We start from the raw sequence: 61,180 nt of genomic DNA, 5'->3' as shown, positions 1-61,180 counted from the left end.
ACAAAATCAATTTCTTTTTCTTCCTCTTTCTTTCTCCACCCTAACAAACTCTAACCACCTATCACCACCCTAACTAACTCTTCCTCCGCCACAACAACCTTTAACCACCACCAAAAACCACCATAACAACCTTCCACCACCTTCTATATCCTCCATAACCACCCAAATTCATCACCATTTCCATCATAACCGACCCATTCTTCCACATTCAAACTCCAATTCTGTCCAAGATTATCACAACGTTGCTGCCCCCTTCGAAGCTGCTGCAACCGTAAGCTCATAATCTCACGCAAATCCTCACACATCAGAATTCGCAAGCACTATTCGATGCATCAATCGAAGCTCAAATTCGAGAACAAAACAACAACGTACAAGCAGAACTGTTCCAAAGGGAATCACGAATCAAGAACGAGGTGAAAGAAGAAGAAGGAATTCGAGCTTCAAAGTGCAGCAACAAATCAAACAGAATCGATTTGTGGTGATTCAAGCAGAAGCAACATCAAATTCGAGACTGAGTTCAAGGAGAAAGCCAGGAACATCGACGAACAGAGGTAAAACCATTCCGTTTTTCACATATTTTCATATTTGATGTGTTGTTTGAACGTAGATCTGCTCTTATTCGTTGCTTTTCTTTAAAATCCGAGCTTGGATTCGAACTCAGTGCCGAAATTGATATTTGAAAACGTAAGCAACTTTCGAAATGGCGGAGTTTTGAAACTCCGGCACGGTGGTGCACCACCGGCCACCGTGCCGGAAATTGGTTATTGGCCTGAGAAGAAGAAGTAGCAGCGCTACTTTAAGAGAGAAGAAGAATTTGCTTTGGTGTGTTTAAAACAAGCTTCACGTACTGTATGTGAAGAAAACCATTGTTATTACTTCTCTTTTTAAAACCGGTTCAAGTAACCCGCTCCATATCCATGACCCATGCAATCCAAGCCCAACTGATTTATTTTCTGCTGTGTATTCTGATGTGCTACTCACACCCCCTTTCCTTGTGTGTTTCTTGCTAATCTTGCTGTTCATACCCCCTGTTGTGTTAGGTTCTCGTGAAAAAAACTCCAAATAATTTTCTATGTGTTCTTGATTATTTTCTTGACATTTTTTTTGGTGTTTTTATGTGTTAAATCTCGGTTAAAAAATATGTAGTATTTTCTTGTTAAAAGTTTACCATTTTTTGTCGAAAATTGTGAAATTTTACATGTGTTTGTGTCTAAAAATTCTCTAAAAAACTCCAAAAATTTTCATACATACTTCTTGATGGTTTTGTGGTATTTTTGTGATAATTGTTGCATGTTGAAATTGATAAAAATATATGTGGAGTTTTCTTGTGATTTTATGTTACCTTTTGTTAATTTCTTGTGAAATTTTTGCATGTTCTTGATCCTAAAACCTTACTATGGTATATTGACCCTTGGTATAAGGGTTTACAATGTGTATGCCTCTGATTTGGTGCTATTCTTTACTGTTTTGGAGTTTGATTTGTTAGTTTCTTGTATTACAAGTCATGTAAATAATTGTTTGTGGAAATAAAGTGTGAAATATGCTTAAAATGTGTCATAATTCTTGGTTTAATATTGTCTTATAATTTTCATGTCATAGCTGAAATAAAACTCTTTGAAGATTGTCATGGCATGAAAATTATAGGCCTTATGTTTGTGGGAATTTTATGACAAAGTTTAGGCATATTTTACCACTTTTGTGTGCTAGGATTTTTACCTTTTTTTTCAAGTTTCATTACTTTCCTATGCTATTTTACTTGCATCCATTTCAATCCTTATTATTCCTTGTGCCACTAACCATTTTGTTTCATGTTTCATGCATCTCCACAAGCATACTTCATTCTTCCATTATAGTTTCATTTCTTGCACTTTAATTCCCATATTAATACTTAGAATGTAACACCTAGGAAATCTTGTACTTTACTTTTATGCCACTTTTAATTCCTTGCAAGACCATAGAATGTATCTAGGCCAATGATGTAATAAGGACAATGGACTCTAGTAATGTACACCGACACAAGCACCGACACGTGCACACACACCACTTTAGGTATATAGTTAGAATATGCATGTTTAGATGTATGTTTAGGATTGTATGTTTAGATGAATGTGTAGGCTTTATACTTAGAAAAATCATTTTCCAAAAAACTTGAACAAACTTCACTCAAACCATTTTCAAAATAAACCTTGGGATCAAAATCCCATTGAATTTTCCCTTTTCATTTTCTTAATCAAATTTCAATGAAAAAATAACCATACTTAGACCACATTTTGCAAATAACTAATCCCACCTCACATTTTCTAAATCTCATGCCCTTGAGGCCTCTCTCTCTCATTCTTCAACTTCTAATTTTCAAACTTAAAATCAACCAACAAAAACAAAAACATTTTTGGAAGAGAACTACGGTGGATTTGATCCCTTAAACGGGTACGTAGGCAAGGAACAAAATTCCTTCAATTCAACTAAAATAAAAATCCAAAAACATTCTTCTCCCTCCAATTCTTCACTTAGAAAACCCATAGGTGTAAATAACACTTTTCAAAATAGCATTTAAAAATAAAGCGCGCGCGTAGAAATTAAAGACGGTTCCTATAGGATACTATAGTCGTTATGGGTGCCTAACACCTCCCCGTAGCGAAAACAACTCCCGGACCTCGATTCTCAAGGGTTTTGCTTACTTTTTCCCTTCCCAAGAAAAAATAAGATATCACCGGTTTAAAAGGTTCAAACGTAATCAATGTTTGACACCCGAAAACCAAGATAAAACAGATGGCGACTTCACTGGGGAGATTCGAGAGTTACGCCTAGTCTTTATTTCCACGCTTGCGCTCTTTTTACTTGTTTCTTTTACTTGCTTTCCTATGTGGATAAATGTTTAATTTCTTGCAAACGTGTGGGGTGAGAATATCAAAAGTCCTGCACCCGGGCTGAGTGAACTTAGGATTTAGGAGGGATATAATCGACAATTCATTCCGGGGGTTGCCTCGTGTTTTGGATTATGCGATCAATCCCACATAGCTAAGGCATTTTGGGGGTAATGTTGTCAGCGCGTGTTGTCGCGTTTAGGCACTTTACTTCTAATTGTTCTATGACGCTATGAACCATAGATAACCAAACCCATCCATGGCCATTTTTCTAGGATGTAGTGCGGAGGCTAAACCGAGTGTTGTCTCGAGTTTTAGTCGTCACGCGATACTACACTCAAGTTAGACCTTCCACGGATAATCATGGAGCGAGTGTTGTCTCGTGGCACCATGATATACGTCGGAGAGGTTGCGACTTGGGAACCTTTTTAGAACCCGGTTACTATTTCCTACAAACCTTAGTTTCACCGGACACCGTGTCCACCCATGACTCCTCGACTTTGAACTTCAACCCACTATGTTTTCTCCGAACTTGAACATAATCATGCATACATGCATACATGCATACATGCATAAACTTTTTCCCATGCATTTATCGGAGGACTTAGACAAGTCATCTTTTGAACATCACGGATATGAACACCAAGTGATACCATCTCAACTAAACTTTTAGTTTTGCTCAAGATTTTCAAATAAAACCGTGTTTCTCCGTGATGTTCACAACCACTTTGACAAAGTCCTCTGACAAAAAAGAGTCTTTTCGCATTTGCATATCATGCATCATATGCATCATTCATCGGTCATAAATGGCTTCCCGTGCTCATTGTCTCCTGGTTCTTCTGCCGCAGTCTGAAAAGTGGCTCGTGCTCGCAAGGTTTACCAACCAGATAGAGTTCATCAAACAAGATTTCACAAGAGAAGAAACATGGCTAACCTTGAGGAAGAGAATGCCAGCCCCTCGGGCCAGCCCATTGAAGAGTCTAATCTGGACGAAATTCTGAGGCTCATCAAAAAGAGCGATTATAAAATTGTTGACCAGCTGCTGCAAACTCCATCAAAGATATCCAGCTTGTCCCTGCTCTTGAGCTTAGAAGCTCACAGGAAAGTGTTAATGAAAGTACTTGAGCAAGCATATGTTGATCATGAAGTCTCTGTGGATCAGTTCGATGGAATAGTGGGTAACATTACCGCTTGCAATAACTTGGGGTTTGGTGACGATGAGCTCCCCGAAGCAGGGAAACACCACAACTTGGCTCTGCATATCTCGGTGCACTGCAAGTCTGACATGATATCCAATGTGTTGGTGGACACTGGATCATCTTTAAATGTAATGCCCGAGTCTACACTAAGACAATTGAGTCATCATGGAATTTCTCTGAGGGGAAGTAGCTATCTGGTTAAGGCTTTCGATGGATCTCGCAAGGATGTTCTTGGGGAAGTGGACTTGCCAATTACCATTGGTCCTGAGACATTTCAAATTACATTCCAGGTCATGGACATCAATGCTTCTTACAGTTGTCTCCTCGGAAGACCGTGGATTCACGACGCTGGAGCAGTAACTTCTACTTTGCATCAAAAGCTCAAGTTCATGAGGAACGGTAAGATTGTCACTGTACATGGTGAAGAAGCATATCTGGTTAGCCAAGTGTCATCTTTCTCTTGTGTTGAAGCAGGGTCCGCTGAAGGGACGTCATTTCAAGGCTTGACTGTTGAGGGTGCCGAACCCCGGAGAGCTGGTACTGCTATGGCTTCATTGAAAGACGCCCAGAAAGCTGTTCAAGAAGGGCAAGCTGCTGGCTGGGGCAAAGTGATTCAGATTCTGGAAAACAAGCGTAAAGAGGGCCTTTGATTCTCCCCAACCTCAGGCGTTTCAACAGGAACTTTCTATAGTGCTGGGTTTATCAATGCTATTGCTGAAGATGCTGCTGAAAATAGTTATGTGCCTACATTTGTTATACCAGGAGGCACCGTGAGAAATTGGGAAGCCATTGATGTTCCTTTAGTCATGCATGCTTCCATGTAATGTGTCTTGTTGCTCATGTTTTCTTCGTTTTCAAAATAACAATCATTTCGCTCTGCCCAAGGCGAAAGTGATATCATTGTAAGGGCGTGTTTGTTTCGGCATTGCCGTTATCAATAAAAGTTGTCGTTTTTCTCACGACTCTTTGTTTCTTTTACTTTTTAGTGCCTTTTTCTTGGAAATAATGGTAATGCCAGAAAAAACCAAAACATCTGTATTTTCTTATTAATTTCAAAAATCTGCATGAAAAAAAACACATTTTTCTAAAATCATCCCAATCATATTATGCAGATTGAACCACAATAAACCCGTTGAACACAGTGACCCTATGGTTCCTCCAAATTTTGAATTCCCTGTATATGAAGCTGAAGATGAGGAAGATAATGAAGAGATACCGTATGAGATCACTCGACTGCTTGAGCAAGAAAGAAGAGCCATTCAGCCTCACCAGGAAGAGATTGAGCTTATCAACCTGGGTACCGAAGAGAACAAGCGAGAGATCAAGATTGGTGCTGCACTTGAGCCAGAAGTGAAAAAGAAGATCACTCAGCTTTTCCATGATTATCCAGATGTCTTTGCATGATCCTATGAAGATATGCCGGGTCTAGATCCCAAGATTGTGGAACATCGGATACCGACAAGACCTGAATGTCCTCCCGTCAAGCAGAAATTGAGAAGGTCTCGTCCAGACATGGCTCTTAAGATCAAGGCTGAAGTACAAAAGCAAATTGATGCGGGTTTCCTCATGACAGCTGAATACCCTGAGTGGATTGCCAACATTGTACCAGTACCAAAGAAAGATGGGAAAGTTCGGATGTGTGTTGATTACAGAGACCTGAACAAAGCCAGTCCAAAAGATAACTTCCCATTGCCTCATATTGATGTGCTTGTTGACAGTCTGCCCAATCCAAAGTGTTCTCCTTTATGGATGGTTTCTCTGGCTATAACCAAATACGGATGTCACCTGAAGATAGAGAAAAAACGTCCTTCATCACTCCGTGGGGAACGTTCTGTTATAACGTGATGCCGTTTGGCTTGATAAATGCTGGTGCTACCTATCAAAGAGGTATGACAACTCTGTTTCATGATATGATTCACAAAGAGATTGAAGTATATGTTGATGACATGATTGTGAAATCAAGTGATGAGGAGCAGCATGTTGTGTATTTGAAAAAGATGTTTGAAAGACTGAGAAAGTACAAGCTGCAGTTGAATCCTAACAAATGTACATTTGGTGTAAGATCTGGAAAGTTGCTAGGTTTCATTGTCTGCCAAAGAGGCATTGAAGTTGATCCTGATAAAGTCCGAGCCATCAGAGAGATGTCGGCCCCTCAAACTGAAAAGCAAGTCAGAGGTTTCCTCGGACGCCTGAATTATATTTCAAGATTCATATCTCACATGACTACTACCTGTGGACCAATTTTCAAATTGCTCAAAAAGAATCAGCCTGTTGTATGGAATGATGAATGCCAGTAAGCTTTTGATAGCATTAAAGATTACCTGCTAGAACCACCTATCCTTGTCCCACCAGTGGAAGGAAGGCCTTTGATTATGTATCTGTCAGTATTAGATGATTCAGTGGGATGTGTTCTCGGTCAACAAGATGATACTGGTAAGAAAGAGCATGCTATCTACTATCTGAGCAAGAAATTCACCGACTGTGAGACTCGCTATACAATGCTTGAAAAGACTTGTTGTGCTTTAGCCTGGGCTGCCAAACGCCTGCGTCATTATATGGTGAATCATACAACTTGGTTGATATCCCGAATGGACCCAATCAAGTACATCTTTGAGAAGCCCGCTGTTACTGGAAAGATCGCACGTTGGCAAATGTTGTTGTCTGAATATGATATTGTGTACAAAGCTCAGAAAACAATCAAAGGAAGTGTTCTTGCTGAGCATCTTGCTTGTCAACCTCTTGATGATTACCAGCCAATTAAGTTTGATTTCCCTGATGAAGAGATTATGTATCTGAAGGCAAAAGACTGTGAAGAACCACTGATCAATGAAGGGCCGGACCCCAATAGCAAGTGGGGATTGGTGTTTGATGGTGCTGTTAATGCTTATGGTAAAGGAATTGGAGCCATCATTGTAACTCCACAGGGGCACCACATTCCTTTCACCGCTCGAATAACTTTTGAATGCACAAACAACATAGCTGAATATAAAGCATGTATCTTGGGCATTGAAGAAGCCCTCGATCTGAGAATTAAGCACCTTGACATCTATGGAGATTCTGCACTTGTTATTAATCAGATAAAAGGTGAATGGGAGACTCATCATGAGAAGCTGATCCCATATCGTGACTACGCAAGACGTCTGTTGACGTACTTTACCAAGGTTGAGCTGCACCATATCCCTCGGGATGAAAATCAGATGGCTGACGCTCTTGCTACTTTGTCTTCCATGTTTCGTGTCAATCATTGGAATGATGTACCTGTGATCAAAGTACAGCGTCTTGATAGACCCGCTCATGTGTTTACTGTTGAAAATATACCAGATCAAACTGATGAAGATGTGAATGTAAAAAGCCTTGGTATTACAATATCAAACAATTCTTGCAGAATCGTGAATATCCACCTGGTGCTTCCAACAGGGATAAAAAGACTTTGAGACGATGGGCTAGTAAATTCTTTCTGGACGGAGAAATCCTATACAAGAGGAACTATGACATGGTCTTGTTGAGATGTGTTGATAAACAAGAAGCTGAGAAATTGATGCATGATGTACACGATGGTACTTTTGGGACCCATGCTTCGGGCCACACTATGTCGAGAAAACTGTTAAGAGCCGGCTATTACTGGATAACCATGGAACGTGACTGCCACAAACATGCCAAAAGATGCCACAAATGTCAAATTTATGCTGATAAGATTCATGTACCTCCACATGCCCTCAATGTTATCTCTTCCCCATGGCCTTTCTCTATGTGGGGCATTGACATGATCGGAAGAATTGAACCAAAGGCTTCCAATGGACATCGTTTCATTCTAGTGGCAATTGATTATTTCACCAAGTGGGTTGAAGCTGCCTCCTATGCAAATGTGACCAAACAAGTAGTTGTCAAGTTTATCAAGAATAACATCATCTGTCGATATGGTGTTCCTAACAAGATCATCACTGACAATGGTTCCAATCTGAACAATAGTATGATGCAAGCTTTATGTGAAGAATTCAAAATTGAACATCACAACTCTTCTCCTTATAGACCTCAGATGAATGGTGCAGTTGAGGCCGCTAACAAGAACATCAAGAAGATTGTTCAGAAGATGGTTACTACTTACAAAGACTGGCACGAAATGCTACCTTTTGCCTTGCATGGTTACCGTACTACAGTGCGCAGTTCAACCGGGGCAACCCCTTTCTCTTTGGTATATGGTATGGAAGCAGTTCTCCCTCTGGAAGTGGAGATTCCATCTCTTCGAGTGATCATGGAAGCAAAATTAACTGAGGCTGAATGGTGTCAAAGTCGGTATGACCAGTTGAACCTGATTGAAGAGAAACGTATGGATGCTATGGCTCATGGACAATTGTATCAAGTGCGAATGAAGAATGCTTTTGACAAGAAAGTCCGACCTCGAGAATTCAAGGAAGGCGAACTTGTATTGAAAAGAAGGATAAGTCAGCAACCCGACCCAAGGGGCAAGTGGACACCTAACTATGAAGGTCCTTATGTTGTCAAGAAGGCTTTCTCTGGTGGTGCTTTGATTCTTACACACATGGATGGTGTTGAACTCCCAAATCCTGTCAATGCCGATATAGTCAAGAAATACTTTGTCTAAAAAGAAAAGAACAGCGTGGTAGGTCGAAAACCCGAAAGGGCGGCCTAGGCAAAAATGCGCTTCCCGGTGGATTGAAAACCCGAAAGGGCGATCCAGGCAAAAGTTAGGGACAAAAAAAAATGAATGAATGTGAAAAAGCTCGCTGAGATTGTACGCAACTCAGGCAAGAATGAGCGCCTCGATGAGCCGAAAACCCGAAAGGGCGGTTCATGCAAAAATGAGGTTGATAAAAGACAAGTAACTATATCTGGCAAATTACCATCACCCCTTGGGGCATCTGCAACTATCAACGATCGTCTTCATCAGAGGCTTCTGTACTTGTGAATTCAAAATTTCTATGAAATGTAGCGGTCATCGTGTTCAATGTATCACCAACCAATAAAATTACCATTTTCCAAGCTTTGTAAATCCGTGAAGTCATGCCTTTGGCTGACTCTCACTCTTCTACATCAATTTGAGCCTGCGTTATTGTTTGAAACTCTATTTTTCTTTCCACTTTCAATGCTATATACAAAACATTTTCTTTCTATTTTGATAATGTTAATGTCTGAAACAAACATCTTTTGAAAACTAAAAATCTTTTTCTGTCTATTTTGAAAGCAAACCTGAGCAACAGGGTACATTTCAATGAAACATGCATGAATAAATGAATGTCAATGTCTATTTCAATTCATGTTACAAGCAGGTTACTCCCTAGGATGATCTGTGGTCAATGGCAAGAATGAAAAAACAGAATGAAAATGAAAAAATTGAAAAATACAAATGACAAGCTCGCTAAGTTGAAAACCCGAAAGGGCAGCTTAGGCAAAAATGAGCACCCCGCTGATTGACAACCTATGAAGGCAATTCAGGCAAAAATGGGGCAATGAAAAGAATCTTATTCCCCGGTGAATCGAAAACCCGAAAGGGGGGTTCAGGCAAAAATGGGGTTTGAAAATGAAAAATGAAAAATGAAATATTGAAAAGCATTGACCACAGATGCGAACATCCAATGTTTACCCAGCACTGACACGCCTAGCAACGGCGACCTGTATCCAAGAATCTTCCAAGGTTCCATTCTCTACAAGTTTTATTGCCCTCAGCCATGGTTTTGATACGTCTCTCAACGACGGTCTCTCCCAAAGAGGTTTTCCCCCGTGAATATGTTGCAGCACGAGCCACTACGTGCCCAACCTTCCAATGTTTTGTCTGCCTTTGTGAAATTTCTCTGTCAAGTTTCAAACCAATCATACATTTCAAGCATTCATACATGCATAATCATGCATTTTATGTGCTCATACATTCAGTAATCTTGTTATGCCATACATACATGCTGCATTTCCAATTTCAATTTCCAATCTAAATCAGTTTCCACTTCCAATTCCAATTTCAAATCAATCCCAATCTCAATTCCAATCCAAATTTCAACTGTCAAACTCAATTCCAATCTCAATTACAATTCCAATGTCAAATTCAATTCAAATTCAACTGTCAAATTCGATGCAATCTCAACTCTCAAATTCCAATGTCAATTCAATCCTATCCTAATTCGAAGCAATTTCCAATCTCAATTTCAAATCATTTCAACTGTCAAATTCGATGCAATCTCAACTCTCAAATTCCAATGTCAATTCAATCCAATCCTAATTCGAAGCAATTTCCAATCTCAATTTCAATTCAATGTCAAATTCGAAGCAATTTCAATTCAATGTCAAATTCGAAGCAATTTCAATTCAAATGTCAAATTCGAAGCAATCTCAATTTCAATTGCAAATCAATCTCCAATTTCAATCCAATCTCAATGTCAATGTCAATTTTTCAATTCAATTCCAATCCAATCTCAATGTCAATTGCAACTCTCCAATTCAATGTCAATGTCTATGTCTCAATCCAATTTCAACTTCCAATATCTCTTTCAATTTCAACTCTCCAATCCAATGTCTATGTCTATGTCTCTGCTCAATCTCAATTCTCAATCTCTCTTTCAATGTCAACTTCCAATTCAATCCAAATCAATGTCAATTTACTCTCAATTTGCTTTTGGGCCAACAAAAATGGTCATGTTTATCTTCAAACCAAGTCAATGACAATTTACCCTCCATAGGTATCTTGTCAAATCAGACTTCCAATCTATATCTTGTTACTGGTCAAGTGGCTAGTTCGATCAAAAGAACAACTTGTACCTGCTTATATACCTACGCTTCCGGACAAACGACAAGTTCAATCCAAAGAACAGTTTGTACCCAGCTTATGCTTTGTTATCGGTCAAACGGCAAGTTCGATCTAAAAGAACAGTTTGCACCTACCGACATGATGGGGTGATAATCCAACGGCAAGTTCGATCCAAAGAATAGTTTGTATCAACCCTTTTGTCTATATCTCCGGCCAAACAGCCAGTTCGATCCAAAGAACAGTTTGTGTCTGCCTATCTGTTTGTATCTTCAATCAAGTGTCAAGTTCGATCCAAAGAACAGCTTGTATCTGCCTATACGCCTATGTTTCCGGTCAAGTGCCCAGTTCGATCCCAAGAACAGCTTGTACCTATCTCTTGCTTTGTATTCCTCGGTCAAGTGGCTAGTTCGATCCAAAGAACAGCTTGTACCCTTTTTTCTATCCCCTGGTTTGTCCACCCTGTCAATGTCCATCTGAATCCCCAGTGACATGACATGTTCCATGGACTCCAGTCGTTTGTCTTGCATTCATAATCAAAATGTTGCATAGCATTCATGTTTTGAAAATATAAAAGCGTATTTTTATGTCCAAAAGCAGTGCAAATGTTAATATTTAAGTATCTTTGTCCCGTCAACTCTAAGACTTCGTCTCTTGACTCTCCGGACAAAGAAACTTAAATAGGGGCAGCTGTTATACCCTAATTTTGGACCTAAAAATACTTATTCAATTCTTCTTTTCTTACATTTTAAGTCATTTGAACTGTCTCTGATCAATTACATCTTTCCTTGCATTTTATTTCAATGTTATTTGCAAAATTCACATAGAAGGGCATTTTAGTCATTTTCTATGTTAAAATTTCTTTCAATCTTTTAAAATTGGCTTGAGTCCTTTCAAATAGCTTGAATAAGTCTTTATTTCAATTCTATGTCAAAATCCATTTTTAAAATTGCATTTGAAGTCATTTTGAGTCAATTTAGCCCCTAGGGGCATTTTAGTCTTTTCATGTGTTAAAACCCTGTTTAAATTCTAAAAATTGTCTCTGAGTCTTTTAATTCGCTTGTATAAACTCTTGCTTTAATCCCTTGTTAAAACATCATTTTAAAATTGCATTTGAGTCGTTTCGAGTCATTTTAGTCCCTAGGGGCATTTTGGTCATTTCACATAAAATCTCTGATTCATTTTAATCTGCTTTGTTGCTTTTAATCGTCTCGCTTTACGTTAATTTTCAATTTACTTTTTCAGTTCAATTTTAGTTTAATTTTCATTTTGGTCCCCGTACTTTTGTTATTTGCATTTTAATCCCTTTTTAAGTTTTGTTAAAGTCAAAGTCAAGGTTTGTTACAAGTCAAGTACACATGGCATTGTCTCATTGGTCCAAAGCTTACCACATCACCTATAAATAAGTCAAAGTCATGGTCAAGATTCACACACTAATCATTTTTTTTTACACTAATTATTTTCACAAATACACAAAAAAATCACAAAATCAATTTCTTTTTCTTCCTCTTTCTTTCTCCACCCTAACAAACTCTAACCACCTATCACCACCCTAACTAACTCTTCCTCCGCCACAACAACCTTTAACCACCACCAAAAACCACCATAACAACCTTCCACCACCTTCTATATCCTCCATAACCACCCAAATTCATCACCATTTCCATCATAACCGACCCATTCTTCCACATTCAAACTCCAATTCTGTCCAAGATTATCACAACGTTGCTGCCCCCTTCGAAGCTGCTGCAACCGTAAGCTCATAATCTCACGCAAATCCTCACACATCAGAATTCGCAAGCACTATTCGATGCATCAATCGAAGCTCAAATTCGAGAACAAAACAACAACGTACAAGCAGAACTGTTCCAAAGGGAATCACGAATCAAGAACGAGGTGAAAGAAGAAGAAGGAATTCGAGCTTCAAAGTGCAGCAACAAATCAAACAGAATCGATTTGTGGTGATTCAAGCAGAAGCAACATCAAATTCGAGACTGAGTTCAAGGAGAAAGCCAGGAACATCGACGAACAGAGGTAAAACCATTCCGTTTTTCACATATTTTCATATTTGATGTGTTGTTTGAACGTAGATCTGCTCTTATTCGTTGCTTTTCTTTAAAATCCGAGCTTGGATTCGAACTCAGTGCCGAAATTGATATTTGAAAACGTAAGCAACTTTCGAAATGGCGGAGTTTTGAAACTCCGGCACGGTGGTGCACCACCGGCCACCGTGCCGGAAATTGGTTATTGGCCTGAGAAGAAGAAGTAGCAGCGCTACTTTAAGAGAGAAGAAGAATTTGCTTTGGTGTGTTTAAAACAAGCTTCACGTACTGTATGTGAAGAAAACCATTGTTATTACTTCTCTTTTTAAAACCGGTTCAAGTAACCCGCTCCATATCCATGACCCATGCAATCCAAGCCCAACTGATTTATTTTCTGCTGTGTATTCTGATGTGCTACTCACACCCCCTTTCCTTGTGTGTTTCTTGCTAATCTTGCTGTTCATACCCCCTGTTGTGTTAGGTTCTCGTGAAAAAAACTCCAAATAATTTTCTATGTGTTCTTGATTATTTTCTTGACATTTTTTTTGGTGTTTTTATGTGTTAAATCTCGGTTAAAAAATATGTAGTATTTTCTTGTTAAAAGTTTACCATTTTTTGTCGAAAATTGTGAAATTTTACATGTGTTTGTGTCTAAAAATTCTCTAAAAAACTCCAAAAATTTTCATACATACTTCTTGATGGTTTTGTGGTATTTTTGTGATAATTGTTGCATGTTGAAATTGATAAAAATATATGTGGAGTTTTCTTGTGATTTTATGTTACCTTTTGTTAATTTCTTGTGAAATTTTTGCATGTTCTTGATCCTAAAACCTTACTATGGTATATTGACCCTTGGTATAAGGGTTTACAATGTGTATGCCTCTGATTTGGTGCTATTCTTTACTGTTTTGGAGTTTGATTTGTTAGTTTCTTGTTTTACAAGTCATGTAAATAATTGTTTGTGGAAATAAAGTGTGAAATATGCTTAAAATGTGTCATAATTCTTGGTTTAATATTGTCTTATAATTTTCATGTCATAGCTGAAATAAAACTCTTTGAAGATTGTCATGGCATGAAAATTATAGGCCTTATGTTTGTGGGAATTTTATGACAAAGTTTAGGCATATTTTACCACTTTTGTGTGCTAGGATTTTTACCTTTTTTTTTCAAGTTTCATTACTTTCCTATGCTATTTTACTTGCATCCATTTCAATCCTTATTATTCCTTGTGCCACTAACCATTTTGTTTCATGTTTCATGCATCTCCACAAGCATACTTCATTCTTCCATTATAGTTTCATTTCTTGCACTTTAATTCCCATATTAATACTTAGAATGTAACACCTAGGAAATCTTGTACTTTACTTTTATGCCACTTTTAATTCCTTGCAAGACCATAGAATGTATCTAGGCCAATGATGTAATAAGGACAATGGACTCTAGTAATGTACACCGACACAAGCACCGACACGTGCACACACACCACTTTAGGTATATAGTTAGAATATGCATGTTTAGATGTATGTTTAGGATTGTATGTTTAGATGAATGTGTAGGCTTTATACTTAGAAAAATCATTTTCCAAAAAACTTGAACAAACTTCACTCAAACCATTTTCAAAATAAACCTTGGGATCAAAATCCCATTGAATTTTCCCTTTTCATTTTCTTAATCAAATTTCAATGAAAAAATAACCATACTTAGACCACATTTTGCAAATAACTAATCCCACCTCACATTTTCTAAATCTCATGCCCTTGAGGCCTCTCTCTCTCATTCTTCAACTTCTAATTTTCAAACTTAAAATCAACCAACAAAAACAAAAACATTTTTGGAAGAGAACTACGGTGGATTTGATCCCTTAAACGGGTACGTAGGCAAGGAACAAAATTCCTTCAATTCAACTAAAATAAAAATCCAAAAACATTCTTCTCCCTCCAATTCTTCACTTAGAAAACCCATAGGTGTAAATAACACTTTTCAAAATAGCATTTAAAAATAAAGCGCGCGCGTAGAAATTAAAGACGGTTCCTATAGGATACTATAGTCGTTATGGGTGCCTAACACCTCCCCGTAGCGAAAACAACTCCCGGACCTCGATTCTCAAGGGTTTTGCTTACTTTTTCCCTTCCCAAGAAAAAATAAGATATCACCGGTTTAAAAGGTTCAAACGTAATCAATGTTTGACACCCGAAAACCAAGATAAAACAACATTAACCTGTAAAACAAAGTTATGTAATAATAATGAGCACTCCCTCACACTCTCCTCCTCCCATGCTAGCAAACGACGTCTCCACACCCATCCCCTCCTCCTTCATCCCACCCCTCTCTCTTCATCTCAGCCACCGTGCAATCCTTATTTACAGCCAGTTCAAATAGTCGAAGAAATTTGAATCGCAAGGGCGACTCCCTAACCCAATGATCGAACCAAAATAAGGCACTATTTCCATCTCCCACCACCCGTCGAATGTTACCTTCAAACCAATTTCCACTCCCTCACCAACTCCCTCACGAACATTACATAACATCCTCCACCATGACGAACCTAATCTGCCCCCCTCCTTCAAACGACCACCCTCCTCGCCATATCGCGCTTTTAAAACGCGGTACCATAATCCCTCTTTATCCACTAACATCCGCCAACAACATTTCCCTAACAAAGATAAGTTAAACTCTCTCAACCTCTTCACCCCCAACCCTCCGTCCTTCTTTGGAACACAAATAGATTTCCATTTTATCCATGCTATTTTCCTATTGTCCTCACTCCCCCCCCCCCCCCCCCCCCAAAAAAATCTTTTAAAAATAGATTCGATAGAAGAAATTATACCTGCAGGGGCCTTGAAGAAGGAAAGAAAGTAAACTGGAAGCGAAGACAAAATTCAGGGACGGAGCTAGAAAAAATTGTTAAGGGTGTCGGAAATATAACACATAATAAACAACATCGACGATAATTAAATTTTATCAATAATTGTAAAAATTAGTTTGAATACAAACATGACTATAGCCACGTTTTGTCTTTTTAAATTTGAGAATTAGATTATTATAATTTGAAGCTATATTTAACTGAACAAAGTAATTTGTTTTACCCATAAAAGAAGATGGGCTTGACTCACTTGCAATTACAGATAGTGTTTGGCAGTGGAATTTTATTGTTTAATTGGAATATAGAATTCAAATACATAAAACAAAACATCATTATATTATTTCTTGGCTTACCAGATTCATATATTTATACTATAAAAAGGTGTGAGTAATGCATTCATTTATTGCCAAGGGAGGGGTGGCGAGCACTGGATAAGATATGCATATAGGGGCATATAGGTGGCTCCGTCCCTGACTCTTAATGGTAAAGTGACGAGTATACCCTCTTCCTTCATAACCAGTATACCCTCTTCCTTCATAACCTTCAATAAATTATAATCTTTTTTTATGGTTTGAAATAAGAAAATTATAATTAACAAGCATCGAGACGAGCACTAACACGCGGTCTTTCCGGTTTTATTGGAAAGCAACAATAAAATTATAAAAAAATAAAAAATAATTAAATGAAAGGGTAAAAATGGAAGATTTTTTTTACATAAAGCACATTATTTTCTTATGTATAAGCTTCTAACCAACTTGAACAATCAAGAAGCAATGTCAACACAAGTCAAGTAGCACTTATTTATAAAACAACAATTCCATGTTCTACATAAACACCCACCGCTAGAACACACCTAAACCGAGCCTGCAACACAATACTATAAGATCAAAGGGTCTTTCCAACTATACTTCAAAATTAACCAACCTTCAACACAAATGAAAAAATGCAGACCCAGCACCTCCACCAATCGCGTAATGCATGAACAATCCTCGCATAATCGATACTTCAACTATTCGAAACCAGAACAAGAGATAAATGCAATTAATATCTTGACGAAACCGGACCTAGACAAGCACTTGGATTCAAAACCACTGATAATTGTTATAGTCAAGACTATTTATTTTAATTCTTAGCTAATTCAAAGATGATAGTTTCACTTCCTCGACCATCTTTTCACTACATATATCCTTGTTTTGAAATAATTTACGGTTTCATGCCAATATACATGTGTATCATTTCTTATTTTTGCATATGATAATGAATTTCCCATAAAGTCCTTCTCTAAATTGTAATGTGACTAACATACCCTATTGCTTCATAACCTTAATTACCACCATTTACTTTTCTTAGTTTGGAATAGGAAAATTATAATTAAATTAGGTTGTTACATATTCTGTTTTGTAATCTACTTTTGAAATTAATTATTAGAGTAAATCAACAAATTTTTTATTGATTATGTTGTTAAACCTGCTTTTGAAATTAAGTTTTAACAGAGGAAATCAATAAATTATTGATACATTATGTTATATAATCTACTTTTGAAATTATGTTTTATTATAGAAAATGACCAAAGCATTGATCGATTTTATTATGCAATCTATTTTTCAAATTACATTTTATTAGATGAAATGATTTAACATTCCATTGTAAGATGATTTCTAATATTATCTTGTTTCCACATGAAAACAAACCAAGAAAGTCTATCAATTAGATACATGATACAACTTAGTATTGTGTATAACTTATGGAATTGCCGTCTTGAACTCTAATCGGTCATCAAAGCTTCAAACAAATTCCATAAGCAGCTCAACTCTTTATCCATCTCTCTATATGAGTTTGATCAAATCATACTTCCAACGAATTTTTCTTTTAGGCATGTTGAATTTGTTAGAGATGTGCCTAAGAGTAAAAAGAGCGATTACATTATTTCCAAGCGCTTGTATCAAAACAAATATTTCCAAGCGCTTCAAACATAGCGCTTCCAACTTATTCATTTGTGAGATTTCTATGTTTTTCTTAGCTTCAGCTATTAAGATCTTGAATATATTACCTCTCTATTGCTATGGTTTCCGTGCCAATACTACTTTTTTCTTTGTAAATTATGGGTGTCAAATAAGTTGTCACCAAATAGGTTGTTCAAATAACACTCCTCATTTGATTTTATTTGATGTTTTTCATGTATGAGACAAGATGAAATTTTGATACATGAGAGGTGAGGGTTTTGATTATGAAGATTGAAATGAGTGTAAGAGCTATGCATATAAATGAAACATTATAATATTTTATTCCGTTATTTCAACAAAATCATTTATTTGGTATATCTATACCTATATAAAGAGGATACAAAATTTTGGTGTAGTACTTTTTCTTTCAATTATATCATTCATTTAAACTATTGTGGCTCGTGAGCTTAGCTCAGTTGGTATGGACAACGCATAATATATGCAAGGTCCGGGGTTCAAACCCTGGCCACCAAAAAAAAAAAACTATTGTGTTAACTGCTTTATCTTTTTTATAATATTATTTAAAAATTTGATTAAAAAATTAGTTAAATCATTAAAATAAGAACAATCCTACTGCAAAATGAATAATATAGAGCTTATTTTTACTAACTTACCAAAATTATTTGAGTGTGATATGTGCTAAAAATAGTATAACAAGGTGTTTTGATATAAATATGTGATTAAATGCCGTAGAAAGTTGGGCAGACAAACAAGTTAGTGTACATCTTCCACTAGTAATACATAAATGTAATAAAATTTAGAATTTACAATCATTTTGTGTTGTTAATATATATATAATATTCTTTATCACATGGCTTGTATGACTTCAATAATCATATTTAATATATGAAAAATTAGGGAGAATGAATACAAAAGAGTCATGCATGTAATTTTGGTTGGTGGTGTTCTTGGCGTTCCTTGATGATTGTTATGCATGATTTCAATAGTCATATTTAAAACATGAAAATGAAAGAAAAAATCAATTAAGAATGATTTATCTATAATAAAAATTTAATGAGTATTCCATGTATTTTTGTAACGACCCAATATTTACATATGAAATTCGTAGTAATTTTTTGATTTATTATTTATTCAACAACTTATTTTATGTGTAAAGAATTTTGATTATTTTGTCCCCATGAGCTTAGCTCAGTTGGTAAGAACAACACATATATATGCAACGTCTGAGGTTCGAACTCTGGGAACCCCTGACACCAAAAAAAAAAAATTAAGAAATCCTCCTTTAATTAAATTATCATAACCAAATGTTTATCTATTCTATTTGTGGAATGTAACTCAATTAGAGTTTTTTTTTTGTTGAAGGATTTCAATTAGAGAACTAAAATTATATTTATGTATTGATTTTATTTTGTGTGATATTGATAAAATAATTATTCATAGTATACTTTAACATTTTGATGAGTTATTCTTATATTTTTTTAAAACCTGGTATCCAATAAAAAGATTGACTAATATGAGAGGTCTAATCTCATCGTCCACTTATGAGGGGTCGTTCAAAGCAAAGTTTTGTATAGACAAACCCACAAAAATTGATACGAATTAAATTTTATTTGACCAACAACTCACCTTTCCTTTCCTTTTGTAATGACCAAGTCCCCTGATTTAGTGAGCATGATGCCATGTTAAGTCATTTGTTTCCATTTGAACTTATATTATCCCTCGATGACTAATTATGTGATTTTATCAATTGCAAGTGTATTGATCATTACATAGAAATTTGCAAAAGAGTCAAAAATGGAACAAAAACAGTTGAAGTAGTCAACAAAGATCAGAGAGATACATGAAGTACTAAACAGATAAGTTGAAGCAAGAGATAGTAGGAAAGTTCTAAATAACAATAAGGAAACCACTAATCTTGTTGATGACGAGGTTGATATTATGCAAGCTGATGGAGATTCCAGTAACCTTCAATTTTGTTCCCCTATAATTTAAGAAGAATGATATTTTTTTTTTTTTGACAAGTTAAGAAGAATGATTTGAAATCATGTATTATTTTATTTATAATTTATTAAAAAGCCCCTATTCTTTAATAATCTATTCTTCTGTATGTAATTTTTCACGTTGTTTTTCCTCTTTTTTTGACAAAGTTAATCAAAACAACAACAATAAAAAAGGGAAAAGGAAAAATAGAAGGAACATCCTCTTGAGAAGAAAGTTCATGATGCGTCAATCTTTAGGAACTATTTTCCCTTGTTAGGAAAAATAATTTCAAACGTTGTTATTTATATCATGCGATTATATTTTTTTTGAGGAATCATGACATTATCTAAAAATAAAAAAAATTGAGATTATCTTAACTTTACCGGAAAAACGTACATGTGTGCAAAGAACTCGATAGAGATGGGCCTCCCCAAGGTAGGGGCCTCAAAAAAAATTATAGTCCAGTAGTACTACTAAAGTACTACCCCACGCGTTCCATCACCATCACTCCATCGGACTTTCCTTTTCTTCTTCCCCGATTTGATTTCCTTTTCCTCTTCTGTTGTCTTGTTTTATGCCTATTAGAATTGGGTCATCTTGCTTTTGGTGTTAGGTGAATGTTTTTTTGGGAGGGTTTGAGGTTCTTCATGTATACGACACCTTGTATTTATCTTTTTTTTTTTTTTAAGAACATTGTATTTATCTTTTAAAAAATTTAAATAGAACATTGTTCTTTAAAAAAATACGTTTTATTTTATTACAGACCTCTTTTCAGTTACAAAGCCGAGCCTCTGAATTCGTAGAAACGGCTCAACATCTTTACTATGGCTTCAAAAACTTTAGAAGATTATCCCTCTGACATTATCATTAGTCACACTATGAAGAAGCAGGGCCGTCCCTGGGGAGGTGCAAACAACTCTACTGATCTGGGCCTCCCCAATTTTGGGGCCCAATTTTTTTTTTTTATATATATATATAATACACTGAAAATATAATATATTGCACATAACATTGTAGTATTAACAAAATTGAAGGCGCGCTCCAGTGGTAAATCTTGGAGATGTTGAACTTATGTACTTCGGTTCATCTATTGTGAGGGCTGATTTTTGTTTTTTTATCATTTTTTTTTCCGGCATTATAGAGCCTCTTTTTTGCCTAATTTTTATGGATTTGAGTTTTATATAAATACTATCTCTTCTTCTTCCAATATTCTCTAACAACAAACATTATAATTATTCTCTAAAAATATAAAATAAAAACATAATTTTTTTTCTCTTTTAAAAAAATTGTATTTTTATTTTGACTAGGGGCCTATTTTTATTTGAGAGCCGAGCCTCCATTTTTGTAGGGATGGCCCTGTGAAGAAGGTAAGCAATCTTGCATACATTTGAAGTCATATGCACTATATTGAACAATTGTATCTTGACATAAAGAAAGTTTAAGTTCAATCAAGTCTTATGAATCATTTAATTATAAAAGATAAATTTATTTTAATTCTATAAAAAATGTTTTTTAATTAAAGATAAAAGTGAAATAAAAAGTTATTTTTCATTATGTTTCGTTGACTTTTCAGACAAAGGAATGAAAACTATATTCAACTAAATAATAAATTATCCAAACAATGAAGTGGGATTTATATCATGTTAGCATATCCCTTATTCTTAAAAGTTGTTAGGTTTGCAACACTTTAACCCTAATTTTTTGGCTCTAAAACCACATCATTAATTGCTAATTTCCCTCTAATATCCATGCATATCCTCAATTCCAATTACTTATTTAAAAAAAAAATGAAAAATTTGTGTGAATTGATGAAGTGTGTTGTATACCGTGAGTCTGTGACCCTATGCTATTTGAATTTTGAGATTTCCCTTGCTTGGGCAGCGAACATCATTAATTAATGGCCATTTGGGTTACGTTTTGAAAACCAAAACAACTATCCATTAAGATGCAGTACTCTTTTCTCCACACATATTCTCACGTTCATCCACTCTATTCCTTTTCTATAAATATGAATGCAATATTCGGTCTTTTTGCATTTTCCTGGTCTTTTGTTAAACTTCATTCAATCTGTACGCACTCTAAAATGGTTGGGCGTAATGTGCAGACCTTGCTGTCATACTGACTGGTACGTTTGCATGAGTTTTCTGGTGTTTCAACGTTCCTTCTTTTTTTTTTTTAACACACTTCAGATAGTTGTTTATTAGGTTTGGCTATCACTAAGTATATTGGTTGTGATATACTGCATGAGCTCAGCATTATAACATTCTTTGATATTATCTTGCAGATACTTGATTGGATCTACATGATATACTTGATTGCAGTGCTAATTTACATGATTGCAAATACTTGAGTTCACCTTTTGAAGTCTAAAGTGATATACTTGATTGGATCTACATGATTTCAGTAACAAAGAAAAGTATATTAACACCATTAGCTAATGTCCAAGATGTGTTGTTGTCTAAACTAATGTCTCAATGCAATTGTGCTGTTAAATAGACCCATGCAAATTGAGATGGTCAATTAGTTGTTCATGAATTTTTTTCAATATATAGGTGCTTCAACCCAGTGTCTTTTATATGCAATCTATCCAGTGCTAATTTACTGTTTTATGGTTTAAATTAATGGCCAAATCATGCATCCCTGTTTTGATATTGCTTGAATTTCATGAGAGTCCGTGGAAACTGAGATTATAATCTAATAACTTATAAGATCTGATGTTGGTTATGAAAGATGTTGAATAGGGAAGCAAACCAAGAGGCATATTGTCTAGCAAAGGAAGGATCTTCGGTGACAGGACGACATGTAGTGTGGTTTATGAATTAACCTTTGGTTGGTTTCTGCAGGCTGTTGTTGATCCGTTTGCAGAAGGTTTTCCAGTTATTGCTTCATGTCATCTGTTTCGGATAACCAAGAATGCTGATAGGAGTAGGTTTGTGCGTTTTCAGTTGTTTGTACATATTGGTGTTTCGTCCTTTAGTCACGAGCAGACCTTTAGATTATTTTGTAGAGTTATTTTCTGGTTTTGTTGCAGCAACATGTTATGCTATGCTGCTAATTTTACACTTTTGGTGGGGTTTTGGTGCAGCAGACAGTTCTGATTTGCTGCTATTTTTGTTTGTTTAAGTCCTATGGTGTCCATGTTGCTTTTAAGGTTCATGTATTGGTGAGTTAGCAACCTGTTTTTGGACAGTATACAATGAACTTTTATCCGTTCTTAATTTTATTTGTTTTGCACCAATTGTTTCAAAAAATTTATTAGTCCTTCCATTTATTGATTGCAGGGACAAGGACTGTTAAAACTTCATTGTATCGACAAGGACAAGGACAAAATTTTAATGTTTCTATCCATATTTTTTCAAACAATTTCATTCTCTTGATTAGATCACTTTTCAGATTTTTGTATTTTCAAATGATGAGATGTTTATAATAAGATGTTGTAAATGAGTGATAATCCTTCCCTCTGTCAAATTCATTTTTTAAAGCTTCGTTGTCTTTGTAAAGTTAGTTGTGATGTCTTTTGTTGAGTTTTCATTGACATCTATGCTTTTAGGGGGAAAAAATACTGATGTGCATCTGCTATTCAAAAAGAAAGAACATGATCACCAATGATGTATTGTGACGCTAACTGTGAGGCAAACGATAGGATCTTAATGGTAGCTTAATGAAAAGGAATTGTATATCAGTGTGAGAGTGACAGAGAGTAATAAGGTTTGTAAATTAAAGCTGCTATACTAAGCTAAATACTTTCTTCAATTTTCATTGCTTATTCATTCCTTTCCCAAATGGGATACTTATAGTACTATCAGTACATTCATGAAAGCATCAAAAAGGAATCTAAGTCACTAAGCCAGTTACAACAGAAAGTAGTAAAACGTGAATGCATTAGAATTCTTATCCAATTATCTAGGTGCATGTGTTTCTATATGCTATAAGTCCAATTGGAATTTCTAGGGTTGTAACAATTTTTCACATCATATTGGAACTAACAGCTGGGTTGTTTTGGTTTTTGGCACATAATATTTGTTCACAAGATCATGCTATCCAGTAAATCGTAGGGAGTAGTAAGTAGTTATTTCATGGATGTGAATTTCTACACGGATAGATTTGTTCGCTTATCAAAATGCGAACACAGTTTATATGTAGTATGCTAAGTTTGAAAATTGAAGTGTCATTTCTATGTAGGTTTTTCATGATACCATATATGATTTATTTTTTCTCACCTATGTAATCATTTTTAAATAGTACAAGTAATTCATGAGACACCTCAATCTCATTGGAACCGTAATGTAGATATCATAAAAAATATAATATCAATGGTTAAAAAATATTTTCATCTTCAACTCTAAAAGACCCGTGCGGCGCACGGGTCGGCGATCTAGTATTCTTAAAAGTTGTTAGGTTTGCAACACTTTAACCCTAATTTTTTGGCTCTAAAACCACATCATTAATTGCTAATTTCCCTCTAATATCCATGCATATCCTCAATTCCAATTACTTATTTAAAAAAAAATGAAAAATTTGTGTGAATTGATGAAGTGTGTTGTATACCGTGAGTCTGTGACCCTATGCTATTTGAATTTTGAGATTTCCCTTGCTTGGGCAGCGAACATCATTAATTAATGGCCATTTGGGTTACGTTTTGAAAACCAAAACAACTATCCATTAAGATGCAGTACTCTTTTCTCCACACATATTCTCACGTTCATCCACTCTATTCCTTTTCTATAAATATGAATGCAATATTCGGTCTTTTTGCATTTTCCTGGTCTTTTGTTAAACTTCATTCAATCTGTACGCACTCTAAAATGGTTGGGCGTAATGTGCAGACCTTGCTGTCATACTGACTGGTATGTTTGCATGAGTTTTCTGGTGTTTCAACGTTCCTTCTTTTTTTTTTTTAACACACTTCAGATAGTTGTTTATTAGGTTTGGCTATCACTAAACCCTAATATTTTCCATTTAGATTAACTGAAGTAATTGCTCGCAACTCAACCCTACAAAATTTCCTCCCATTTAGGTCTGATTTTGAAATTCTTTTGCACTTACTGTGGTTTGAAATTCTTTTTTTACACATTTCAGATTACAGTTTTTAGGTTTCTGATTGTGTCTTTCTTTTGTTTGTTGTTTTGCTAGATCTGTTGGTTACCAATCCTAAGGTTGTCAATAGGTTAAGAATGATGTATAGGACATATATTGTTGAGTACGATGTGGAGGAAGTGGGTTCCTAATTCTTTGTTTGATTAACAACGAACTTTGTATTGTTGAGTAAACTGTATGAAGGCGTTAGGATGAGGCTAGGGGTACCTGCTGCTGGGAACAATGAAACAGTCTCTGCCAAGTTTATAACAGTTGAGGTTGGGGTGCATGAAACGGGGATTTGCTGAAGTTGATTTCCAAAGTTTTTTTTTTGTTGGTTTTATGAAGGTTTTGTTTCGTTTTGTCTTTTTTTTGGATCATGTTGACTCCTTATTTTGCATTGTGTTGTTGTTGTTGTTCCTGTTGTTGTCCAAGTTTATCACAACTATTTTGTTTTGGACAATTTTAGTTTAATTAAGTATCAAGTTGTTTTTCCATTCCAGAACAGCTTGGTTTGAATTTTAGCACACATGTTTCAGTTTAATGAAGTTTCAGGTTATTTTTCATTTACATGATTAGTTTGTTAAAGTTTAGCACAACTAACAACCATGCTTTATAATATGTCTCTCTATTTACATGCAATCACAACAAGTCTATCAGAATTAATTATTCAGTCTCTACGTACCCAGCTTTAAGTAAACACAATATTTTCAAATTTTGGATACTTATGAATAATAATCCTAAAATAAGACTGGCACACATATTTTATTGGAGTAAAATACTATTTTTAAACATTGACAGATTTTTTAAGCATTATATTAAAGAAAATACTATTTTGTATCACTTGAGATGCTATTGGTGATGTCCAATTTATAAGTTGCTTTGTTAATTTATTAGGTAGATAATACTTTGATAAATATAAATAATGCTACTATTTTATTTGGTTGTGAATAGACAAATTCACACTATTTTTTGGGCCATTATAATTAGGGTAAAAATGATACACCTTCCTTATAACTAAGGCATTCACATAACCAAAAAATATCCAAAAGTTGGTAATCAATAGATTGGTAACAAGAAATGGGACGGTTTTTTGTTTTATATGTAACTTAAATTGCTTACCTATGTATATAGTTATTGTGTTGCATTGATTTATTTTTTAAAACATTGTATTAAAGAAAAAACTATTTTTTAGCACTTGAGTGAGCTATTAACTTAAGAGGCTATTGATTTCTATTTAAATTTAAATAAGCTACTATTCTTTTTTTTTTTTTTTTGCTTTTCTATACTGTGTAATTTATAATTGAGCTGTTAAGTTAATAGTGAGATAATTCTATGATAAAAATAAATAAGCTACTATTTTATTTGGTTGTGACTAGCCAAATTATAACACGCCCATTTATTATGTTGACACATAAGTATTTTATTGGAAACTCAGCAATACATTTTCAAAGGCATATGTCTTTTGGTTTCTCCGATCCTTTCATAGTGAGTTGTGAACGTACATATACATAAATACTGTGGCTGTTCACATTTCCTATGTGTTTATTATGATGATAGAGGAATATTTGTTATAATTAATGTTTGTTGGTTGGCATGTGTATGAGTTGATGTATTCAATGTTTTTATTTTAAGGGTTTTTCTATCATGTGCTAATGCCATAATATATAAGTCCTTTGAATTCTTCTGTTGTGACTTTCACATTCTCACCATATCAGAGCAAAAATATGTTTCAGTTGAATGCGTTGCAGTTTATTTGGTTTTCAAAATGGTTAAGGGTGTAGTTTTGGTTGATTGTTTCAGGCGGACAAAATACATGCTACCGTGAGGAAGGCGTTGGTGAAAAGTACTCAGACTAAGGTTCAGGAAGCTGCAGCATATGAACTAGATAAACATTAATTTGACTGTTTGTCGAATTTTAATATCTGATACTATATTGTCTTTATGTGTTCTACCTATATAATATAAACTTTTTTTTTTTAGATTTTATTCTTTTTTTCTTATATACGGCAAAAATTTACAACTCATAAGACCCGTGCGGCGCACGGGTCATCAATCTAGTATGACGAATGAGAAAGATAGCTTGAGTGGGTGAATAGTTTTTTGGTGTCAAAATTGTTTTCGAAAGCGTGTACTTATGAATCTTATTTGACAATTCAACAATCAATACACAATTCAAACCACAGTTTGAATCCAAGTGCTTGTCTAGGTCTCGGATTGGGCGGAGTACTATAGAATCCAAAAGGTCAGCTTAGGATACCATATTGGATCTTTCTCTTCTTTTCCACTCTGCATAAATGAACAAGCTTTCTCTTCTTTTCCTTGTTTTATACTCCCTTCGTCCCAGATTAAGTGAGTTATTTGTTCATTTGACACATATTAAGAAAAATGAATAAATGAATGAGAGAAAAAAATAGTTTTAATTGTTTTTGTTAAGTATTGGTGCATTCACCATTATCATAAATGCAAAGCGGAATATATTTAATTGAGAGTGATGAAAGTAATACTACCTCCGTCCCTAATTATAAGACCCTTTTGAGAATTTTTTTTGTCCCTTTTTATAAGACCCATTTGTTATTTCCAACTATATTAATTATTTCTTTACATACATGCCCCTATTTATTATACATCTTTTTCTTCAATCAGCAATAAATAATATGTTGAAAACATAAACCAACCCTCTCTCTTAAAGGATAAAATTGTAAAAACAATAGTAATTACAAACATATTTAATACAAATATCCACTATCTTAATTCCCGTTATTTTTTCAAAAGGGCCCTATAATTAGGGACGGAGGTAGTATTAATTAGAATTGTAATTGGAGGAAATTTTTTTTAATTAATATTGTATTGAAAGGTGAAATGAATCCGTTATTTTGGTACAATATTGTTTTGCAAAAGACTCATTATGGGACAGAGGGAATATACGATAAATGATATTGACCCCGCTTATTAAATTTTCTGGGTCTATCACTGCCCATGAAGCACCGCGTGTGCCTTTCAACGGCTCATAAGCCTCCACCATATACAAAGAGAACTCTAAAACAATTCCTAAGGTTAGATGATATCTACTCTCCTAACCCTCTCTTTTAAACCCAATGCTGACTTGAACGTCATGAGTGTCTGTACATACACACACCCTGCAATTCCAACCAAAGCAACCGCTTACAACCACCGTCTAGCACCGCATCGGCAGTCACCTTTTGTACAATCACCTTTTAAGATCATATTTTAGTGCTAGTTGGTCCACGTGTGGCTATGGGCTGATTACAAGCATAATCACCATTAAACAATAATACTAATAATACAATGCGAAAAAAAGAAAAATGAAAAGACAAAATTTGAACATCAAGTTTGTTTTCAACTTTCCACCTAGGGTATGGCGTATGCGACCAAGCAAATATCTCAGCTCTCTCATTTTTCCATTTTCGTGCAAGGAATAAAGTTGGCACTGATCAATTAAAACAAAAATACAGCAGCAATGATATTGGTATCCCGTGCGTCTCTTTGCAAAGGAAACAACAACAAACAAAAGGGGACTCAAGCATGATACAAAGAAAAAATGTAAATGTGGAGAATGATAGAAGCAAAAACAAATACTTCATCCTCTCCAATTTCTAAGTCCATCCAACAAATTTCCCATTTCCTTTAAATTCACTCTTGTTCACTCTTGATAGAAATTAGCATTATTATTTATTATACTCCCTTCGTTTCAAAATGAGTGTCGTTTTAGAAAAAATAATTTTTTTCAAAATGAATGTCGTTTTCACTTTTCAATGTAGTATTAATTAACTATTTCCATTATTACTATGTACACTACGTTCAAAGCACATGTTCTACTTTAATTTATAATGATGGGAAATGCACCAATAGGTAACAAGGTTATTTTAGTAAAAATGTAATGTCCTTAGACAACATTATTACATTTCTTAATATGTGTGTATGAACCTAAAACGACACTCATTTAGAAACGGAAGGAGTATTATAGAATTTTCAGTTTAAAAAAATGAGTATTGCTATATATTGGATCTTGGGTTCAGTCTCCTTTGCCTTTCTAAAGTACTTTTTAAGGAAAATGATAGTATTTTTTATTTTTTTTGTAGTTGATAGTATTTGTTATTACACACATTGATTCGTTAAGATTTTTTGTTTTTTTTTTATCTTTTAAATTACAAACATTGTATACTTGTATACTTTGATTTTTAAGTTACAATTTTTAGTTATTTTGGTGATTTGTGACATTTATAAATAAAAGACCACAATGTTATAAAATTAAGATTATTTTTTATCTTACCAAAATCGTACCAAATTTTTTTAACTTTTATAACTTAAGAAACCAAATAAAATGAAAAAAAATGGTTAAATTGCTTGCACATAAAATGAAACTTAAAAATAATTGAAGTAACAATTATTTAAATTTAACCAATTTATTAGTATTAGGTAGACCGCAAAAGAGAGGGAGCTTTCAAGTGTTCTTGCATTATGTCTACCCCTTTTTCGTACATATAGCAATACTCATTTTTTAAACTGAAAAATCTATAATAAACATGCTAACTTTGAACCCTAATAATAGGGAGCAAAAGTAAAATAAACCACCACTATTACATGTCCAATTATGATGAAAGAGAATATATATATTGGGCCCCTCATAAAAACATTTCTAACTGTGATACTTGATAGAATAACAACAATCTCGAGGGTATGAAGAAACAAATAAAGATTTTCTTGATACTTGATAATTTAACTGTGATACTTGATAGAATAACAACAATCTTGAGGGTATGAAGAAACAAATAGCGCCCACACTATTTCAAGTCAAACATACATGTGAGCAAGATTGAGGAAGTGCGTCTTTACTATATGAATTTGCCCAACATGTGGAAAATGTTATAAAAGCAAGGGTGAAACCTTTTCCACAAATCTAATTTATAGTTGGTCAAAATTCATATATTATTGATGGTCTTACTCACACCCAAACAAATACTTTGAGTTGAATTAGTAAAATTTTCTTTTTAAAAATTTTCATGTTACAATTGATATTATGAATACCTCTTGTTTTTTTAGTCAATCTCAACATTGTTGTTTTTTCATCCTCACGGTTGTATGTCATAATATACGTCATAAAATAAAGATTATCTTTCTCAAGTAAGGAAAACGATTTGAGATGCGATGAACAAATTCATTATAAAACACATACATGTAAAATTTTAAACTCTTATTACCAAGAAAAAGTTAATTCATTTTTCATCAAATCATCTTTTTTTGGTATAGAAAGTTTACATCCGAATTTGAAAATCAAAATTTATTTGAGTAATCCTAAAAAGTTAAACACAATGCTATTATTGTTGTCATCGCATTCAAGAAGCACTTTGAGAGCTACATAATCATGCATATGTAGTTGCTTTTAGGATTGGAATGACAACCAAGTTTGTGTTGTTGAGTTGCTATTAAACATTGTAATTTAATTGTAGAATGACAAAGAATCAAACTATTGACTGATGACAAAATAAAATCTTAGTTGATTTAGTCAAGAATTTGAGAACACCTATGTAAACGTCCAAATGGTCCTGGTGTGTAACTCATAAATGTTACTATTGAATCTTTGGGGGGAAATCTAGTTGAAGGAAAAAACAAGAATCGCCCTTTAACAATGTATTCTGAGCCTATTTTAATGCAAAATATTTCTCACTTGAACTAGAGATGATATCTCAAAATGAAGTGATTGTGTTTGTATAAATTTGACACTAATTGAAATCTTTCTTAAGTAACTAACCAACCAAGCATTAAAACTGTACACTAATTATTAAGAGTAAACTCATTTTGTTTGAATCTATTTTGCAACATGCTCCTTCACTTTGCTACAAGATCTTCAAGCTTATATGTCAATGAAATCTTCGGCCATCCACGGGAAATTCCAAAAGCAAGACCTCCTCAGAGTTGTCTCTTTATTCTAGTAAATGAAGCTTCAATAAACTTATCATCAACATGCAGCTCAATCAAGTGCATGTTTGGTATTAGGTTGGATTTGTCAAAATCACGATGAGTCACCGTGATTTTGCAAAATCTATAAAGGGTAACTTTTATGAAATCATGGTGGCTCACCGTGATTTAGGTAACTCACCCCGGTACCAAACATGCACCAAACCTTATTCACAACTAACCAGCCAACGGTAAACACTAACTTTGGTCGTTCAAAGCCCTTTACATAATCTTTCAAAATCTCCAATTTCACTTTCTTTCTTACAAAAGAACATGACTTTCGATCCGCGAAGTGTCAAAAGGCTACATGACCAATATAAAGATCATGGTAAGATAAAGATTGGCATTTTTCTAGTTAATATCTCAACGAAACTGATTTTAAGAAGTATATATCCATATAATATGCAGGCAACATACATTTTTGCAAACCAAACTTTCGTAATGTCTATCGATTGCGAACCCTCAGCTTCAATAATTTTCATTGTCCTCTTCAAAAATAAAATGAAAAATTTCCATTGTCACACAAGTTGGCATTGCTAGAGGTTTCATTATGGCATCCCAAAGTTCCCAGCTGTGAATATTCTTTCACTTCCTTTCAATATCAGGCAACAAGTTTTTTGTTTGGTGAAATTGAGGAAATGTCTATTCCTATATGAATTTGACCAATACTATAAATTAAATTTGTGTAAAAGGTTATGAAAATAAGAGCAACACCTTCTCCACAAACTTGATTCATAAATGATCGAAATTCATATAGGAAAATTTGCACTTCCTTAATTTCACCCGAACAAATACATTAAGTTAATTAGTGGTATTTTCTATTTTAAAAATGCTCATGTTGCAATTGATATTATGAGAACCCCTTCTAGTTTCTTTAGCACCATTACCCTTAACTTTGTTATTATTCTATCCTCAAAGTTGTATGTCGTACGTAATATACACTCTAAAATAAAGATTATCTTTTCTCTAATAAGGAAAACAATTTGAGATGAGATGAACAAATTCATTATGAAATGCTGACATGTTAAATTTAATCTCTTATTACGAAGAAAATAATTCATTCCTTTTTTCATCAAGTCACCTTCATTTGGTTCATAAACTTTACATCCAAATCTGAAGTCTTAAACACAATAGTTATCCTTAAAAAAAACAAGTTACTCTAGGATTGGAACTAACAACCATGTTTGTGTTGTTGGTATGCTAGCAAACATTTATTTAATTTATTGTAATTTAGTTGTGGAATGATAAAGAATCAAACTATAGGCTGGTGACAAATAAAATTTGAGTTGATTTAATCAAAGTTAAAGAAAAAAACAAGAATCACCCTTTAACAATGTATTTTGAGCTTATTTTAAGGGAAAAAATAATTCTCACTTGAACTAACCAAGATCATATCTCAAACCGGGGGGGGAGGGGTTGACGCCAAGATAAAAAAAATCAAATAGAGCAAAGAAGGAGAATGAATATGGTAATAAGCGTGTGTAAAGTATAATAAGATGTTTGAATTAGCAAATTTTATGTTGCTTTCATTAGGTGGTTAGCAAATTATGTGTTTAATTTTACGTCATTTGCGAACTCTGAGCTTTATTCCATTGTTCCCAGTTGTGAATAAACGTAAACTTCATTTCAATATCATGCAATTACTCAAGCCTTCCATTGTATAGGCATAGTCACATTATATTTGTTGGATTTTCAATCCTATTGAACTTGCATAGTCACATGATATCCAATGAAATTTGATTTAATCAAACATAAAATATTTATTGGCTTAGTTCATATTATAATTAACATATTTCATTATTAGATTTTGTTCATATGTGATTGCTTTTGTTATTACTGGTTGGGACTATGACCAAATTATATGTGATTGCTTTTGTTATTACTGAATTGTGTTGGTTACTCATTGCAAACATAGAAGGTTTTGTTGCTACATAAAAGTAGTCAAAGCACGACGCAAACAACATGTTGGTGTGTGACACAAACATGTACCGAACACCAAAGACGTGTTCAATCTGAAATATCGATGTTACATATAACACAAACAACTCACCCTTAAGAAATAAACATATCACAATAATCCAATCTATGAAAAACAGATGTTATAAATAAAAAAAAACATAATAAAGAAAAGGGCATTTGAAATTGGTGACAAACTAACCTTTGAGGCATGGCTTCAAGTTCAACATCATCAAAGGAGTCGGTGATAAGCGTTTGTTTAACAACTACTGGAACATTGTTGTGAAGTTCGAAGGAAATTGGAAGATTAGACACCATGTAATAAGATTTTGAGCGAGTGTGATGTGAATTGAAAAAATAGATAGGGGGTCCCACATAAAAGAGAACACACACATTGTGGTATTTAATTTTAAATACTTGATAATGATGAAAATAATAGTTTTTAAATACTTGATAATAGGGTTGGGAATAGGTCAGGCCGGCCTACGACCTGACCTGTTTTGGCCTGGCCTGTTTAGTAGATAGGCCTAAGCTTAGACTTTTTAGAAAGTCTGTTTAGTTAAATAGGTTAAGCTTAGGCTTCCAGAAAAGCCTATTAAGCCTAATAGGCCGACCTATAAATACCTATTTATTAAAAAATGTTTTTTATATTAAAATAATTGCATAAATTAAAAATATAAACACCTTTTTCTCTATCTATTAGTCCCTTAATAGGCTTTGTTGTTATAGACTTTTAAGTAGGCTTTAATCTAGTTAAAATTTACTTGTAGTAAAATAGGCTTTTTTGTAGGCTTTAAGACCTGTTTAGCGAATTTAGTAGGCCAAATGACTATTTGATGGCCTTAATGTAAAGTAGGCCTGGAAGTAGGCTTTCAGGCCAATCCAGACTTTTAAATAGGCCAGGCCAGGCCAAGAAAAACGGCCTATGATACGCCCTAGGCCAGGCTTAGGCTTGTAAAAAAATTCGTAGGCCAGGCTCAGGCCTATCAAAGTCTGACATGGTCTGGCCTATTCCCACCCCTACTTGATAATGATAAAAATAATAGTAATTTTTTTTTTTTATAAATGGATATCACTTCCCATAATTTTAGTTTACGTTGGTTTTGATAAGATTGAGAATCCAACTGAATTTTCTATATTTCCTTCATTGGTATGTTTCATCTAATTTTGTGGGTTTTTTTCTTTTTGAACTCATCCGATTAGTTTGTTACTTGAGCTGATATGTGGGTTGCTTAATTTTTTTAGTTTATTTAATTCTCAAGTTTCTCCAAAGTAACTACAAACTCTCCCTACAAAAGGAGAGCTCACCTAGTTCAAAAATCACATCAAAGATTTCTATTGAGTTGTCGAGAACTCTTTCCCTTTTCTCCCTCCTGCTTGTGTTAACGAGTTATTCTTCTCATCATCTCATCTTTTTGTTCCTTCGGATTTGAGAGTGTTGTTAAGATATAGTCTGTCTTGCACAATTTTGGGCAGTGCCACGAAAAGTCTTAAAGAGAACGACCTGATTATGACTCAACCTAGTAACAACTCCGATAGATATTCTTTTTCAAAATAGAATTTGAAAATTCAAATAATTGTTTGAAAATCCAAAACTAACAACTAACAGAATCTCTATGATACAATGAGGAAGAAGATAGAACTTATTGCTTAAAACATGTACAACTTGATAAGAAAAATTAGTATACGGTTATGAAGTACTCTTGCATACTAAACATAAAGCAAAGTCTCTCTAGACTCTAGTTATTGTGTCAAGGAACTCTATCAACTTAAGTACTCGTTCCTTTTCACAGTAAAAATGTTCCAAATGCACGAATACTCAAAATGTTCCTTTGAAAGTAACAAAAGATTACTTAGACAGTTTAGTCTTTAGATGGTTACAGGACCGACCTAATAATTTAAAAAAATAAGTTAGGCCTAAAGCAAGGTTGAATATATGGGACCTTTTTTTATTAAAATATGAGGCATTTTTGCTTGTAAAATATAATAAAAAATAATTTGAATATTTTTTTGTTGGGGGGCATAAAGCGAGGGCTTTGATGGCCTTACCCTTATGCCCCCTGGATGGTTAGGTGATAGAGCATTCACAAAATGATTATAAGCCAACTTTTTCAATATTGGAAAGAGAGCTAAATAGGTCAGAATAATCTAAATCTGAGATCAAACAAGCAGCACCTATCTGAGAGATTTGGAAATGAAAAAAATGTTTCTACAACCTTGACTCTTTGAGATCTGCCAAAAGTACTAATCGATCCATATATGACATTGTTGAGAGTGAGATCAATTTTCTTCAATAGCCAAATAACCTTCCTAGAGACATCACTTCTTAAATTCCTATTCTCCAGCATAAAAGTTGCAACCAATATTAGATTCTATAAAATATTGACATGGCATTGCTCCTAAGTGACAGGGCCGGGCGCCCAGGCCAGAGAAATTCTGGTTCGAGGATGGGTTACCTTGTCGAAAAGCCTTGATCAAAATGATAAATTATTGTTGAGTAGTGTTAGTAATCTTCTCTTTTGATTGTTTACTCTCCATAAATTATAGCAAGTGAACTGACTGCACACAACTATAAAGATTAATTTATAAGAAACAATGGGGAACCTAAAATTTCTGGTTAAACTCAAAATAGATATCTTATCATCATCTCAACATGTTCACTTTTGGCTTTTTTTTTTTTTTTAAATCTCGTCAAATCACTTTGAAAAATGTTATTTTAATTCACATATTTTTGTGGAACTCATGAAATTCAACTGATAAAAGACAACTTCTTTTTTAAAAAAAAATCTAACAAAAGATAACTCTAGTTTTAGTATTTTTTTTTAATGACAATTGTTAATATATTAATTATGTTAGTTTTTTTTATTGTCAGCACTTAAATCCTGACCTCCAATAAACTTAGTTCAAATCAATTTTGCTACCCAACTTCCGCAAGTGTTCTAGTATTTTAATGAGTAAACTTAGTGCGATATTGTTCTAGTCTAGCTACTCATATAAATTTTAAATATTGCTTAAATTGAAAAACTATTTTGTGTACTTTTATATTTATATTAATTTTGAGAAATACCCTCAATGTTGTTAAAATGATATATAGTTTACAAAGTACATACTTTATCCTCCACAAAGCACGTAGTACAGAAAATGTATGTCATTCCTTTTATTGCCATGAAGAACCAATAAAAAAAACATAATATTTGTACAACCAGAAATAATAATGAAAAAAAATTGAAGCTCGCTTTCCTTTCAAAAATTAATAAATTGAAGCTCGCTCTGGCTCTGATACAAAACCAAGAAGCCGTCCAGACCAACTGAAGACCTTAATTTAATGCCAAATAATAATAAATAATTGATCTACAGAGTGACTCGCACCAAAGCCGTCAATGAATGTTTCCTACAGAAAAATCGGTGTAAAGAACCATAGAGAATCATTTCTTATAAAAAACAATATAAAAAAAATTGGTACAAAAGAGAGCCAAGGCCCAAAGGAAAAAAAAAACACTAAAAGACTAGATGTATATTCCTAGGCAAACAAACTCCAGAAATATCATAAAAAAGGAGTCTCCGAAGCACACTAGGAGGAGTCTTAAAAACAAGCAAATTCCAAGAATCCAAAGAAAAACTGAAGTTTGCTAACCAATCAGCAGATATGTTGTCTTCACGCCATGTGTGAGTAACTTGAGTATGCCAATGCCGCCGCCGAAGGTCTTGAATACGTCTTATCAAGAAATAAATGATTTCATTAATCTTGCAATTGTTAGAAACAAGCAGCTTCAAATCACTCTCTTCTTCCCTGACATTCATAAGTGGAGAAGCCAAATATAGTCGATTAGTCTCTCCCTCTTTTCTCAGTATCACTAAGTTTTATGTATATGAGCATGGTTGTGGTGTTCCTTCCAAGTTCCAACCCATATTTATCGTCAAACATTAAATTTTATTTTGTTTTATTAAAAAAGAAGAAGAAAGAAATTGATACAGAGCACTACTATTTTGTGGTTTTCGTTGAAATCCCTTCGTGGGATATAGCGCTACTCTTTTGTAAAACATATGAGACTAAGATTTAAATTAGTAAGATGTACACACATAAAAAAGACATTTCGCTACGACGGAATAACATGATCCACCTCATCAGGGAATCTTTATGAATTATATAATTCTTTGTTAAATATTTTTTTTAAGGATTGTTATATGTTTGTTTCGTTGAAAAACAAATGTTCCTTTGAATTAAGACCTACATGAGATGGAAAATCTAATTAAGAGAATCTAGTGACATTGTAATAAAAAATAGATAATACAATTGCAAAGCATATGCAAAACGATAAATGAGCAAGAATTGTATGATCATATGGATTTTGAGATCACACAATTTACAATTATACAGCACCACCGATGCTACTATTTGGGAGTTGATTAAGACTATTAAACGATAAACGCATGATGGTGCAATAAACAAACAACAATATTTTTTATAAATGAGCAATTTTTGTTTTGAAAGACGATTGATTTTGATTTGGTTTTTTTATCAAACTTTGATTTGATTTCGGTTTAATCCGTGTATTTTCTTAGCAACTGTATTTAATTTATTTGACCAACCTTTGTTCTCTACAAGTAAAACACATATACTTTGGTTTGAAATTAAATGGTCTCTTACACACAATTGTATAATAAGCAATATCATGTCACGCGTACTTTTGAATAAAGAGGGATTTATTTGTTTATATTGTAGATGACCAAATTTTTTGATGTAATTTAAGTTGAAAATTTAATAAAAACAAGAAGGTAATTTATTAATGATTAATGTATAATAGCACTAGTAGGACTACACATACAACCATTCAAAATAAAGAATTACCCTTCAATACATAACACACAAATAAGTTTAAGAAATATGACGACAAACACGTCCATTTTTTCTCAAAACTAAACAAAGAACAATCTTGATAAAAATCTAAATTCATTCTTTTATTTTTAGTATGGAATGACCTAAAAAGTAAACAACTTAAATCGTAATAAGAAAGTAGAAAATAGTCATTACAAAATTTAATGTTGTTTTGAATTAATTCATAACCTGCTTGAATTAATTAATGAAGTGAAACATTTTAGAAACCTACCAAACTCCCAAACGCATGTTTTTGTTAATTATAGAATAGATAAAACCAAAATTAATATAGCATTTAATTTAAACTAAAAAAAATTAGTTTTGAATATTAGTTATATCACACACATTTATTTTTTTTCTCATTCTCATGAGTTGAATATGATTCTTAGAGTAATGCATTTCAATCACAAACAACACCATCGACTACATAAATAAACCACAAATATATCTTTCAAAGAGTAAACATCTATATCATTCTTCATGTATTAAATATGTCTTTTTGAGTCATGCATACAATATGAGAATGAATATTATATATATTAAAAATACAAATTGTAACTTTTAACCGTTATTATATTTATGTATTGTATATCTATATTCTATCAAATAATTGATTTTTATATATACAATCATATAAAATTTGTAACATTCTATTATTTTATGACAAATTATAAATTGAATCAATTACCACTTTGAAATTAAAGAAGAAAAACCAACAATGTTAAATATTTATTTGTTCATTCATTTTTGTTCATCTATTCTTTTGTATTTTTCTTTCTTCTTTTAGAACTCGTATGTAAAATAAAAGACAATTTTGTAAATAAACAGGTACCTCATATTGTTACTCTCTAACTATTAGCATATATTATTATAAATAAAATTAGTGTTCCTCTAAATATTTTTATATTTTCATCTACATTCCTTATCTTTAATAAAATATTTATTATTTTTAGATTATTTTTCCATTTTCTTCTTAATAAGTCTTATTAATTTTTCTTTGATTATGAACCCACTTGTCATAGCTTGGAGGTATTGGATTCAGACCTTGGAGTGTGCTCATTCTCAACGTCTCAAGTTCAATTCTCCTTGGTGCCAATTTGAGGTGTTAATATCTTGAGGGGTTAGTATTTATTGTAAAATGATCAAGTATGCCACTTTAATTAATAATAATTTTATCCTTCTCTATTTTTTTAATGTTATATTATTAAAGTAATATATAATGTATTTAAAATAATAAATAAACTTAAGAAAAGAAATTTCACATTCATTAATAAACCTATAATAATTATAGAATTATATTTACTTACATTTTAAAGTATAAACTATTTTTTTCTCTAAAAAAAACGTATAAACTATTTTATTTTTCTTTGAAGAAGCTCTTGTCGTGTCTCCCTCTTCTTGTTTGTAACTTTTCCAAGATTCTCTTATACTTCACAATTTGTTTAGAAAATAATATAATTACAGACTCAAATATAGAAAACATTACAAATGTCCCGAAATCGATAGCAAATTAATGCTCTAATACTCCTCTATTTTGATGGTGTAAAACCTACTGAAAATAACTGAAAAACATGCTAAGAATAACGTAAGATGACATGTTATCAATTATATTAGCTAAGTTGGAGTATATTCCAATCTCCTCATGGAGGAGCCACTCCATTGTGGGATGACTTGGTGTTTGTTTCCATGCAGCATCCATCCAAGAAACCATATCAATAAGATACATAACACAATAAGGTGTCATGTAATTGTTAGTGAATTTCCAATTTGAACTCCATGCAGTCTTCAAAGTTTGAAACAAATTCCATAAACAACTCAACTCATTAGCCATATATCGATTTGAATATGCTTCCATCATACTTCCAACAAATCTCACCCACTTAGGTTGTTTGTCCAACTTGGCTAGGATAGACTTAAGAGTAGAAATATGAAGATCATTTACATTCTTCCAAAGCACTTGTATTTCTTAACTTCTATTTATATGATTTTCAACTTATATTTGAGAGAGGTTTCTCTTGTATTTCTTAACTTCTATTTATATGATTTTCAATAGATCTATGTCAACCACATTGTTTATATGAAATAATAGGTCAATAAACTACCAAGACAAGAATAAATGACATGACTAGAAATCTTTGTAGTAGGTTTTATGGTATGATGATTCATTTTGATGCATGCACTATATAACAAACCCATTCAATAAGTAATGATAAAATTTAGGCTTAACTGTACTTTTGGTCTCATAACTTTCTCAATGTTGCGATTTTTGTCCCCTATTTAAAAAATGACAAATCTAGTCCCCTATGTTTTAGCTCTTTTGCAATATTAATCCTTTTGTCCAATTTTAACTCAGTCAACGCCTGCATGGCATGCCATATGTGTAATTACTGAACTAAAAAAATTAAAAAGTCACATAATCATTTTCTAAATTAAAAAAAGAAATTAAAAAATTAAAATATCCTAAAAAATCAAAAATTAAAAAGTAGATGTATTGTTTTGGAGCTTAATTAAGTGGTTTTGTGTGCTAATTCGGAGGTTTGCACGGGCTAATTGCAGATTACAGAAAAGGTAATTCTTCGAGTGGTGGTGTTAACAAAATGTGTAGAATTGAGGTTCCTGATGTTGATGTATGAAGATGATGTTGTTAAAAGACTTATCAATGTCGGGTGTTTATAGATCCATTGATGTTTTGGAAGTTACTATGTTCCTTCCTTTTTTTTAATAAATTTTGATGATTATGTTTGAAGATTGAAGATTGATATTATGACATGAAGATTGAAGATTTGTTTTTTTTGTTGGATTGGAAGAGATGAAGATATCAAGAATAATGAACATGTATTGTTTTGGCTTTTATTTTTAATTGAGTTGTGCTATTTACAACAACAGATTAATTCACGAAAGCATCCCGACGAAAAAACTGGCCAATTATAAACAAGTACTTTGCGGAATACATGGGTGGTGATTCCTGATTTTGTGGAATTCATGCAGGTAGTGGTACATATGTGTAGCAATTAACACTTCGGGATGATTTCGGGAAACAAACTCTCGCGATACATATATTTTTCCTTTTTAATTTTTTATGATTATTTTTAATTTTTTTAATTTCTTTTATTAATTTAAAAAATGATTATGTAGCTTTTTTTAAAATATAATAAATAATTACATGCATGGTATGTCACACAAGCGTTAACTCAGTCAAAATTACGAAAAAGGATCACTTTTGCAATTGAACTAATTCATAAGCGATTAAATTTATCCTTTTTTTAATTAGAATATTAGGGGTGCAAAAGTACACTTAAGTCTAAAATTTAAAGCTATCTACATCTATTAATGTGAGAATATTCTCCTATCTATTGAAAAAGAAGAAATTTTGTAGTTTTGAATAGCACAACTGTTTTTTTAACTGCAGATAATTCAACAAGTCTTTCTATAATTATCATGAGTAGGATTTATTCATAACAAATGATATGACTAAGAAAAAATACTTGGTACCCAGAGCCTTTTGAGACTACCAATGTTTCAATAGTTAAACTTATATGTTGTTAAGCCAAATTATTTTTTAGGTTAGACACACAGGCATGGCAATGGGGCGGGGTGGGGACGGGTTTTACCTTCCCCTTCCCATACATGATTCTCATATACTTACCCGTTATCCTACCCATACTTAACGGGGATGAGAAATTGAATCTCATCCCCGTCCCCGACGGGTTCGGGTATCCCCGCCCCATCCCCGTCCCCGCATTGAATAATTTTTTTTAATAAAAATAGAAGTTTTTTTTTCATCCCCAAGAGCAACGTTGTAATACATTATTCAACAATACGCTCACTTTAACATTTGTTAGACGAAATGATTTAGTTGATCCTTTAAATATAAATGGTAGTTTTCATTAACATGATAATTATCAAACGAAATAACATGACATATCAATATAAAGTAATTTTTTACATTTGGAGCTGGTTAGGGTATGGGTTCGGGGTGAGTACATATATACCCATTACCCGTCCCATACCAGTGTTTTGAAATTGGGGAAAACCCATACCCATACTCAAACCCAGTCAAAACGGGGAAAACCCGTCAAATTGGGTTTGGTTCGGGCGGGTAACCGTGGATATGGGTTTTGTTGCCATGCCTATAGACACATTTGTTTGGTGACAAACTGCATTACAAGCCTAAAGACCTTATGTGATTTTGACCAAAGTTTGTGTTGGAGTTAGGCTATGTTATGTTTTACGTCTATGCTGAATTTTATGTTTTGGCTTGGTGTTGGAACTAGTAATATCTAAGTTTGGGGTAGGGGTACTAGAGAATTTATGGAACTTCAAAATGTCTCTTAAAAAAAAGGAGATAAACAAATACACAATATGTGTAAAAAAAAAATCAGAAAAAGAAAATAAGTTGAGACTACAAGTTGTAAGTAAAAATGTCTAAACATCATAAATGGTTCTCTACTATTCTAATGTTGTACTTTTGGGGCAATTGGGTTGAAAATGTTTCACTTATAAAAAATGTAGGGTAAGCTTAACTTCATGTTGTCTGAATAAACCTACTTTCCCAAAAACACCATACTTTCACTGTAACACCCATACCAGACGTATCTAGAAAGTCTGGCACGTGCGTTTAATTTAGTACTTGATACATTAAAATATACAACATAAAAACTTCGAATGAATTTATATACAACAAAATGCGTTTGTACATTATAAAGACATCATATCTTATCTAATGTAAAACATGTACATCCTTGAGATCCATATTCTTCATGCTTCTTGTATGAACGAGCTCTTGCTGAAAATCCATCCGGCTACTACCTCGACATCCAACCTGTTTATCTGAAACAAATAAGGATTGGGATGAGACATAATGTCTCAGTGAGTTCCCCTAATTCCTAGGCTATAGGCAACATCAAGGGGAAATCCTACAGTCACCACGTGTCTACCATACAACCTAACGGTTGATTATACGTGTGTGGGGACTTGCATACATAGACGGTAGTGCATACTAGAGCCGTCATAATCTTATATTAACTTGTTATAGGCTTCACTTCCTATACATGTCATGGCGGTCGAAAGGGAACCTAGAACCGCATTGCCAAGAATACGATCTACGTATCAAGGCCTAAACTTATCATAATCATGGCACGATTCTAAACCGGACGATTAGGGGAAACCTAAGATCGTCATCGGTATCATGTTCTTTACTTGTTCTATACATAACTTGAACTTGTCTTATAGCATCACATGCTCTTATACTTAACTTAATCATATGTGCTTTCATACGTGAACATAATCATAATCATAATCATACATAAACGTATCTAAGTTCATTCAATTATGTTAGCGTTGAACAAACAATTATAATCTGGATTCATTTTACGGATAGTCCTGGGTGGAGTAACCCCGAGATCAATCCCATACATGACCGATGTACGTACATCGGACTCCCTCGGTGTCGTGCGGGTCCCTTGCGGCTTAAACCGTTCCCCTTAGGTCGAGAACTTCCCGTATCCCCATGGCGTGGATAACAAGAGACACGAGCACCTACGTCTTGTTACTCAGTGACATGCGGGTCCCTTACGGCTTAAATCGTTCTCATAATGAGAACCCCTTGTATCCCCCTGATGTGGATATCAAGAGACATGTCACCTACACTTATTAGTCATGGTCTTGTCGTACGTATACTTAAACATATTCATACTTGCTTGCTTATTACCTCGGACCCTTGAGTCGATCCGATTAGTGGTAAACTTAAACTTGTTCATGTGCGAGGATAATAAACTTCGCGTCTTATCATTCTAGGAATCTTGCTAACTAGCTAGTTCTCGACAGCTATGTCGAGGCTCTAGTTTTCCCTTGCTTATGGATAACTTGCTACCCGATTCATGACTTGATTTCTCTAGTATGCCATGCCTTACAAACATGCTTATTACTTGCTCATTTGTCATAAGAATTCTTGCATACAATGATCATTATTTAGGACCTTAATTTGAGGGGTTTACATTCGTAAAAAGACACCATGGAGAAAATCGCTTCGCGAATCCCCATGCCTGCCTGAAGCAAGCAAAACAATGAGATTCCTCACTGTCTTACTCGCCTAGGCGAGTAGATTTGCTGGGGAGGCGAGTGGTAACTCGCCGTGGCGAGTTGGGAGCGAGTAAGACCCCCTTTCGGAGTTCTAACTCGCCGTGGCGAGTAATAGCTCGCCGTGGCGAGTTAGGACAGTCCAGAACACTTAAAAATGGTATTTTTGACCCAAAAACCTCAAACCAAGTGTCTCTATGTATGTTGGAACATATTTGATCATTGGAAACTTATAAAACATTCATTTGGCAAGTATAAACATGTTTTGCATGCATGGCAAGAAAAGGGGCAACTATCACAATACATAAATCCTAGACTTTTCATAGTTTTCATAATAAACTAATATGGCATAAACATGATCCCAAAGGGTAGGAAAACTAGCTATGGAACTCACCTAAACAAGTTTCTTGTGATAGCTCCAAGCCTCAAGCTCAAGTAAGCCAAAAACCCTAGTTTTAGGTCAACCCACTTCCTTTGATCAAACCATTGAATCTTGATAATTTTTCTTGCAATTCAAAGCACCATGATCACTTGTTGAATACCAAACTTTGAGTCCATACTCCAACTCAAGGCTTCCTCCAAAACCCTAATTCTTGATCTTGATTCCAAGTTGTCCTCAAGCTTCCATTCAAACCCATGATTAAACCTTGCTTGTTAAGTTCCTAACATCCATAATGATCCACCAAGTTTCAAACATAATCATCCCTCATAAAGAAACCCTAGCTTCTTGATTAAATCCAAAGAGGAGAAGAGTAGAGAGTAGAGAAAACAACAAAATCCAAGCTTCTAGTGGCAAAAGATCTTGAAGGAGCCTCATATGACATGAGTCTTTGGTGGGAAGAAGTTTGAGAAAGATTTGAGAAGGAAGAGAGAAAGAGGCGTGAGGGAGAAGAGAGAAGGGAGAGAGAAAGTCTTTGCCAAAGACAAGAGAGAGAAAGGATAAGGAAAGAATGAGATATTTTGCCCCAAAATCAATTAAATATCCTTACCACGTGAATTTACCATTTTGCCCTTGCCTTGAACGTGTTTAAAACGACTCTGATACTTTATCCGTAATAAGCTGACATCTCATAAAATATTTCCATTAACTTACTTTCCATAATTTTAATTCCTCTGTCGTGATCGACTGGTAAAACACCGATACTGCCAGGCGGGATATTACATTCTACCCCCCTTAAAAAAAAATTCGTCCTCGAAATTTAGAGATCGACTACCAATCCTCAAGACATAAACTTATCATCTTCGGTCTAAGCCCTACATATTCGAATCACAGATTCTCAAGAAGTTCATCGTTGCTTGTGTTTCATCTTGTTCCTTGATTCATACTCTTAAGCATATAGTTTTCTTGATCTTAATATCACTCAAAATTTAGAGTTAACTTGCTACATCATGATTTGGAACTTTCTTTGCTACACATAGACTTATTGTCTCAGACTCGCACTTTACCCGGTTAGCATAAACCATTCATAAAGATATCTTATCATAAACATGAACACTCAGGATTTGCCTTTTAACTGGAATCCTACCGGAAGCCAGGTTTGCCCTGCAGTGCTTACTTGTAACGTATTAACATCTTTCATACATACATCTTATCTTGAATGCATAATTCATGAATCATTTTACGTATTGTACCTTGAGACATATGCCTCTTACTTCCGTTACTCATCTAGACGATTCCACGAATCTCTTTCCGAGTCTTAAGAAATCTTCCATTCTAATTGAAAACTTATTGTATCTTATCGCGCCCGAATTAAAGGGTAACTCATATAGCTTGACATAGATAAGCGAAATCAACTTGCCAATTCATCTGACAATCTCCTAACCAATGTTGTGGTTATCATGTTCTTGAAACTTTTCAGCAAATTTACTTGCACATACATCATACATCCTTAATACATTTCCGTGTATCCCGTAGGATATTGGCTTCATACGAACATTGTTGTTTCCATAACATGTGCATACTTTCAAGTGCCACCTCTTGTTAAATGATAACGATACGTGTTCTAGAATCTTTCTGTAAAAATTTTCTTAAGCTTTGGTATTCGGGTTCTTGGAACGAATAGATACATGACTAAAAAGATTTATCATTTCCAAAACTGAGTTTGTAATGGTACCACAGAACCACCAGACGAGTTTCTATTCTTTGAAAAAAAGGTTTTACAACTCGTCCCAAACTTGTTCACGACAAGTTGGTCCTGAAGTTTGTACGTCTTAAGTGGGAATGTATAATTCCATGAGTTTAAGAAAATAAGCATCGTTTCCAAGTTCCATAATACTAATCTTAACTTTAAAAGTTATTAAAATCATGACTTGTCATGTCTTAACAAGCATCGTTTTCACTCAACAAGTATCAGCTACGAAAGTATGATTCTCATTGCACAAAACTCGAGAGTCACATCTCCCTACATGATAACATGTTTATACTTCGAAGGTGGATTCTTACCTTCTTAACTGATATACATACCTCATACACATGTCAATACATGACATAAACCAAAAAGATCCTTGTCCCATTCATATATGGTAATACTTGTCTTCCTCATCTTACCTAGGTAAAGATACATATTTTAAACTTTCACCTTAGCCAATGCCGACTATATAAACATCCCTACTTACTTATCTCTTCGAGAACTCCTCGCTTGTCTTATGATGCATTCTTGTTCAACTTGTGTTACCAACCGTGTATTCTTTCATACTAAAAATCCACGTTTCATGATTAAAGATTTGCTTCCATGGCGCTACTCTGATCTTCACCGGTTGTCTTAAACTAATACTCTAATCCGTTAAAGCGATTGAGACTTCACTTTTCTGCTTATCACTTGAACACGAACTTCTTGAACTGTTCTCAAGATCTTCCATGTCACAACCAACATCATAACCTCACACTTGTCTTCACCACTACCTTGCAAGATCAGAACTCATGATAACTTATCTTATGCTCATAACACTTGACTTGGGGGTAAACCTTACATTCTTGCTAGTTGGATTTACCGGCTGGGGTATACATGTAATACTTGAACTTGTTTCCGAGTAAACTCAAATTCCTTTGACAAACTCGTCTTGTACTTGAACATATCTTTCTTGAACATCTAATCCTTGTACCTTCGCATTCTCGCATACTATACTTTGCTTAATCATACCAATGCTTGCTCGTTGATTTTTCTTTTAAAGAAAACTTCGTAAACTAGAGCACGGGTCATTGACGTTGATAATTTTTCTACTTTATAAATATATATTAAATTTTGGCCCTGATCGTTGCTTCGGAAATCATAGAATGGGTTGATAACACATACGTGCCACCAAACCTAGACTCTAATAAGTCTAGCCCACTCTACGAGTGTCGTAGCAACCCGGATCCCAGAAAAACTCGTAAGTTTTTAAAATATCAACCTCAATCACCCATACGTGTAATTCTTTAAACTTTATAGTTCAACTTCATAATGAGCCTTAGCAAGTCAATTAAGCAAAACATAGGTTCGAGAGATACGTCATAGTTCCACATAATCCGCGACCTTGTGATTCCTCATAACTTTGCACCGCTTTAACTTCCTACTTCATACCTCATGCATAAACATCTGTAACTTTCCTTCTAAATGTCGGAACTTCTATATTCTTGATCTTGGCTTGTTCTTGACTCTTAACACATTATCTTCCAAGGCTGCCTTAGACCGTATCGATTTCATTGATGGTTGCCCATGTCTTTTTCCTTGAAAATCTTAGGATATGATATGCATTCGTTACTTGATGCCATAAAAGATTTTCATCACACAAAAGATTATTGTAAGAACATCTCACCAATAGTCATTGCAAACCATAGGAACGAACTGGTAGATCTAATAAAAACGAAAAGTTTCGTCCCAGGCTTGCTATTGGTGAGCTTCTCCAACTATATTTTCAGAAAACATTCTTTGCATGAAATTCTTATTCTCAAGTATACAATGCACATCATTCACTCCTATCATCGTGAAATATTATATGACATATGCATGGCAACATCAACCTTTTTCGATACAATTCTTGGCACATCGGAAATCAATGGTTCAATCCTGATAACATAGAACTTCCTCTTAAGTCCTTAACTTCATTCATATATTACCATTTCTGAGAGCTCGCTGACTCCGTCAACATACGTCGACTTCTCACTATCTTGTAACCTTGTACTGACATTCCAGAATATCATAAACTCGTTCCAACAACAACTCTTACTGAAACTTTCGGTCATGGTTAGATACATATATCCAACTTATTCACTTTCGGGTACATGAAGTATCACTAACATCTTACCCGACATTGTCGAACGTTCCTTCTTAACATACCTTACCTTCCCAGAGGATTCACACATCCACTTGATTAGTTCATCAGCCTCCTATGGCACGGTCAAACTTCTTCATCACATACTTCGTTCCTCCTAGGTCCTATTCAGCTCTCAGGCATCCATTCTAATCGTTAAATGCTAAATTGAGTTGATCAGGCTCAACTAACATCAACAAATAGAACATTTACCCGGAACCCAATGGTCCCACTACCTTAGTTGTAATTTAATAACCCAAGGCACGGTCTGAATCGACCTGCTCTGATACCAAATGTAACACCCATACCAGACGTATCTAGAAAGTCTGGCACGTGTGTTTAATTTAGTACTGGATACATTAAAATATACAACATAAAAACTTCGAATGAATTTATATACAACAAAACGCGTTCATACATTATAAAGACATCATATCTTATCTAATGTAAAACATGTACATCCTTGAGATCCATATTCTTCATGCTTCTTGTACGAACGAGCTCTTGCTGAAAATCCATCCGGCTACTACCTCGACATCCAACCTGTTTATCTGAAACAAATAAGGATTGGGATGAGACATAATGTCTCAGTGAGTTCCCCTAATTCCTAGGCTATAGGCAACCTCAAGGGGAAATCCTACGGTCACCACGTGTCTACCATACAACCTAACGGTTGATTATACGTGTGTGGGGACTTGCATACTTAGACGGTAGTGCATACTAGAGCCGTCATAATCTTATCTTAACTTGTTATAGGCTTCACTTCCTATACGTGTCATGGCGGTCGAAAGGGAACCTAGAACCGCATTGCCAAGAATACGATCTACGTATCAAGGCCTAAACTTATCATAATCATGGCACGATTCTAAACCGGACGATTAGGGGAAACCTAAGATCGTCATCGGTATCATGTTCTTTACTTGTTCTATACATAACTTGAACTTGTCTTATAGCATCACATGCTCTTATACTTAACTTAATCATACGTGCTTTCATACGTGAACATAATCATAATCATAATCATACATAAACGTATCTAAGTTCATTCAATTATGTTAGCGTTGAACAAACAATTATAATCTGGATTCATTTTACGGATAGTCCCGGGTGGAGTAACCCCGAGATCAATCCCATACATGACCGATGTACGTACATCGGACTCCCTCGGTGTCGTGCGGGTCCCTTGCGGCTTAAACCGTTCCCCTTAGGTCGAGAACCTCCCGTATCCCCCTAGCGTGGATAACAAGAGACACGAGCACCTACGTCTTGTTACTCAGTGACATGCGGGTCCCTTACGCCTTAAATCGTTCTCATAATGAGAACCCCTTGTATCCCCCGGATGTGGATATCAAGAGACATGTCACCTACACTTATTAGTCATGGTCTTGTCGTACGTATACTTAAACATATTCATACTTGCTTGCTTATTACCTCGGACCCTTGAGTCGATCCGATTAGTGGTAAACTTAAACTTGTTCATGTGCGAGGATAATAAACTTCGCGTCTTATCATTCTAGGAATCTTGCTAACTAGCTAGTTCTCGACAGCTATGTCGAGGCTCTAGTTTTCCCTTGCTTATGGATAACTTGCTACCCGATTCATGACTTGATTTCTCTAGTATGCCATGCCTTACTAACATGCTTATTACTTGCTCATTTGTCATAAGAATTCTTGCATACAATGATCATTATTTAGGACCTTAATTTGAGGGGTTTACATTCGTAAAAAGACACCACGGAGAAAACCGCTTCGTGAATCCCCATGCCTGCCTGAAGTGAGCAAAACAATGAGATTCCTCACTGTCTTACTCGCCTAGGCGAGTAGATTTGCTGGGGAGGCGAGTGGTAACTCACCGTGGCGAGTTGGGAGCGAGTAAGACCCCCCTTTCGGAGTTCTAACTCGCCATGGCGAGTAATAGCTCGCCGTGGCGAGTTAGGACAGTCCAGAACACTTAAAAATGGTATTTTTGACCCAAAAACCTCAAACCAAGTGTCTCTATGTATGTTGGAACATATTTGATCATTGGAAACTTATAAAACATTCATTTGGCAAGTATAAACATGTTTTGCATGCATGGCAAGAAAAGGGGCAACTATCACAATACATAAATCCTAGACTTTTCATAGTTTTCATAATAAACTAATATGGCATAAACATGATCCCAAAGGGTAGGAAAACTAGCTATGGAACTCACCTAAACAAGTTTCTTGTGATAGCTCCAAGCCTCAAGCTCAAGTAAGCCAAAAACCCTAGTTTTAGGTCAACCCACTTCCTTTGATCAAACCATTGAATCTTGATAATTTTTCTTGCAATTCAAAGCACCATGATCACTTGTTGATTACCAAACTTTGAGTCTATACTCCAACTCAAGGCTTCCTCCAAAACCCTAATTCTTGATCTTGATTCCAAGTTGTCCTCAAGCTTCCATTCAAACCCATGATTAAACCTTGCTTGTTAAGTTCCTAACATCCATAATGATCCACCAAGTTTCAAACATAATCATCCCTCATAAAGAAACCCTAGCTTCTTGATTAAATCCAAAGAGGAGAAGAGTAGAGAGTAGAGAAAACAACAAAATCCAAGCTTCTAGTGGCAAAAGATCTTGAAGGAGCCTCATATGACATGAGTCTTTGGTGGGAAGAAGTTTGAGAAAGATTTGAGAAGGAAGAGAGAAAGAGGCGTGAGGGAGAAGAGAGAAGGGAGAGAGAAAGTCTTTGCCAAAGACAAGAGAGAGAAAGGATAAGGAAAGAATGAGATATTTTGCCCCAAAATCAATTAAATATCCTTACCACGTGAATTTACCATTTTGCCCTTGCCTTGAACGTGTTTAAAACGACTCTGATACTTTATCCGTAATAAGCTGACATCTCATAAAATATTTCCATTAACTTACTTTCCATAATTTTAATTCCTCTGTCGTGATCGACTGGTAAAACACCGATACTGCCAGGCGGGATATTACATTCACCTAAGCCTAATTAGAACCCTATAAGTCTTTAAAGTGTGTACTGTGATATTGATTTTGATTATCAGTTTAGAAACTTTTCAAGTGTATGGTAATATGGCAGGAATGCATGTCGATTTTGGGAACCCTTTGTTAATCATTCGCGAGAAGTAGTGGATAAGGATGTTGGTGAAGCAAACTTACTCATCATAATGTCGGTTAGGAGATGAACTTTTGAAACTATCATTGGTGGGATAAGCTGTTATTTTACTGTTAATTTTCATTAACCAGATTATTCCTTAAGGATAAGGAACGATGCATGCTTGGGTTGTGATGAAACTCTGTCATAGTATGTTATTTTGTTCATTTTCATGTCATTTTAGCAAGTTCTGGAGAATTTGGCTTTGTTTACATGCTGAAATAGGTTAAGATTAGTCAGAAGTGATGCAATGTCATATGTCTATATTAGATGGTCCGTTTCGCACATTTTTTGTGCTATGATCCAACATGCATCCACTAGAAATACAGTGCTACGATTGGTGAACATCAAGGCACGACCAGACAATGCCATTAAATGGAATTTTAAATATAGAAGAATCGTGGCACGATGGATATGCATCATGGTACGGTTAAGCAAATTTAGTGCCAAAAACGTAGGATTAATGAGAAATCTTGGCACGATTTCTACATCATGTGCCACAATTTGAGTGTTACATAATGAATCCTATAATATGCAAACTCTTTTTCAGAGAAAGGGTTTGAATTTTGGGAGCTTTTGGAGCATATTTTACAACTTGGTATCATAGAACTCGAAGTGGATCGTCAACCAACTCATAGTTGGTCATGAATTTTGCAGTTATTTATGTTTTAGCCATGACTATCTAATTTACTTCTAATTAGATCATAGATGAATCTATCGTAAGATGTTTGAATCATGTGATTGTATAAACTATATTCAGTACAATTGATATTCTAGTTTTATTCTGAATTGTTTGTGTGTAATGCCTTTTATAATTTGATCAAATATGAATTGAATCTAAATATCAATTGACTACTAGTCCTGGATATTGAATTAGACCTAATAACTATGGTTAACTTTACGTGTCAGTCTAGAGATGGATGATTGTTAGGTTATGATATATGAATTAAGGTTCTAGTAAATCCTTCAAGAGTTATGGATTCAGCAAAGAGATTAGGGGAATGTAACCATAGAAGAGACTTCTGAGTCAAGAGAATGATCAGAACCATTTTGAATTCATTGTGAAACTAAAAGAGTAATTGTACAGAATAAGTGCAATTTTTCAAACAGTGAGCAATAGAAGATTCAAAAAACCTGATCACTTTTTAACTTGAAATTTTAAACCAATTTAGTAAATGTTTTAAAAACCAAACCAATTACCATGTGGACCCCCTATTTTTACACATCCCACATGATAATGTCATTGGCAAGTCAAAATTAAAACAATCATCGTGGATAAGAATTTTAATTATTACTTTGAAATTGTTTTAGTACACTTGCTAAAAAGTTCATCACATAGATGTAATCATAGTCATACACATTCTTCAACTTCATCACATAGATGTAATCATAGTCTGACACATTCTTCAAACATACCTGGTTCTTTAAATAGAGTTTAAGCTTTATGACAGTTGCTGAAGAATATGATGTCCTTGAATGCTTGATTAAATGATGGGATATTCTTGAGTCAAAGTAGTATCTGTATCAGTCATTCATTTCTATAAATGATTCTCTTAATGATTTTAAAAATTTTGGAGTTTTCTAATCACTATATCTCAACGATGAAGAACTTGTTTGTTGTTGTGTTATTTAGATCCTTAGAAAATCCTTAGATCTTAATTTTTTTGGGGTGTTTGTTTCATGGTTATAAAACAGAAATGATAAAACTTTAGACACAAATACAACACCATATACAACTGTTCACTTATACCACATATTTTATTATTATTTTTTCAATTCTCTTCCCTCTTGTCTTGTCTGAAACCCACTTTCTCTCCCTTTCTTACATGCTGATTGTCTCTCTCAACATGCTATACGGTCATCTACCTTTGAACGCCGCCGCAAGCTCCGGTCATCTTCCTTTGAACGCCGCCGCAACCTCCACCTATCTCATGTGCTATCTGTGTGTGTTTTGTCCCTTGAGTTCTCACTGCTCTCTCTCTCCCTCGAGGTTTCTCACAATCAACAGTGACCACGGTCGTCACAGATCTGATATCCGATGTGGTGGTGATCTGAACTGGACTCCAGCGACGAGAGGGACAAGAAGATTTCGTCGTCGGAGTGTCCCGATCTGAACGGCTTGATGGTAGCGAGGACGGTGGTGGGTTTCACTGTTGAGGACGATGATGATTGTGAGGATGCAGGCTGCGGTGGTGAGGACGACGGTGGGAGAGGACGGCGGTGGTTTGGAGAATGGTGGTGTGGTGAGGTACAGTAAGATGGGTCTATGGGGATTTGACAAAACTGACCCTGATTAATGGTGGAAATATCCAAACTACCCACGGTGTCGTATTTGGGTCAAATATTGTGTGTCTAGTTATCATTACTCTTATAAAAATGATTGCCAGGAATATGGAAGTTATAAAAAATGTGTTCCCATAATTGTTTCAAAGTTAGGAAATTATTTTCGAGGTATAAAATATTCCATGGAATAAAATAACTTCTTATTTCCCTTTTTTTTTTTCCACAAGGAAATGGTTGGGAATAAAATATTCCCATGGAGGTGTGAATAAAACTGAAGTAACCACCTAGTAACTAACTACCCATATACCCCATGTTTACAAATAATCCCAGAAATATGGTAAATATTAACCAAACACTTTTTTATAAAAGTAACCCGGATCAAGATTTCAATTATTAATTCCTGAGAACATTATTTCCGGGCATAGATTTATCATCCGTGAATCAAATGCCCCCTATGTATTTTTACTTTCGTTGTTATCTAAGTAACAGTAGGACTATTGTATTTTATGGGAGGAGATTGTCTCCTATGAGATTTCCATCCAGTGAAATATGCTCCACTCATGTTATGTTTATTAAATGCAGGTTCAATTATTAAAGAAAAGTGAACGGTGAAGATTATCACTGGACAACCTGCAGTGGATTCCTCACTGGAGAGGATCCCTACCCATATTTTATATATTTCTATGTCTTCATCTTGTATGGTTTTCTGCATTATTAATGCATTTGAGTTTTTCAATTTCCTGTCATTAATAAAATGAGTTTTTTTTATGACAAAAGAGGGAGTAATTATCATAACATTGCATTTTCATCTTAGAAGTCATTATCTTGAGTTAAAGCAAAAAACATAATAATTTTTGGTTCAAAAATCCTATGCTGATATACAATTACTTCTTTGAATTAAAATTATGCACTTAAAGATTATAACTTAAACTCAAAGGAATCTTACAAACCACAGTTTAAGTTAAGTTTTATCTGTTTGAGAAATTGTTCATCAAAATGCTATTGGTCAACGCTCCAAACAAGAAAGTTAAAGCTCTAGAAGTTGATGAACTTTGTGTCATAGATAAAGATTAAGCTTTGCATTAAGATTAAGGTCAACTCTGTGAAGTCAGTGTTGTGGATCAAGCCTCTGGACTGAGATCCTCTGTACCAACATTTACTCAAGGATTTGTTAATGATGAATACAACGACTTTATGCTTAGAAAGAAAAGTTTATTCTTATTTAAGCAAAGGAGTAATCTTCATTAAGAGCATCATTGATGAAATTGAATGACTGATACACTGGTAGATTTACTCAAGGATATCTCAACAATCAATCAAGCATTCAATGACAAGGGATTTTTCAGCAACTGTCATCAAGCTTCAGCTCTATCTAAATAACCAAATTTTTGTGATGGTTACGACACTTGAGAAGATTTATGTACATACATACATAGTCTAACATGTTCATATACTATTGTAATTATGTACATATTTGCTAATAGTACATATCTTGTCTAGAAAGAGTCAAAGAAAAATCATAAGAGATACATTTTAAGCGTATTATGCTTCATATCTGTTTGCTACTACTTGAACTTCTGCAAACACAATCATTTTCTAAAACAACGCGTTGTTGTAAATCTCTGTATTGAGATTAGGAAGTTCTCTAGGTTGAGGCAAGTAAATCTAGGACTAGATTATCTTAGTGTTGTTGTAATCAAATGTTGATTATAGTGAAAAAAATCCCTTTAAAGTGCAAGGGAACTGGACATAATCGCAGATTGTGTCATCTTCTTATCCTCTTATCTCTTTATTTTCCGTTGCAATATGTTTTCATTTGTAACAAAAATAGACCAACACAATCTCCCCTCCCTCTTGTGTTTTTCTCACCTTAAAAAAGTAAGAGAGTGGGACCAAATTGAGTGACAAGCATATTTGAAGAACCAAAACGAAACTTTTAATAATGAAGGGACCATAACGAAACTCAGAAATTATATAAGGGACCAAATGTGCAATTTAGCCAAAAATTTATGTTGCTTCACTAGGAGGCTAACAAACAATAGTGTTCATGCTCTAACAAAGACATTTATGTCTTCTCCTTCTTGCTATTTATTTACTACAAAGTACTGAATTATATTTGAAACATTATTTGCAACGAAATGAAGTGACTGTGTTTGTATAAAGAAAAACCTTTGACACTAATTGAAATATCTCTTAACTAAACAACCAAGCATTAAAATTGTACACTAACTAAGAGTAAACTCATTGTTTTTGCAACATGTTCATTCACTTTGCTTCAAGATCTTCAAGCTTATATATTCTGTCAATGAAATCTTCGGCCATCCTCCACGGAGTAGTCTCTATACTAGTAATTGAAGTTTCAGTAAACTTATCATCAACATGCAGCTCAGGGCCGGCCCTAGGCATAGGCCGGGGGTGCGACGGCCTAGGGCCCATGCCGTTAGGGGGCCCTAAAAAAAATTTTATGGTGGGGGTGTATATAGAAATAATTGGTTTTTTGGGGGTTTATGTAGTAAAGTTTACTAAAAGGCATGAAATATTGACATGGTGAATGGCTGGGCTCAAGTCCGTTAATATTTTAGGCCCTTTTGACGAGATTTCGTATATATACCCTCATATAACACAATTTCTATATACACCCTCCCTATAAAAAAATTAATTTTTCTTAATAATGTGCCAAAAAATTTATTATTGAAGAAATTGATGATATTTTTGCAGGCCCTTTGTTCCTAATAATGTGCCTCGCTAATATTAAAAATATGGGTGATATTTATTATCCAAGAAATTGAGATAATTTTCATAACAAAACAAATTATATTTTAGTTGAAAATGAGCCTACGAAATTAATCTTAATCTTGTCTTTCTAAGGTTCCAAAAAAATAAATTATATCAATATTGTAATGTCAAATTTCTTGAATTGATTGAAAGGATTGCAAAATTGAATTTAATATTGCAAGATCATGTGAGACGCATTCATGATCATGAAATCAATGTGAGACATATTCATGATCATTTTGCACGTGCTATTGTTCTCTTCTATGATATTTTAGTTTGTTTTGGTGTCTATAAAATATTTGATTTATTTTCAAATGTCGCCTAAAAAAAATTATTTGGTAGTGAAAAGCGGGGAAAAAAACAAAATGAAGAGCTAATAAAATCACAACAATGAGCTAAAAAAAATTAATCACGTATTATATAAGGGGCCCCTTTCTCATATTATGCCTAAGGCCCGTAAAACTCTAGGAACGGCCCTGATGCAGCTCAATCAAGTGCATGTTTGGTATTAGGTTGGATTTGTCAAAATCACGATGAGTCAGCGTGATTTTATAAATGCTACAAGAGAAGTGCTAGGCACAGTCTCTTGGACACTCTCTCTTGGCCACTTACTCAAAATTGGACCCCGTGGCTGTTTTTTAAATTCTTGTAACAGGCAACTGAGTGAACCGACATCCATGGCTTAATTTCTTGTAATTTTAAATCCTTTAACAAATAATATCAAGTCTTTTAAAATTGCTCCACTGTAGATTCGCCTTCATCATCAAGCTCTATGGTAAGTGAAGAACCGTTAAAGTGAGGTAGTTGCATAAGTAAAGAGGTCATTGACAAGAACACAAAAACTTTCTGAAAAACCTAAAAGTGATGGAGTTTCAGATTATAGGGACTAGATTGAAGAAGTTAGCTTGAACCAGATTGTAATTTTTAGATTGAGATGTGGTTTATGCAGATGAGAAAATATGGGGACAGAGAGAGTGTTATGTTGGAATATTTTATTATTTATTATATTACAATATCATGGCAAATATCGTAATAATAATTATATTAGCTATTTATCAATTGTGAGCCTTAATTGATTAGTGATCAAATTAAGTAATAAGACTATTAGGTTTTTAATTGGATAATTAATTAAATATTTAATTAGTTAATATGGACTCAATGAGTGGATGTACTCATTAACGGAATAATGGGAAACCCTAATGATCATCTAATGTAAAAGAGGCTATGATCCCCAATATACCGTACGCGGCAAAACTCTCTCTTCTCCCAATCAGCCGCCGCTAACTCTATTTTGTGTGTTTCAGATCATTGCATCTGCTCTTTGTTTTATGGTTGTTGCTGAGAGGGCTGAATATGAAAGTTTTATCCAGGTATTCATAATACCCTAATTCTTAATATCCTTGATAAATCAAACATGTCGAAGATCCGTTCATATTCATGTTCAATATTTTGTTTGTTTCCGCTATTTATTCATAATTGTTGAACGTGTTTTATGAAATCTATTTTTATTAAGACCTAAATTTCCAACAAGTGGTATCAGAGCGGTCTTCATGTTTGATTTATTGAGATCTAATATCCACATGTATTATCTATCCACATGTATTATCTAGCTTCAATCTTCGATGGTTGTTTATGTATTCGTTTGTTATATTCATTCATCGATGATTTGATTTAAAATATGCAAGAACTGTTTGTCGATGGCTTTATGTTTATTCATCGATGCTTTTATGTGCTGCGATAAAAAAAAAAAAAATATATGTGATATTGTTGGGTTGCATTTTTTTATTCACCGAAAATGATCCAGCTCCATAGTGATTTTAGAATTTCGGTAACCCTGTTCGATTGGCTGAACAATTCAATTCGGTTACTCAAACAAACCTAACAACTTTATTATGCCATAATATAAGATGCCAATGGAAAGGTTTTATTTTATTTCTTTTATTGTTTGTGGTTCCTTTTTTCAATTGCTCGAAAATCGGTACACGTGAAAAATTTCTTTTGGTTTGCTTGTAATCAATATATGATTTTTTCCATTGGTATTGTTATTAAGAAGGCCTGCTTTAATCAAGAAGATAGGCATCGTGAAAATCGATTGAAAACAAAAATCTTATTTGGCAACGATTTCTAAATGATGTGGAACTATTATTTTTATTTTGTTTTTTTTTTTTTAAATATGACAATACTTTGAATTGTTTGCACAGAATGGAAAATAAAATTCAGTTCATTTATTTTCTATTTTATGGTTCACATTCTCAGTACTATTGTTGTTGCCATAAATATAATTGATAAGATTTTCGATCGTGTTTATGTTTCTGGATTCATATACAATTTTTGTTTCTTTTGTTTGAGGATTATATGTGTCCTACGTGCCTACGTCTTATACTAGCCAAGTAAAAGGATCCTTAAAAGTTTTATAAAGCAATTATCATATTTTTGGATCCAATGCATGAAATCGGCAGAATTTTTTATTTGGCTTAGTTTTATTTTTATTTTTTATCATCGCATAAATCCGTTTTTGAATATACGGTTTTAAATTTTGGATATGATAATCATATAGATTAATAATGAATATGAATTGGTAATTTTCATATTTCTTTAAAATCAAATATTTGAATTTGACTTAGTTTCCAAATCTTGTGGATACTCCCTTAATTTTATGGATCAATTTTTTTTTATTTGTGTGGAATTTTTGGTTACTTTCCGCAACTTTTATGAATCATATTGTGTCTTGGTTTTCACCTTAATTGATTTCATGTGAATTTGGATAAATCATATTGAAAGTTTTCAGTTTCAACAAGCAAATCCTATTGTTTGTTATAAAATTACGACTGGTTAAATTTTTGGGTCCGTCTATAAAGTTTCAGTTATTTTTATATAGATAAGGATGCATACTTATAGCTAATGAAATATTTGAATCATGTTTTGTAGCTCATTAGCGTTTTAGTAGGATTGCCATGACACTTTATTTCTTTGTTTGGATCCAGATCGAGTTTGCTGCACATATATGTATTTGTGCACTATTGATATTTAATAATGATTTGAAGTTTATTTTGATATTGTTAATTTGATTTAAATCAAATATTTTGGTTAATATAATTTTCAAATATCATTATCATATCTTGTAGCTTAATTTCTATTTGAAATGAGTTTAGATTCACAAAGATTTTGTACATAATGTTTATTTTGAAAAATAGGCACATAAAGATTAATATTGTTATGAAACTAAAGAAATAGGAAGCAGAGAAGGAGAAAGAAAGTGAAGAGAGATGATTCTATTATTCTCTTGTGATGTGTACAATTAGGTTACATATAAGCTCTATTTATAGAGAAATACAATGACTTGGGGAACAAGCACCAATGACTTGGGGAGCAAACATAATATAGCCCAATAAGCTAATAGTATGACCCAATAACCCAATTGCTATATGGACATCCACTTATAATATTCATAACACTCCCCCTTGGATGTCCATCGAGGATATGCCTCATTAAAACCTTACTGTAGAAAAACCCAATTGGAAAAAAAATTCCAGTGAAGGAAAAAGAGTACAACATCCTTTTGTGTCATATATCCGCCTCATTAAAAACCTTACCAGGAAAACCCAGTGGGATAAAACCATGGTCAAGGGAAAAAGAGTGCAGAACACATTTTTGTCTCCCCCTCATAAAAACAATTATATATGAGATGAAGAAAGTCAAATAATCTTTTATGCATGTTACTCAAAAGCTTTACTTGATGGTGACTTTGTAGAAAGATCTGATTTATCTCCATACTCTTCTCCAAATTAGCAACTTTTGAGATATCTTCCTATTGAGTTGTTGAAAGAACCTCCTTTTAAAATTAGAAAACTGCAAGTTTCTTGTATGTGTATAATCATAATCCTTAATAAAGAACATTCTCCACTTCCTTGATTATCTGCATTTACTAATATTGACAAAAACAAAATACCACGATATATATAATAAGTAAAATACATTAGTGTCCTCACTTGACCAATTCAAGTTGTTCATAATTTTCTTGAGGACATGGTTTTTCCTTACGTCAAGTGACATCTCAATCATTCTAGTATATAATCAATTAAATTTATCCATATCAACATTTATATAGATTTTAGAATCTCTTCAAGAGTTCTAATAATATTTATACCATTATCATAAAATCGATTATCACAAATGATGTCACCTCATCAATAGTTTTGATTGTGTGTCTTACGTAGATGAAATCCTCCAGGGAGTTTCATATAACCATCACTATTAACTGAGCCATACAAATATATTGTAGCACATTTTTTTTTATATATTTTGAGTCTTTCATGTGCTACCGAACTTAATCAAGTATGAATTCACTTCAGGTGAATATGTCTTTTAAAATAAATGGTAGACATTTATCAATCCACTTCCAGGGAACATATCAAACTCTCTATATATGTATTTTACCATTCTAATTCCCTTTTCGCGCGAAAAATCATACGTATCCATTTAATTTCACACCTTCAAGTGTGCGGACTACAAGTCCAAACAAAGTCTGCTTTATAAAGCGAGTTTGATTTCACTATAATTGTCTCTTTTTCATTTGCAAATATTTTCATTATCAATAACTTTAATAGAATTTAACCCATGATCCTCATTATTACTCATCACATATAGCACTTTATTATATGCAAAAACACGTCAACGTTGACTTCATTTCGGTTCCATCTCATTCCATTGAGATCTTTTATTCATGACATAATTTACCAATATTTTATAAGTTTCAGGTACCTGATTAGTTCTTTGGAACTAAAAAATCAATTATGTCATAAAACTCCTTTTAGAGTTTATATATCCTAGTTTGGGTTATCATTCCTTTAAGCTTATTTTCTTATTCAATGCTTTTTATATTTGGAACCGATTGATCTATCATGCTTCAGACACGATTGAAACTCATTTGCAATATTAGATTATCCAACATGGAAATCTATTTCGTTTGGAGCATTAGCAGCTGATATTTGATTTGTTTACCTTTGCAAATGAGTTATATCTTGAGGATTAAGACGAGACAATAATATTTCCTTTCAAATA

At 34.1% G+C, this 61,180-nt stretch overlaps 1 long non-coding RNA gene across 1 annotated transcript; it reads left to right on the top strand.

Moving 5' to 3' along the window:
* Positions 1 to 22,014: 22,014 nt before the first annotated feature.
* On the top strand, positions 22,015 to 23,462 carry LOC146906906 (uncharacterized). Its single transcript, XR_015018852.1, has 2 exons — positions 22,015 to 22,826; positions 22,945 to 23,462. It is a non-coding gene; the product is annotated as an uncharacterized LOC146906906 (long non-coding RNA).
* Positions 23,463 to 61,180: the final 37,718 nt, after the last annotated feature.

Source organism: Medicago sativa, chromosome 7 (genome assembly GCF_051527215.1).
Source record: "Medicago sativa cultivar Bolivia chromosome 7, Bolivia_mono, whole genome shotgun sequence".
NCBI classification, from domain to species: Eukaryota; Viridiplantae; Streptophyta; class Magnoliopsida; order Fabales; family Fabaceae; genus Medicago; species Medicago sativa.
The sequence above is the reverse complement of the archived record's forward strand: the minus strand, read 5'-3'. Positions and strand labels throughout refer to the sequence as shown.